Consider the following 72,089-nt stretch of genomic DNA (forward strand, 5'->3'; position numbering starts at 1 on the left):
GGTAGCCACCATCTGGAAAGAGAAAGATGAAGGTCGGGCACTATGTGGAGAGAGAGCCTGAAGTTGGACACTACTATCAGCGAGCACTCGTTACCTCTCGCTATTCTCAGCTCCAGAAGCAGGATCCCGGCCTCAGTGGCAGGCAGTGGTGGAGAAAGGGTGTAAACTCTGGGCTTCACCTGCAGATCAGACTCCTGGCTTCCCCTGTAACTGCACTGGACATGGAGCCTGCAAGAGAACGGACGCGGCTGGAGAATTCAGGTCCTCACTGTCTCTACCCGCTGAATGTGCTCCTATTCTCACCTGAAAGGGCTGTCCCGGGTCACCGATCCCAAAGCGCCATTCAAAATCTCAAACTCACCCAACACATCCGTTTCATACAGGATGTTCACGCCGTCCAGCTACAAGAGACAGAAGACCATCACTCCCGAACTGAGCCATTGATGGGACTCCCAGCCCGCAATACCTACCCGCTGAGTAGCACCACATTCAGTGACTGCGAACTGAAAGAGCACAGTGTCTGCAGAGGCCACGGTCGGACTGCACTCAGCTCCGTCTCCCTCCTTCAGATGGACCGTTGTCAGGTTTACAGGAGGCAGCGTCAAATCCTTGGAGATAGCGATGAGGACCTGCCCATCCTTGGTGCAGACTGCAAGAGAGTCAATGAAAGGCGGTTAGTTGACCCACGGGGAGGGTCAAGGGAACCGTTACAGGGAAGGGGACAAGCCCCATCCATGTTTCAGTTTCTAACCCGTCCCATTATCTGTCTAACGGAAACCAGTTGACTAATTACAGCTCGTCACCACGCTGCTTGGATTTAAATTGCTCGCATCTCCGATAGAAATTAAATATCAAATTCAAATGGTCAGTGGCAACAGGGGCCGGGGCTCATTCACTCTGCCCCTCCCTCCCCCAACTACCTGGACAATTACACAGGGCAGAATTCAACCAGTGTGAGTCCCAAGTCACCGAGCAACGGTGGAATGATTCTAACTGCAGATATTGTGTCAAAGGCCGATTAACTATTTCCCTTTCTGTTTGATTACCAGCCCCCAATCCCACAATCAATTATACTCTGCGGGATTAGAGACTCTCAATCACACCACCATTTCCACTCTCCGAACTGGAAAGGTTTGAAATTCCAACTGACGTTGTAGGACAGGAAGGAGAAAGAGGAAACTGTCCAGGGAAACCCCGAGTACAGCTAGATTGCGGGTGAACCTGGAAAGTCCTGGCCCAGAATATAAACGGACTGAGAATACACCCACCTGGAAGACTGTCCAATGAATAGAAACACGGCGGTGCATCCCGGCTCCCCGCATCAAAGCAGCAGCCTCTCTGCACACACTCACTGGCTTCAATTCCCGGAAATCCGCAGTCTTTGCGGTTTTTGGGAGACAGCCAACATTTATCGGCGGGGAAAAGGAGAGAGGGCGGCTGAGCTGAACAGATTACAACAAGTAACAAACCAAGAATCCCCGAACCCTCCATTATAACAAACAAACCCTCCCAGGTAAGTGAGAGGAGAAAACCGACTCCCTCTTTTTATCGCAGCACTGTTAACTGGCAGTAATTGTCTGTTCCAATCAGCCTGAGGTACAGTCGGAGGCCCACGGGCTCCGGAACATAAACCAGCATTCGCACGGCTCACACGGAGATGGGCCTGTTTTTAATGGAAGAAAAAAGGTGAGACTGGGTCCAACGACAGCTCCACAATTCGCCCCCGGACTTCTTGTTTGGTTGCATTGAAATTGTTGCTTTTTTCCCCCTTGACACCTTTATTTCTTCATCACAAAATTTAAAGAAACTGGAGCCAAATCACATTATTAGTTTCTATTTTGCTTTTTTAGTCACTTTTATTTCTTAGACCCAACGTCACCTTTAATAGTTGATAAAAAAATAGGCCCCATCTCAGTGTGACCCATGGGAATGCGGTTTTCTTTAATACTAATTAATAAACAGAGTCAAATCAATATGTTATAGTCCAGATACAGTACGGTAGCATTCGTGGTTATGTTACTGAACTTGTAATCTAGCAGGCCTGGACGAATAATCTACGTGTCATAAGTTCAAATTCTGCCACGGCAGCTGGGGAATTTAAATTCAATTCATTAATTAAAATCTGGAATTAAAATACGACTATCAGTAATGGTGGCAATGAAACGACCGGATTGTCATAAATAAAACCCATCTGGTTCACTAATGTCCTTCAGAGAAGGAAACCTGCCGTCCTTACCCGGTTGGCCTATGATGTGACTTCAGGCCCACAGCAATGTGGTTGATTCGTAATTGCCCTCTGAAATGGCCTAGCAAGCCATTCAGTTGTAAAAACTCGTTTAAAAAAAGTCATACTCAGAATAAAACTGGACATGAAAAAGGCACCCAAGCCCAGTTGACCCTGCAAAGTCCTCCTCACTAAAATCTGGGGACCAGTGCCAAAATTGGGAGAGCAGTCAAGCAACAGCCTGACATAGCCATACTCACAGAATCATGCCTTTCAGCAGAGGTCCGTGACTCTTCCATCACAATCCCTGGGTATGTGCTGTCCCACTGGCAGGACAGACAAACCAGAGGTGGCGGTGCAGTGATATACAGTCAGGAGGGAATGGCCCTGGCAGTCCTCAACATTGACTCTGGACCAAATGCAAATCTCATGGCATCAGGTCAAACATGAGCAAGGAAACCTCCTGCTGATTACCACCAACCGCCCTCCCTCAGCTGATGAATCAGTCCTCCTCCATGTTGAGCATCACTTGGAGAAAGCGCTGAGGGTAGCAAGGGCCACAGAAGGTACTCTGAGTGGGGGACTTCAATGTCCATCACCAAGAGTGGCTCGGTAGCACGACTACTGGCCGAGTCCTGAAGGACAAAGCTGCCAGACTGGGCCTGCAGCAGATGGTGAGCGAACCAACACGAGGGGAAAAATTTACTTGACCTCGTCCTCACAAATCTACCTGTCGGAAATGCATCTGTACATGACAGTATTGGTGGGAGTGACCACCGCACAGTTCTCGTGGAGACGAACTCCCGTTTTCGCACTGAGGACACCATCCAACCTGTTGTGTGAACAGATCGTGGAAGCTCAAAACTGGGCCTCAGATACCTGTTATCTGGGGCAGATTAAATGGTGGAATATCAGCCGAGCTCAGCTGGCAATGTTTACGGTACATTTTCATGTAAACAGAACACACATTCGAAACCTGGAAATGCGAAACAACGAATGTTAAGGTAAAAACTCCCTGTCATCCCCGGGTGGGCTCAAACCAACATTTTCAGTTAACAGCCGAACGCGTTTACCAATTGGACCACAGAGACACGACGTTTGGTTTCCTGAACCACTAATTCACCGAGCTAACGTTTCAGCTTGAAACGATCAATGTAACAGCTGTCTTACCATCAGTTTACTTTTCCAAAATAAAGGGTGTGCAGCTTGCACGAGTGAAAATCGATGCTGTCTTATTTCTGAACATCAAACTCCCATTGTCCCTAAATGCCTGTATGTTGGAAGACTCGGTCACCCAGTGGTGGAGAGAATTGATTTTTCGAGCTGTGATTCACCATTCTCTGTTCCAGTAATATTCAGGTTTGCTGAAAATGAGATGAGATGAAATGAGCAGGTCCAACGAGCAGGTCTGTGACACTACACGGTATCTACAAAGTTGTCTGTTGCACTTACAGTGAAGCGGACGGCAGTTTTCACTCTTAAACCAGTCACTATGATGTTCAGAAAATATGTGGCCGAGAAAGACTTGATTTCAGCGCGGTGACACTGGACCAGAGTAAAATTGTGATTGTCGAGTGGTGAGAGGGTGGATTTGGAACTCCCGTGCGGCTGCACAGCGCATTGTCCAGATCTGCTTCGAGCGATATTCATTCAATTCATCACTTACAGGGACAGTTTGATTTCAAGTTTCTTTTTTCTGGTGCTTGGTGAGATTTCAAAATTGAAAGCGACCCACACCGACCCCAAACTCGTCACTTGCACACTGACAGATACAAGGCGGTCACACTCTTCACTTCAGTGAGATGAAAGCGGAGAGCGATTTCACGGTTGAATGTAATGGCGAAGAAAACTCACCCAAACAAAAGTGCAGCTCATTGAGGTGCCTTTAAATTCCTGATTGTTTGCACTGAACTTCTTCCCAAAGCGTTGGAGATTCAGGTCGAGCGATTTGGGGACTTCTCCCTCTTCGCGAAAGTTTCAACCGCAGTTCGAGATCAAAAGTCTAGGGCAGAATGAGACACCTCCCTGAAACCGGGGAACAAAGAAAGCAAACTTTAGAGTAAGGTTCTGTTTGTTGAGAAAAAGAAAATAAAAAATTTATTTTGGAAAGATCCAGAATGCTATCAGCTCAAAAAGCAACTGTTACCCCGGCGGGATTTGAAGACGCAGCCTTCTGGGGGAGCAATAAGTAATGCAGATAGAAGCAGGAAGTTGAAAAGTGTGAATTGATAGATTAAGTGAGTGGCCAAAACTGCGGCAAATTGAGGTCAATGTGTGGGAGAGCGAAGTCATCCATTTAAATCGAAAAAAGATAAATGGTGAGAAGCTGGGAACTGTGGAGGAGCAGAGAGATTTCCGGGTCCGTGCACAGAAACCGCTACCAACCACTATAGGTACAAAAACGATTGAAAATCGTTAATGGGATGTTCGCAACGGTTCGTTCGTTTGCTTTGACGTGTCATAATATCCCGATCGCGGTTTGATTCCTGTATGGGCTGAGAAGGGGCTTTGGTTCGTGTTTATATGACTTTTAAAATCCAAGCTTTACAAACAGATCCACAGACTAAGTCACGGGGACAATTTTTGGAATAACATCCATTGTAGCTTTTACCCCTGGGCCGGAGAAACACGTCTTTCTATTTATTTGTCTTTCTCCGGTTTGCAGAGAAACGTTTAACTCGCGGCCTGTTCCCGTTAATGATCATCAGCAGCAACAGACAAACAGAGCGGGTCTGACCGCCCCGAGATGTGGAAAAGGCATCGGCTTTGGAGAAGTGAATCAAATCAAATAATCAACCGGCACCGAGAGAGAGAAAACCAAGAGAAAAAGATAGAAGGGAATCGAGAAATTAAAACTAAATCAAGTCGATAGAAATATTTCCCATCCTTGATGTCTCTCTATTCAATCCCCAATCCTTCAGTGGCGGGAATCAAATTTCACTGTAAATAAATGCGAGAATCGACCCAAAGAAGAAGAAACCAAATAACCAAAAACTGCCGAAACCCGGGATTGAATGAACAACCTTTAGATCTTCAGTTTAACGCAATTCCAACTCAGCGATTTTGACCCAACAGCAAATTCAACTTTGCCTCATTGTCCTGCAAGAAAATATCACCGCCGCGACGCCTTGCTCTTCCTGTTCATTACCGCACTTCATATATAAACATCGCACTCACATATACCCAACCACAGTTCATATATAAACATCGCACTCATATATAAAACCCCACAGTTCGTTTATAAACACCGCACTCATACACGCACCCACAGTTCATATATATTGACATAGCAATCAGATATACACACCTGCAGTTCATATATAAATATCGCACTCATATATAAACACCCAGACTTCACATATAAACATCGTTCTCATATATAAACTCCCACAGTTTATAAATCAGCAGCGCACTCATACATCCACACCCAGTTTATAGGAGGAAGATCGGTACAGACCGCCGATACAGCTCTCAGAGTGGGAGAGGCGGAAGTAGCAGCGACCGAACAAACTCTGGATCTCATCCTTAAGACAGACCGGTAGATCCACCTGTGAAATTACATCGCATTTGTGTATCAGTGAGGGTAATGGGTTCTTAGTGGCGATCGATCGGGCCAAGGGGATCTCAGAGAGGGGAAGGGACAGTCAGATGGCATCAGAGAGTGTAAGGGGGCTCAGAGAGAGGAAGGGACAGTCAGATGGCATCAGAGCGTGTATTAAGATCTGAGAGAGGGGAAGGACTGCCGAGTATGGGAGAGTGTAAGGGGGCTCAGGACGTATCTGTGTAAGGGACACTCAGTGGGCATCAGAGCAGGTAAATGGCGCTGAGAAGTTTCAAAGAGGATCATGGACTCACTGACGGTATCGGAGAAGGTAAGAGACAGAGCGTATCAGAGAAGATAAGGAGCTCAGGGTGAACCAAAGAGGGTAAGGTGGGCTGAGGAGGTATCAGAGAGGCGAATGGATCCAGAGTTGGCATCTTCTTAATATTACATTTTCTAACCTTCAACATTTTTAATAACGGCAAAAAATGAAGCCGACTAAACCGATAACCTGTCCGTGTCCCATGTGGAGGGAACGAGAAGGTAGAATCAGGAGGGAGTGGATAATTGGCAAGGCTCACGGTTTCCTTTCACACAGCTCAGGGTTGTGTCTGGTGATATCACTGGAGAAAAGGGGTTGCACTTTGAAACTTTTATCACTCAGTGTGAAAAATAGAACACAAATCGCCCAAAGTGGGGCTCGAACCCACGACCTTAAGATTAAGAGTCTCATGCTCTGCAGAGTGAGCTCGCTGGGCCGACTGTCAAAATTCTTCCCATCCTATTTAGCAGAGAGACAGCTGTTGGCTTTGCTGCAGGAGTTCAGTTCGTTCCACATTCTCAGGGTTTCTCCTTCTGAACACCCGTTTTTTTTTCTGGAGTTAGTCTGATGCCGTCACACTCTTCACTTCAGTGAGATGAAAGCGGAGAGCGATTTCAGGGTCGAATGCAATGACGAACAAAACTCATTCAATAAAAGTGCAGGTCATTGAGGGGCCTTTAAAGTCCTGATTGTTTGAACTGAACTTCATCCCAAAGCGTTTGAGATTCACGTGGAGTGATTTGGGGACATCTTTTCCCTCTTTGCAAAAGTTTCAACTGCAGGTCAAGATCAAAAGTCGAGTGCAGAATGAGACGCCTTCCTGAAATTTGAGAACTCGGGAAGCAGACTTTAGAGCAAGGTTCTGTTAATTGTGAAAAAGCAGATAAAACATTAATTCTGGAACGATCCAGAATCCTATCAGCTCTAAAATTAACGGTTACCCATGATTTATACACGCAGCCTTCTGGTGGCACAATAAGTAATGTAGCTTAAAAACCGGAAGTTGAAAAGTGGGAATTGATAGATGAAGTGAGTGGGCAAAACTGCGGCAAATAGAGTTCAATGTGGGGGAGAGCGAGGTCATGCACTGTAAATATGAGAAAGATAAATCAGAGTATTTTCTAAAGTGGTGAGAATCTCGGAACTGTGGACGAGTAGAGAGATTTAGAGGGCCATGTACAGAAACCGCTACCAGCCAGCGTACAGGTAAAAAAATAATTAAATAACCGAATGTGCCGTTCGTAGGGCCGGTTAGCTCATTTGCATAGAGTATACCCTAATGTCATGATCACTGATTCGATTCTTGTAATTTACTTTATTTATTTCGGGTTTTTGTAACTTTTAAAATCGAAACTTTACAAAAAAAACCACAGACAAATTCACGGGGATAGTTTATTTGAATAACATCCATTGCAACTTTGCCCTCGGGTCGGAGAAACAAGTCTTTTTTTGTCTTTCTCCGGTTTGCAGATCAACGTTTAACTCGCGGCCTGTTCCCATTAATGATCATCAGCAGCAACAGAAAGACAGAGCGGGTCTGACCGCCCCGAGATGTGGAAAAGGGATCAGTTTAGAACAAATGCATCAAATCAAATATCACCCGGCACGAGAGAGACAAAACCAAGAGAAAAAGGCAGAAGGTAACAGAGAAATAAAAACTACATAGAGACGATAGAAATATTTCCCATCCTTGATGCCTTTCTATTCCATCCCCAATCCTTCAGTGTCGGGTATCAAATTTTACTATAAATAAATGCGAGAATCGAAGCAAGGAAGGAGATACTAAACAACCATAAACTGCCGAAACTCGGGATTGAACTAAGGACCTTAACACTCTCCCAACTGAGCTATTTCGGATCCACATCCATCGTTTATTTCGTGTTATTGTCGTGGAAGTAAATATAGCCCCAGGTGGAATTGCCCCTCCTGTTCATTCCACAGTTCATATATAAACATTGCACTCATATATACACACCCACAGAGCATATATAAGCATCGCTGTCATACATAAACTCCCAAAGTTTATCAATCAGCAGCGCACTCATAGATCCACACCCAGTTTATAGGAGGAAGATCAGTACCGACTGCCAATAGAGCTCTCAGAGTGGGAGAGGCGGAAGCAACAGCGACCGAACAAATCTGGATCTCATTCTTAACACAGACCGGTAGATCCACCTGTGAAGTTACACCGCACTTTGAAAGCAAGGAAGGTAATGTGTTCTGACAAGGCATCGGGCGGTCTAATCGCTTCTTAGTGGCGATCCATTGGGGCAAGGGCATCTCAGAGAGGGGAGCGGGCATTCAGAGGGTATCAGAGAGTATATTGAGATCTCGCAGAGGGGAAGGACTGCCAGAGAGTATCAGAAAGTGCAAGGACGCTCACGGCGTGTCAGTGGGTGAGGGGCACTCAGCGGGTACCAGAGAGAGTAAAGGGCGCTGACATGGTTCAAAGAGGATAATGGGCTCTCTGAGGATATCACAGAAGATGAGCAGCTCATGGAGAATCAAAGAGGGTAAGGTGGGCTCAGGAGGTATCAGAGAGGCGAATGGATCCAGAGTTGGCATCTTCTAAATATTACACTTCCTAACCATCAACATTTTTAATAACAGCAAAAATGAAAACTATTGAAACGGTATCTGCCGTGTCCCATGTGGAGGGAATGAGAAGATAGTATCGGGAGGGGCTGGATATTTGGCAACGCTCACGGTTTCCTTTCACACAGCTCAGTGTTTTGTCTGTTTATATAACTGGATTTCGTGAACTGGAGATAAGAGGTTGCACTTTGAACCTTTCATCACCCACTGTGAAAAATAAAACACAAAACGCCCAATCTGTGGTTTAAACCCACGACACTGAGGTTAGGAATTTCGTGCTTTACCGACTGAGCTAGCCGGGCCAGCGGCAGGGCTCCTTCTCATCCTATTATTGCAGAGAGACAGGTGGTGACGTTGGTGTTGGGGTTCAGTTTGTCCGACAATCCCAAGGTGGCTGAATCTGAACACCCACTTCTCATTCTCGAGTCAATCTGATGCCTTTTACCAGTCGTCCAGCCCCGCGCTGAGCAGGAGAGGAACATCGGGACAGGAGAAGACCATTCAGCCCTTCGAACCTGCTGTCTCATTCAATTTGATCATGAGATGATCAGTAATTCATGTCTGTTTCCCCGCCTTGGACTCATATCCCTTGGTAACCGAAACGGAAAAAGATCTATCAATATCAGATTTGAAAATTTGATTTGAGCCAAAATCCACATCCTTTGGGATGAGAGATTTCATGCTTTCGGCTGTATTTTGTTTGCTAAAGTGATTCCTGATTTCTTGCATGATTAGTCCAGCTCCAATTTCATTTTGGATTCGGCCAACAGAGAGAGAGACAAAGGCCGCCTTAACCGGAGATTGATCCTTGAACGATCTCTCACAAAGCAACTGAAAACTGTCGGAATGTGAATACCATTTCACTTCTCCAAAATAAAGGGAGTGACATTCATTGTGGAAACAGTCTGATGTCGCTCACTGCAGAAATATCCATGTCAGTGTGATTCAGTCTGAAGGAGCTCGCCTGCAACCTTCGAACCTTCTCTGTCAAGAAGTATTCCGACGTCGTTCAAGCCAATCTCGTTTTTTTGGATATTTTTCAGATGCCTGTTATCCAACCGCAGAATAAATGGTGGAAAATCAGACGCACAAAGCTGGCAATGTTTACGGTACATTTTCTGGCAGATAAGACACACATTCGAACCCAAGAAATGCGAGACAATGAATGTTAAGGTAAAAGGTTGCTCTAGCGTCCCCGGCTGAGTTCGAAGCACCAACCTTTTAGTTGACTGCCAGAACGCGCGAACCAATTGCGCCACAGAGACAGAGTTTGCTATTGCGCAAGGACGAATTCACAGAGCTGAAGCTTCAGGTTGCCGCGCTCAATGTAACAGCTTTCTTCCAATCAGTTTACTTTTCCAAAATAAAATGTGTGCCGCTTGCACGAGTCAAAATCTGTGCTGTATTATTTCTGAAAATTAAACTCACCTTGCCATTAAACACCTGTATGTTGAAAGACTCAGTCCGCTCGTGGAAGAGAGGATTGATTTTTGAGCTGTGATTCGCCATTCTCTGTTCAAGTAATATTCAGGTTTGCTGAAAATGAGATGAGATGAAATGAGCAGGACAAACCAGCAGGTCTGTGACACTACACGGTGTCTACAAAGTTGTCTCTTGCATTTACAGTGAAGTGGACGACAATTTTCACTCTTAAACCAGTAATTATTATGTTAAGAAAAAATGTGGCCGTGAAAGACTCGATTTCAGCGCGGTGACATGGGCCAGAGTAAAGTTCAGTTAATGCGATTGCCGAGTGGCGAGAGGGTGGATTTGTAACTCCTGTGCGGCTGCGCTGCGCATTGTCCAGATCTGTTTGGAGCGATATTCCCTTCAATTCATCACTTACAGGGACAGTTTGATTCTAAGTTTCTTTTCCCCGGTGCTTGGTGTGATTCCAGAAATAAACGCGACCCGTGCTTAACCCAAACTCGTCACTAACACGTTGACCGATACAAGGCGGCCACACTCTCCACTTCCGTCAGATGAAAGCCGACAGCGATTTCACGTCGATTCCAATGTCGAAAAAAAGTCATTCAATGAAAGTGCAGGTCATTGAGGTGCCTTTAAATTCCTGATTGTTTACACAGAACTTCTTCCCAAAGCGTTTGAGATACACGTGGGGCGATTTGGGGACTTCTTCTCCCTCTTTGCAAAAGTTTCATCCGCAGCACAAGATCAAATGTCGAGGGCAAAATGAAACGATTTGCTGAAATTTGAGAACCAGAGAACCAGAATTTAGAGCAAGGTTCTGTTTATTGAGAAAAAGCAGATGAAACATTCATTCCGGAACGATACAGAATCCTATCAGCTCTAAAGGCAACGGTTACCCCGTGTTTTGAACACGCAGCCTTCTGGTGACGCAGGAAGTAATGCAGATGGTAGCAGGAAATTGAAAAGTGGGAATTGATAGATTAAGTGTGTGGACAAAACTGTGGCAAATAGTGTTCAATGTGGGGGAGACCGAGGTCATACACTTTAAATCTAAGAGAGATAAATCAGAGTATTTTCTAAATGGTGAGAAACTCGGTGCTGTGGAGGAGCAGAGAGATTTAGGGGTCCAAGTACAGAAATCGCTGCAGGCACAAAAATTAATTAAACAGCCTAATGTGCCGTTGGTACGGTCGGTGAACTCGTTTGCAAAGAGTATACCGTAATATCATGATCAAGGATTCGATTCTTGTAATTTACTTTATTTATTTCGCGTTTTTGTAACTTTTGAAATCGAAGCTTGAAAAAGAAAATCAACAGAAAAAAAATCACGGGGACCGTTTTTGAATTACATCCGTTGTAACTTTGCCCCTGGGCAGGATAAACACGTCTTTCTTTTGAATTGTCTTTCTCCAATTTGCAGATAAACGTTTAACTCGCGGCCTGTTCCCATTAATGATCATCAGCAACAACAGACAGACAGAGCGCGTCTGACCGCCCCGAGATGTGGAAAATGGATCAGTTTCGGACAAATCAAATAGTCACCTGGCAGCGAGAGAGACAAAACCAAGAGAAAAAGGCAGAAGGTAACAGTGAAATAACAGCCAAATACAAACGATATAAATAATTCCCATCCTTGATGTCTCTCTATTCAATCCCCAATCCTTCAGTGGCGGGAATTAAATTTCACTGCAAATAAATCCGAGAATCGAAGCAAGGAAGAAGAAAGTAAACAAACAAAACCTACCGAAACTCGGGATTGAACCAAGGACCTTTAGATCTTCAGTCTAACGCTCTCCCAACTGAGCTATTTCGGCTCTGTACCCAACGCTTACTTTGTGTTATTGTCGTGGAAGAAAATATAACCACAGGAGGAATTGCCCCTCCTGTTCATTCCACAATTCATATATAAACATCGAACTCGTAGAGATAAACCCACAGTTCATATATAAACATCGTTGTCATACGTAAACTACCAAAGTTTATAAATCAACAGCGCACTCATACATCCACACCTAGTTTATGGGAGGAAGATCGGTACCGACCGCCGATAGAGCTCTCAGAGGCGGAAGCAGCAGCGACCGATCAAACTCTTGATCTCATCCTTAACACAGACCGGTAGATCCACCTGTGGAGTTACACCGCACTTTGATAGCAGGGATGGTAATTGCTTCTAAGAAGGCCTCAGGGCGTCTAATCGCTTCTTCGTGGCGATCCATTGTGACAAGGGCATCTCAGAGAGGGGAAGGTACTATCAGAGGGCATCAGAGAGTGTAAGGGGGCTCAAAGAGGAGAGCGGGCAGTCAGATGGCATCAGAGAGTGTTTTAAGATCTGAGAGAGGGGAAGGACTGCCGAGTATGGGAGAGTGTAAGGCGGCTCAGGGCGCATCTGTGTAAGGGGCAATCAATAGGTATCAGAGCAGGCGAATGGCGCTGACAAGGTTCAAAGTGAATCATGGACTCTCTGAGGGAATCGGAGAAGGTAAGAGACAGAGCGTATCAGCGATGATAAGGAGCACAGGGAGAATCAAATGGGGTAAGGGGGGATCAGGAGGTATCAGAGAGGCGAATTGTTCCAGCGTTGGCATCTCCTAAATATTACATTTTCTGACCTTCAACATTTTTAATAACAACAAAAAGTGAATCCAATTGAACCGATAACCTGTCCGTGTCCCATGTGGAGGGAACGAGAAGGTAGAATCGACAGGGAGTGGATATTTGGCAACGCTCACGGTTTCCATTCACACAGCTCAGGGTTGTGACTGTTTCGAATCTGGAGACAAGAGGTTGCACTTTAAAAAATTTATCACCGAGTGTGAAAAGTAGAACACAAATCGCCCAACTTGGGGCTCGAACCCACGACCCTGAGATTAAGAATCTCATGCTCTACCGACTGAGCTCGCCGGGCCGACTGCTGAAATTCTTCCCATCTTATCATTGCAGAGAGACAACTGTTGGCTTTGCTGCAGGAGTTCAGTTCGTTCCACAATCTCAGGGTATCGACTTCGTTTTTTCATTCTGAAGTTAGTCTGATGTCTTTTACCATTCGTCCAGCCCCGCGCTGAGCAGCATAGGAACATCGGGACAAGAGAAGGCCATTCAGCCCCTCGAACCTGCTGCCCCATTCATAGAGATCATGAGTTGATCTGCAATTCATCTCTGTTTCTCCGTCTTGGCCTCATATTCCTTGGTACCCGAATCGAAAAACGATCTATCAATATCAGACTTCAAATTATGAATTGAACCACAATCCACATCCTTTGGGATGAGAGAGTTCCAGCTTTCGGACGTATTTTGTTTGCTAAAGTGATTCCTGATTTCTTGCATGATTAGTCCAGTTCGAATTTCATTTTGGATTCGGCCAACAGAGAGAGAGAAAAAGGCCGTCTTAACCGGAGATTGATCCTTTAACGATCTCTCACAAATCAACTGAAACCAGTCGGAATGTGAATACCATTTCACTTTTCCAAAATAAAGGGAGTGACATTCATTGTGGAAACAGTCTGATGTCGCTCACTGCAGAAATATCCATGTCAGTGTGAAGGAGCTCGCTTGCAACCTTCGTACCTTCTCTGTCAAGAAGTATTCCGACTTCGTTCAAGCCAACCTCGTTTTTTTGGATATATTTCATATGCCTGTTATCCAACCGCAGAATAAATGGTGGAAAATCAGACGCACTCAGCTGGCAATGTTTGCGGGACATTTTCTGGCAGACAAGACACACATTCGAACCCAAGAAATGCGAGACAATGAATGTTAAGGTAAAAGGTCGCCTTTGCGTCCTCTCGTGGGTTCGAACGACCAACTTTTCAGTTAACAGCGAAACGCGCTAACCAATTGCGCCACAGAAACAGAACTTGCAAATGTTCAAGGACTAATTCATCGAGCTGAAGCTTCAGGTTGCCGCACTCAATGTAACAGCTTTCTTCCAATCAGTTTACTTTTCCAAAATAAAATGTGTGCAGCTTGCACGAGTCAAAATATGTGCTGTATTATTTCTGAAAATGAAACTCACCTTGCCATTAAACACCTGTATGTTGAAAGACTCAGTCCGCTCGTGGAGGAGAGGATTGATTTTTGAGCTGTGATTCGCCATTCTCTGTTCCAGTAATATTCAGGTTTGCGGAAAATGAGATGAGATGAAATGAGCAGGACAAACCAGCAGGTCTGTGACACTACACGGTGTCTACAAAGTTGTCTCTTGCACTTACAGTGAAGTGGACGACAATTTTCACTCTTAAACCAGTAATTATTATGTTAAGAAAAAATGTGGCCGTGAAAGACTCGATTTCAGCGCGGTGACACGGGCCAGAGTAAAGTTCAGTTCATGCGATTGCCGAGTGGCGAGAGGGTGGATTTGGAACTCCTGTGCGGCTGCGCTGCACATTGTCCAGATCTGTTTGGAGCGATATTCCCTTCAATTCATCACTTACAGGGACAGTTTGATTCTAAGTTTCTTTTTCCCGGTGCTTGGTGAGATTTCAGAAATAAACGCGACCCGTGCTTAACCCAAACTCGTCACTGACACATTGACCGATACAAGGCGGCCACACTCTGCACTTCAGTGAGATGAAAGCCGACAGCGATTTCTCGTCGATTCCAATGGCGAAAAAAATGTCATTCAATGAAAGTGCAGGTCATTGAGGTGCCTTTAAATTCCTGATTGTTTACACAGAACTTCTTCCCAAAGCGTTTGAGATACACGTGGGGCGATTTGGGGACTTCTTCTCCCTCTTTGCAAAAGTTTCATCCGCAGCACAAGATCAAAAGTCGAGGGCAAAATGAAACGATTTGCTCAAATTTGAGATCCAGAGAACCAGAATTTAGAGCAAGGTTCTGTTTATTGAGAAAAAGCAGATGAAACATTCATTCCGGAACGATACAGAATCCTATCAGCTCTAAAGGCAACGGTTACCCCGTGTTTTCAACACGCAGCCTTCTGGTGACGCAGGAAGTAACGCAGATGGTAGCATGAAATTGAAAAGTGGGAATTGATAGATTAAGTGTGTGGACAAAACTGTGGCAAATTGAGTTCAATGTGGGGGCGACCGAGATCATACACTTTAAATCTAAGAATGGTAAATCAGAGTATTTTCTAAATGGTGAGAAACTCGGTGCTGTGGAGGAGCAGAGAGATTTAGGGGTCAAAGTACAGAAATCGCTGCAGGTACAAAAATTAATTAAACAGCCTAATGTGCCGTTGGTACGGCCGGTTAACTCGTTTGCAAAGAGTACACTGTAACATAATGATCACGGACTCGATTCTTGTAATTTACTTTATTTATTTCGCGTTTTGTAACTTTTGAAATCGACGCTTTACAAAGAAAATCCACAGAAAAATTCACGGGGACCGTTTTTTGAATTACATCCGTTGTTACTTTGCCCCTGGACAGGATAAACACGTCTTTCTTTTTATTTGTCTTTCTCCAATTTGCAGATAAACGTTTGACTCGCGGCCTGTTCCCATTAATGATCATCAGCAGGAACAGACAGACAGAGCGGGTCTGACCGCCCCGAGATGTGGAAAATGCATCAGTTTCGGACAAATCAAATAGACACCTGGCACCGAGAGAGACAAAACCAAGAGAAAAAAGCAGAAGGTAACAGTGAAATAACAGCCAAATACAAACGATATAAATAATTCCCATCCTTGATGTCTCTCCATTCAATCCCCAATCCTTCAGTGGCAGGAATTAAATTTCACTGCAAATAAATCCGAGAATCGAAGCAAGGAAGAAGAAACTAAACAACCATAAACTGCCGAAACTCGGGATTGAACCAAGGACCTTTAGATCTTCAGTCTAACGCTCTCCCAACTGAGCTATTTCGGCTCTATACCCAACCATTACTTTGTGTTATTGTCGTGGAAGAAAATATAACCCCAGGAGGAATTGCCCCTCCTGTTCATTCCACAATTCATATATAAACATCGTACTCGTAGAGATACACCCACAGTTCATATATAAACATCGTTGTCATACGTAAACTACCAAAGTTTATAAATCAACAGCGCACTCATACATCCACACCCAGTTTGTGGGAGGAAGATCGGTACCGACCGCCGACAGAGCTCTCAGAGCCGGAAGCAGCAGCGACCGATCAAACTCTTGATCTCATCCTTAACACAGACCGGTCGATCCACCTGTGAAGTTACACCGCACTTTGATAGCAGGGACGGTAATTGCTTCTGAGAAGGCCTCAGGGCGTCTAATCGCTTCTTAGTGGCGATCCATTGTGGCAAGGGCATCTCAGAGAGGGGAAGGTACTATCAGAGGGCATCAGAGAGTGTAAGGGGGCTCAAAGAGGAGAGCGGGCAGTCAGATGGCATCAGAGAGTGTTTTAAGATCTGAGAGAGGGGAAGGACTGCCGAGGATGGGAGAGTGTAAGGCGGCTCAGGGAGCATCTGTGTAAGGGGCAATCAATAGGTATCAGAGCAGGTGAATGGCGCTGACAAGGTTCAAAGTGAATCATGGACTCTCTGAGGGTATCGGAGAAGGTAAGAGACAGAGCGTATCAGCGATGATAAGGAGCACAGGGAGAATCAAATGGGGTAAGGGGGGATCAGGAGGTATCAGAGAGGCGAATTGTTCCAGCGTTGGCATGTCCTAAATATTACATTTTCTGACCTTCAACATTTTTAATAACAACAAAAAGTGAATCCAATTGAACCGATAACCTGTCCGTGTCCCATGCGGAGGGAACGAGATGGTAGAATCGATAGGGAGTGGATATTTGGCAACGCTCACGGTTTCCTTTCACACAGCTCAGGGTTGTGCCTGTTTCGAATCTGGAGACAAGAGGTTGCACTTTAAAAATGTTATCACCGAGTGTGAAAAGTAGAACAAAAATCGCCCAACGTGGGGCTCGAACCCACGACCCTGCGATTAAGAGTCTCATGCTCTACCGACTGAGCTAGTCGGGCCGACTGCTTTAATTCTTCCCATCTTATCATTGCAGAGAGACAACTGTTGGCTTTGCTGCAGGAGTTCAGTTCGTTCCACAATCTCAGGGTATCGACTTCTGAACACCCGTTTTTTCATTCTGGAGTTAGTCTGATGTCTTTGACCATTCGTCCAGCTCCGCGCTGAGCAGTATCGGAACATCGGGACAAGAGAAGGCCATTCAGCCCCTCGAACCTGCTGCCCCATTCAATTGGATCATGAGTTGATCTGCAATTCATCTCTGTTTCTCCGTCTTGGACTCATATTCCTTGGTACCCGAATCGAAAAACGATCTGTCAATATCAGACTTCAAATTATGAATTGAACCACAATCCACATCCTTTGGGATGAGAGAGTTCCAGCTTTCGGCCGTATTTTGTTTGCTAAAGTGATTACTGATTTCTTGCATGATTAGTCCAGCTCCAATTTCATTTTGGATTCGGCCAACAGAGAGAGAGAAAAAGGCCGTCTTCACCGGAGATTGATCCTTTAGCGATCTCTCACAAATCAACTGAAACCAGTCGGAATGTGAATACCATTTCACTTTTCCAAAATAAAGGGAGTGACATTCATTGTGGAAACAGTCTGATGTCGCTCACTGCAGAAATATCCATGTCAGTGTGAAGGAGCTCGCTTGCAACCTTCGAACCTTCTCTGTCAAGAAGTATTCCGACTTCGTTCAAGCCAACCTCGTTTTTTTGGATATTTTTCATATGCCTGTTATCCATCCGCAGAATAAATGGTGGAAAATCAGGCGCACTCAGTTGGCAATGTTTGCGGTACATTTTCTGGCAGACAAGACACATATTCGAACCCAAGAATTTGCGAGACAATGAATGTTAAGTTAAAAGGTTGCCTTCGTGTCCTCTAACGACCAACTTTTCAGTTCGCAGCGAAACGCGCTAACCAATTGCGCCACAGAAACAGAACTTGCAAATGTTCAAGGACTAATTCATCGAGCTGACGCTTCAGGTTGCCGCACTCAATGTAACAGCTTTCTTCCAATCAGTTCACATTTCCAAAATAAAATGTGTGCAGCTTGCACGAGTCAAAATCTGTGCTGTATTATTTCTGAAAATTAAACTCACCTTGCCATTAAACACCTGTATGTTGAAAGACTCAGTCCGCTCGTGGAAGAGAGGATTGATTTTTGAGCTGTGATTCGCCATTCTCTGTTCCAGTAATATTCAGGTTTGCGGAAAATGAGATGAGATGAAATGAGCAGGACAAACCAGCAGGTCTGTGACACTACACGGTGTCTACAAAGTTGTCTCTTGCACTTACAGTGAAGTGGACGACAATTTTCACTCTTAAACCAGTAATTATTATGTTAAGAAAAAATGTGGCCGTGAAAGACTCGATTTCAGCGCGGTGACACGGGCCAGATTAAAGTTCAGTTCATGCGATTGCCGAGTGGCGAGAGGGTGGATTTGGAACTCCTGTGCGGCTGCGCTGCGCATTGTCCAGATCTGTTTGGAGCGATATTCACTTCAATTCATCACTTACAGGGACAGTTTGATTCTAAGTTTCTTTTTCCCGGTGCTTGGTGAGATTTCAGAAATAAACGCGACCCGTGCTTAACCCAAACTCGTCACTAACACATTGACCGATACAAGGCGGCCACACTCTCCACTTCCGTGAGATGAAAGCCGACAGCGATTTCTCGTCGATTCCAATGGCGAAAAAAATGTCATTCAATGAAAGTGCAGGTCATTGAGGTGCCTTTAAATTCCTGATTGTTTACACAGAACTTCTTCCCAAAGCGTTTGAGATACACGTGGGGCGATTTGGGGACTTCTTCTCCCTCTTTGCAAAAGTTTCATCCGCAGCACAAGATCAAAAGTCGAGGGTGAAATGAAACGATTTGCTGAAATTTGAGAACCAGAGAACCAGAATTTAGAGCAAGGTTCTGTTTATTGAGAAAAAGCAGATGAAACATTCATTCCGGAACGATACAGAATCCTATCAGCTCTAAAGGCAACGGTTACCCCGTGTTTTGAACACGCAGCCTTCTGGTGACGCAGGAAGTAACGCAGATGGTAGCAGGAAATTGAAAAGTGGGAATTGATAGATTAAGTGTGTGGACAAAACTGTGGCAAATTGAGTTCAATGTGGGGGCGACCGAGATCATACACTTTAAATCTAAGAATGGTAAATCAGAGTATTTTCTAAATGGTGAGAAACTCGGTGCTGTGGAGGAGCAGAGAGATTTAGGGGTCAAAGTACAGAAATCGCTGCAGGTACAAAAATTAATTAAACAGCCTAATGTGCCGTTGGTACGGCCGGTTAACACGTTTGCGAACAGTACACTGTATCATAATGATCACGGACTCGGTTCTTGTAATTTACTTTATTTATTTCGCGTTTTTGTAACTTTTGAAATCGACGCTTTACAAAGAAAATCCACAGAAAAATTCACGGGGACCGTTTTTTGAATTACATCCGTTGTTACTTTGCCCCTGGACAGGATAAACACGTCTTTCTTTTTATTTGTCTTTCTCCAATTTGCAGATAAACGTTTGACTCGCGGCCTGTTCCCATTAATGATCATCAGCAGGAACAGACAGACAGAGCGGGTCTGACCGCCCCGAGATGTGGAAAATGCATCAGTTTCGGACAAATCAAATAGACACCTGGCACCGAGAGAGACAAAACCAAGAGAAAAAGGCAGAAGGTAACAGTGAAATAACAGCCAAATACAAACGATGTCAATATTTGCCATCCTTGATGTCTCTCTGTTCAATCCCCAATCCTGCAGTGGCGGGAATTAAATTTCACTGCAAATAAATCCGAGAATCGAAGCAAGGAAGAAGAAACTAAACAACCATGAACTGCCGAAACTCGGGATTGAACCAAGGACCTTTAGATCTTCAATCTCACGCTCTCCCAACTAAGCTATTTCGGCTCCACATCGATTCTTTACTTTGTGTCATTCTCGTGGAAGAAAATAAAACCCCAGGAGGAATTGCCCCTCCTGTTCATTCCACAATTCATATGTAAACATCGCACTCATATGTACACACCCACAGTTCATATATAAACACCGCACTTATAAATACACACCCTCAGCTGATATATAAACATCGCACTCATTTATGCACACCCACAGTTCATATTTATACATCGCACTCATATGTACACACCCACAGTGTATATATAAATATCGCACTCATATATACACACCCACAGTTTATATATAAACATCGTTGTCATACCTAAACTCCCCAAGTTTATAAATCAACAGCGGACTCATCGATCCACACCCAGTTTGCAGGAGGAATATCAGTACCGACTGCCAATGGAGATCTCAGAGTGGGAGAGGCGGAAGCAACAGCGACCGAACAAACTCTGGATCTCATTCTTAACACAGACCGGTCGATTCACCTGTGAAGTTACACCGCACTTTGATAGCAGGGACGGTAATGGGTTCTGAGAAGGCATCAGGGGGTCTAATTGCTTCTTAGTAGCGATCCATTGGGGCAAGGGCATCTCAGATAGGGAAGGGACAGTCAGAGGGCATCAGAGAGTGTAACGGGGCTCAAAGAGTGGAAGGGAAAGTCAGGGGGTATCAGAGAGTGTATTGAGATCTCGCAGAGAGGAAAGACTGCCAGAGGGTGTCAGAGAGTGTAAGGACGCTCAGGGCGAATCAGTGGGTGAGGTGCACTCAGCGGGTATCAGAGAGTGTAAAGGGCGCTGACAAGGTTCAAAGAGGATAATGGACTCTCTGAGGGTATCAGAGAATATGGGGAGCTCATGGAGAATCAAAGAGGGTAAGGTGGGCTCAGGAGGTATCAGAGAGGCGAATGGACGTGTCCCATGTGGAGGGAATGAGAAGATAGTATCGGGAGGGACTGGATATTTGCAACGCTCACGGTTTCCTTTCACACAGCTCAGTGTTGTGTCTGTTTCTATAACTGGATTTCTTGAACTGGAGATGAGGTCGCACTTTGAAACTTTCATCACCCACTGTGAAAAATAGAACACAAAACGCCCAATCTGTGGTTTCAACCCACAACCCCGAGATTAGGAACTTCGTGCTTTACCGACTGAGCTAGCCGGGCCAGCGGCAGGGCTCCTTCCCTTCCGATGATTGCAGAGAGGCAGGTGGTGACTTTGCTGTCAGAGTTCAGTTTGTCCGATGATCCGAAGGTGGCTTAATCTGCACACCCGCTTTTCATTCTGGAGTCAGTCTGATGCCTTTTACCAGTCGTCCAGCCCCGCGCTGAGCAGGAGAGGATCATCGGCCCGTCGAACTTGCTGTCCCATTCAATTCGATCATGAGGTGATCAGTGATTCATCAATGTTTCCCCGCCTTGGACTCATATCCCTTGGTAACCGAACCGGAAAAAGATCTATCAATATCAGATTTGAACATTTGAATTGAGCCACAATCCACATCCTTTGGGATGAGATAAATCCAGCTTTCGGCCGTATTTTTTTGCTCAAGTGATTCCTGATTTCTTGCATCATTAGTCCAGCTCCAATTTCATTTTGGATTCGGCCAACAGAGAGAGAGAGTGAAAAAGCCGCCTTAACCGGAGATTGATCCTTTAACGATCTCTCACAAATCAACTGAAATCTGTCGGAATGTGAATACGATTTCACTTTTCCAAAATAAAGGGAGTGACATTCATTGTGGAAACAGTCCGATGTCGCTCACTGCAGAAATATCCATGTCAGTGTGAAGGAGCTCGCTTGCAACCTTCGAACCTTCTCTGTCAAGAAGTATTCCGACTTCGTTGAAGCCAACCTCGTTTTTTTGGATATTTTTCATATGCCTGTTATCCAACCGCAGAATAAATGGTGGAAAATCAGACGCACTCAGCTGGCAATGTTTGCGGTACATTTTCTGGCAGACAAGACACACATTCGAACCCAAGAAATGCGAGACAATGAATGTTAAGGTAAAAGGTTGCCTGAGCGTCCTCGAGTGGGTTCGAACGACCAACTTTTCAGTTCGCAGCGAAACGCGCTCACCAATTGCGCCACAGAAACAGAACTTGCAAATGTTCAAGGACTAATTCATCGAGCTGACGCTTCAGGTTGCCGCACTCAATGTAACAGCTTTCTTCCAATCAGTTCACATTTCCAAAATAAAATGTGTGCAGCTTGCACGAGTCAAAATCTGTGCTGTATTATTTCTGAAAATTGAACACACCTTGCCATTAAACACCTGGATTTTGAAAGACTCAGTCCGTTCGTGGAAGAGAGGATTGATTTTTGAGCTGTGATTCGCCATTCTCTGTTCCAGTAATATTCAGGTTTGCGGAAAATGAGATGAGATGAAATGAGCAGGACAAACCAGCAGGTCTGTGACACTGCACGGTGTCTACAAAGTTGTCTCTTGCACATACAGTGAAGTGGACGACAATTTTCACTCTTAAACCAGTAATTATTATGTTAAGAAAAAATGTGGCCGAGAAAGACTCGATTTCAGCGCGGTGACACGGGCCAGAGTAAAGTTCAGTTAATGCGATTGCCGAGTGGCGAGAGGGTGGATTTGGAACTCCTGTGCGGCTGCGCTGCACATTGTCCAGATCTGTTTGGAGCGATATTCCCTTCAATTCATCACTTACAGGGACAGTTTGATTCTAAGTTTCTTTTCCCCGGTGCTTGGTGAGATTTCAGAAATAAACGCGACCCGTGCTTAACCCAAACTCGTCACTAACACGTTGACCGATACAAGGCGGCCACACTCTCCACTTCCGTGAGATGAAAGCCGACAGCGATTTCTCGTCGATTCCAAGTAACGCAGATGATCGCAGGAAATTGAAAAGTGGGAATTGATAGATTAAGTGTGTGGACAAAACTGTGGCAAATAGAGTTCAATGTGGGGAAGACCGAGGTCATACACTTTAAATCTAAGAAAGATAAATCAGAGTATTTTCTAAATGGTGAGAAACTCGGTGCTGTGGAGGAGCAGAGAGATTTAGGGGTCCAAGTACAGAAATCGCTGCATGTACAAAAATTAATTAAACAGCCTAATGTGCCGTTGGTACGGCCGGTTAACTCGTTTGCAAAGAGTATACTGTAACATAATGATCACGGACTCGATTCTTGTAATTTATTTTATTTATTTCGCGTTTTTGTAACTTTTGAAATCGAAGCTTTACAAAGAAAATCCACAGAAAAATTCACGGGGACCGTTTTTGAATTACATCCGTTGTAACTTTGCCCCTGGGCAGGATAAACACGTCTTTCTTTTTATTTGTCTTTCTCCAATTTGCAGATAAACATTTGACTCGCGGCCTGTTCCCATTAATGATCATCAGCAGGAACCGACAGACAGAGCGGGTCTGACCGCCCCGAGATGTGGAAAATGGATCAGTTTCGGACAAATCAAATAGTCACCTGGCACCGAGAGAGACAAAACCAAGAGAAAAAGGCAGAAGGTAACAGTGAAATAACAGCCAAATACAAACGATATAAATATTTCCCATCCTTGATGCCTCTCTATTCAATCCCCAATCCGACAGTGGCGGGAATTAAATTTCACTGCAAATAAATCCGAGAATCGAAGCAAGGAAGAAGAAAGTAAACAACCAAAAACTGCCGAAACTCGGGATTGAATCAAGGACCTTCAGATCTATCAGTCGAACGCTCTCTCAACTGAGCTATTTCGGCTCTACACCCAACAATTACTTTGTGTTATTGTCGTGGAAGAAAATATAACCCCAGGAGGAATTGCCCCTCCTGTTCATTCCACAATTCATATATAAACATCGAACTCATAGAGATACACCCACAGTTCATATATAAACATCGTTGTCATAAGTGAACTACCAAAGTTTATAAATCAACAGCGCACTCATACATCCACACCCAGTTTATGGGAGGAAGATCGGTACCGACCGCCGATAGAGCTCTCAGAGGCGGAAGCAGCAGCGACCGATCAAACTCTTGATCTCATCCTTAACACAGACCGGTCGATCCACCTGTGAAGTTACACCGCACTTTGATAGCACGGACGGTAATTGGTTCTGAGAAGGTCTCAGGGCGTCTAATCGCTTCTTAGTGGTGATCCATTGGGGCAAGGGCATCTCAGAGAGGGGAAGTTACTATCAGAGGGCATCAGAGAGTGTAAGGGGGCTCAGAGAGAGGAAGGGACAGTCAGATGGCATCAGAGTGTGTTTTTAGATCTGAGAGAGGGGAAGGACTGCCGAGTATGGGAGAGTGTAACGGGGTTCAGGGCGCATCTGTGTAAGGGGCACTCAGTCGGTATCAGAGCAGGTGAATGGCGCTGACAAGGTTCAAAGTGGATCATGGACTCTCTGAGGATATCGGAGAAGGTAAGAGACAGAGCGTATCAGCGATGATAAGGAGCACAGGGAGAATCAAATAGGGTAAGGGGGGATCAGGAGGTATCAGAAAGGCGAATTGTTCCAGCGTTGGCATCTCCTAAATATTACATTTTCTGACCTTCAACATTTTTCATAACAACAAAGAGTGAATCCAATTGAACCGAAAACCTGTCCGTGTCCCATGTGGAGGGAACGAGAAGGTAGAATCGGGAGGGAGTGGATATTTGGCAACGACAATTTTCACTCTTAAACCAGCAATTATTAAGTTAAGAAAAAATGTGGCCGATGAAGACTCGATTTCAGCGCGGTTAATGCGATTGCCGAGTGGCGAGGGGGTCGATTTGGAACTCCTGTGCGGCTGCGCTGCGCATTGTCCAGATCTGTTTGGAGCGATATTCACTTCAATTCATCACTTACAGGGACACTTTGATTCTAAGTTTCTTTTCCCCGGCGCTTGGTAATATTTCAGAAATAAACGCGACCCGTGCTTAACCCAAACTCGTCACTAACACGTTGACCGATACAAGGCGGCCACACTCTGCACTTCAGTGAGATGAAAGCCGACAGCGATTTCACGTCGATTCCGATGGCGACAAAAACTCATTCAATGAAAGTGCAGGTCATTGAGGTGCCTTTAAATTCCTGATTGTTTACACAGAACTTCTTCCCAACGCGTTTGAGATACACGTGGGGCGATTTGGGGACTTCTTCTCCCTCTTTTCAAAAGTTTCATCCGCAGCACAAGGTCAAAAGTCGAGGGCAAAATGAAACGATTTGCTGAAATTTGAGAACCAGAGAACCAGAATTTAGAGCAAGGTTCTGTTTATTGAGAAAAAGCAGCTGAAACATTCTTTCCGGAACGATACAGAATCCTATCAGCTCTCAAGGCAACGGTTACCCCGTGTTTTGAACACGCAGCCTTCTGGTGACGCAGGAAGTAATGCAAATGGTAGCCGGAAATTGAAAAGTGGGAATTGATAGATTAAGTGTGTGGACAAAACTGTGGCAAATAGTGTTCAATGTGGGGGAGACCGAGGTCATACACTTTAAATCTAAGAGAGATAAATCAGAGTATTTTCTAAATGGTGAGAAACTCGGTGCTGTGGAGGAGCAGAGAGATTTATGGGTCCAAGTACAGAAATCGCTGCAGCCTCATGTGCCGTTGGTACGGCCGGTTAACTCGTTTGCAAAGAGTACACTGTAACATAATGACCACGGACTCGGTTCTTGTAATTTACTTTATTTATTTCGCGTTTTTGTAACTTTTGAAATCGAAGCTTTACAAAGAAAATCGACAGAAAAATTCACGGGGACCGTTTTTGAATTACATCCGTTGTTACTTTGCCCCTGGACAGGATAAACACGTCTTTCTTTTGATTTGTCTTTCTCCAATTTGCAGATAAACGTTTAACTCGCGGCCTGTTCCCATTAATGATCATCAGCAGCAACAGACAGACAGAGCGGGTCTGACCGCCCCGAGATGTGGAAAATGCATCAGGTTAGGACAAATCAAATAGTCACCAGGCACCGAGAGAGACAAAACCAAGAGACAAAGGCAGAAGGTAACAGAGAAATAACAGCCAAATACAAACGATATAAATATTTCCCATCCTTGATGTCTCTCTATTCAATCCCCAATCCTTCAGTGGCGGGAATTAAATTTCACTGCAAATAAATCCGAGAATCGAAGCAAGGAAGAAGAAAGTAAACAAACAAAAGCTGCCGAAACTCGGGATTGAACCAAGGACCTTCAGATCTTCAGTCTAACGCTCTCCCAACTGAGCTATTTAGGCTTTACATCCAATACTTACTTTGGGTTATTGTCGTGGAAGAAAATATAACACCAGGAGGAATTGCCCCTCCTGTTCATTCCACAGTTCATATATAAACATCACACTCATGGAGATACACCCACAGTTCATATACAAACATCGCACTCATAGAGATACACCCACAGTTCATATATGAACATCGCTGTCATACGTAAACTACCAAAGTTTATAAATCAACAGCGCACTCACACATCCACACCCAGTTTATAGGAGGAAGATCGGTACCGACCGCCGATTGAGCTCTCAGAGGCGGAAGCAGCAGCGACCGATCAAAGTCTGGATCTCATCCTGAACACAGACCGGTTGATTCACCTGTGAAGTTACACCGCACTTTGATAGCAGGGACGGTAATGGGTTCTGAGAAGGCCTCAGGGCGTCTAATCGCTTCTTCGTGGCGATCCATTGGGGCAAGGGCATCTCAGAGAGGGGAAGGTACTATCAGAGGGCATCAGAGTGTGTAACGGGGCTCAAAGAGGGGAGCGGGCAGTCAGAGGGGATCAGAGAGTATATTGAGATCTCACAGAGGGGAAGGACTGCCAGAGGGTATCAGAGAGTGTAAGGACTCTCAGGGCGTATCAGTGTGTGAGGACTGCGGGTATCAGAGAGTGTAAAGGGCGCTGACAAGGTTGAAAGAGGATAATGGACTCTCTGAGGGTATAAGAGAAGATGAGGAGATCAGGGAGAATCAAGGAGTGTAAGTGGGTATCAGGAGGTATCAGAGAGGCGAATGAATCCAGAGTTGGCATCTTCTTAATATTACACATCCTAACTATCAACATTTTTAATAACAGCAGAAATGAAACCTATTGAAACGGTATCTGCCGTGTCCCATGTGGAAGGAATGAGAAGATAGTATCGGGACGGACTGGATATTTGGCAACGCTCACGGTTTCCTTTCACACAGCTCAGTGTTGTGTCTGTTAAAATAACTGGATTTCATGAACTGGAGATCAGAGGTTGCACTTTGAACCTTTTTCACCCACTGTGAAAAATAGAACTCAAAACCCCCAATATTTGCTTTAGACCCAAGACCCTGAGATTAGGAATTTTGTGCTTTACCGACTGAGCTAGCCGGGCCAGCGGCAGGGCTCCTTCTCATCCTATCATTGCAGAGAGGCAGGTGGTGACGCTGCTGTCGGGGTTCAGTTTGTCCGACAATCCCAAGGTTGCTGAATCTGAACACCCGAGTTTCATTCTGGAGTCAAGTCTGATGACTCTTACCAGTAGCCCAGCCCCGCACTGAGCAGGAGTGTAAAATCGGCACAGGAGAAGAACATTCAGCCCCTCGAGCCTGCTTGCCCATTCAATTAGATCATGAGGTGATCAGTAATTCATCTCTGTTTCCCCGCCTTGGACTCATATCCCTTGGTAACCGAACCAGAAAATGATCTATCAATATCAGACTTGAAAATTTGAACTGAGCCTCAATCCACATCCTTTGGGATGAGAGAGTTCCAGCTTCCGGCCGTATTTTGTTTGCGAAAGTGATTCCTGATTTCTTGCTTGATTAGTCCAGCTCCAATTTCATTTTGGATTCTGCCAACAGAGAGAGAGAGATAAAAAGGCCGCCTTAACCAGAGATTGATCCTTGAAAGATCTCTCACAAATCAGCTGAAACCTGTCAGAATGTGAATACCATTTTACTTTTCCAAAATAAAGGGAGTGTCATTCATTGTGGAAACAACAAGTAATCCGAATTCTTTCAAGCCAATCTCGTTTTTTTTTAATATTTTTTAGACAGCAGATTAAATGTTGGAAAATTAGACGCACTCAGCTGGCAATGTTCACGGTGTAGAATCATAGAAGTTTACAACATGGAAACAGGCCCTTCGGCCCAACATGTCCATGTCGCCCAGTTTATACCACGAAGCTAGTCCAAATTGCCTGCACTTGGCCCATATCACTCTATACCCATCTTACCCGTGTAACTGTCCAAATGCTTTTTAAAAGACAAAATTGTACCCGCCTCGACGACTGCCTCTGGCAGCTCGTTCCAGACACTCACCATCCTTTGAGTGAAAATATTGCCCCTCTGGATCCTTTTGTATCTCTCCCCTCTCACCTTAAATCTATGCCCCCTCGTCATAGACTCCCCTACCTTTGGGAAATTATTTTGACTATCTACCTTATCTATGCCCCTCATTATTTTATAGACTTCTTTAAGATCACCCCTAAACCTCCTAATCTCCAGGGAAAAAAGTCTCAGTCTATCCAACCTCTCCCTATAAGTCAAACCATCAAGTCCCGGCAGCACCCTAGTAAATCTTTTCTGCACTCTTTCTAGTTTAATAATATCCTTTCTATAATAGGGTGACCAGAACTGTACACAGTATTCCAAGTGTGGCCTTACTAATGTCTTGTACAACTTCAACAAGACATCCCAACTCCTGTATTCAGTGTTCTGACTAATGAAACCAAGCATGCTGAATGCCTTCTTCACCACCCTCTCCACCTGTGACTCCACTTTCAAGGAGCTATGAACCTTTACTCCTAGATCTCTTTGTTCTATAACTCTCCCCAACGCCCTACCATAAAGGGAGTAGGTCCTGGCCCGATTCGATTTACCAAAAATGCATCACCTCACATTTATCTAAATTAAACTCCATCTGCCATTCATCGGCCCACTGGCCCAATTTATCAAGACCCCGTTGCAATCCTAGATAACCTTCTTCACTGTCCACAACGCCACCAATCTTGGTGTCATCTGCAAACTTACGAACCATGCCTCCTAAATTCTCATCCAAATCATTAATATAAATAAGAACGGACCCAGCACCGATCCCTGAGTCACACTGCTGGTCACAGGCCTCCAGTTTGAAAAACAACCCTTTTCAACCACCCTTTGTCTTCTGTCGTCAATCCAATTTTGTATCCAATTGGCTACCTCACCTTGGATCCCGTGAGATTTAACCTTATGTAACAACCTACCATGCGGTACCTTGTCAAAGGCTTTGCTAAAGTCCATGTAGACCACGTCTACTGCACAGCCCTCATCTATCTTCTTGGTTACCCCTTCAAAAAACTCAATCAAATTCGTGAGACATGATTTTCCACTCGCAAAACCATGCTGACTGTTCCTAATCAGTCCCTGCCTCTCCAAATGCCTGTCGATCCTGTCTCTCAGAATAACCTCTAACAACTTACCCACTACAGATGTCAGGCTCACCGGTCTGTAGTTCCCAGGCTTTTCCCTGCCGCCCTTCTTAAACAAAGGCACAACATTTGCTACCCTCCAATCCTCAGGCACCTCACCTGTATATTTTCGTTCAGACAGGACACACATTCGAATGCTGGAAACGCGAGACATTGAATGTTCAGGTGAAAGTTACGACCTAGCGTCCACCGGGTGGAGCTTGAACCAACAATTGCGCCACAGAAACACAACTTTGTAGTTGCTGAAGGACTAATTCACCGAGCTAAAGCTTCAGCTTGCCGCGATTAATATATCAGCTGTCTGACTATCAGTTTACTTTTCCAAAATAAAGGGTGTGCAGCTTGCATGAGTGAAAATCTGTGCTGTATTATTTCTGCACATGAAGCCAACCTTGCCATTAACCACCGTATGTTGGAAGACTCAGTCCCCTCGTGGTAGAGAGGATTGACCTTTTGAGCTGTGATTCGCCATTCTATATTCCAGTAATATTCAGGTTTGCTGAAAATGAGATGAGATGAAATGAGCAGGTCCAAGGAGCAGCTCTGTGACACGACACGGTGTCTACAAAGTTGTCTCTTGCACTTACAGTGAAGCGGACGGTAGTCTTCACTATAACACCAGTAACTATGATGTTAAAAAAAATGTGTTCGAGAAATACTTGATTTCAGCGTGGCGATACTGGGCCGGAGTAAAGTTGTGATTGCCGAGTGGCGAGAGGGTGGATTTGGGACTCCTGTGCGGCTGCGCTGCTCATTGTCCAGATCTGCTTGGAGCGATATTCACTTCAATTCATCACTGACAGGGACAGTTTGATTCGAAGTTTCTTTTCCCTGTTGCTTGGTGAGATTTCAAAAATAAAGAGGACCCGTGCTCACCCCAAACTTGTCACTTACACGCTGACAGATACAAGGCGGTCACACTCATCACTTCAGCGAGATGAAAGCCGAGAGGCGAACAAAACTCATTCAATGAAAGTGCAGGTCATTGAGGTGCCTTTAAAGTCCTGATTGTTTGCTCTGAACTTCTTCCCAAAGCGTTTCAGATTCACGTGGAGCGATTTGGCGACTTATTTCCCTCTTTGCAAAAGTTTCAACTGCAGGTCAAGATCAAAAGTCAAGGGCAGAATGAGACGCCTTCCTGAAATTTGGGAACCAGGGAAGCAGACTTTAGAGCAAGATTCTGTTTATTGAGAAAAAGCAGATAAAATATTCAATCCGGAACGATCCAGAATCCGATCAGCTCGAGAAGTAACGGTGACCCCGTGTTTTGAACACGCAGCCTTCTGGTGGCGCAACAAGTCATGTAGATGGAAGCAGGACGTTGAAAAGTGGGAATAAATCGATTAAGTGAGTGGGCAAAACTGCGGCAAATAGAGTTCAATGTGGGGGAGAGCGAGGTGATCCACTTTAAATCTAATAAAGATAAATCAGGCTATTTTCTAAATGGTGAGAAAAAAGGAACTGTGGAGGAGCAGGGAGATTTCGGGGTCCAAGTACAGAAATCGTTACCAACCAGCATACAGGTACAACAATTAATGAAACAGCCGTTCGGACCGCCGGTTAGCTCATTTGCAAAGAGTATGCCGTAATGTCATGATCATGAATTCCATTCTTCTAATTTGCTTTATTTATTTCGGGTTTTTGTAACTTTTAAAATGCAAGCCTTACAAACAGGTCCACAGACAAATTCACGGGGACAGTTTTATTGAATAACATCCACTGCAACTTTGCCCATGGGCCGGAGAAACACGTCTTTCTTTTTTATTTTTCTTTCTCCGGTTTGCAGAAAAACGTTTAACTCGCGGCCTGTCCCCATTCATAATCATTAGCAGCAACAGACAGACAGAGAGGGTCTGACCGCCCCGAGATGTGGAAAAGGCATCGGTTTGGGACAAATGCATCAAATGAAATTGTCCCCCGGCACCGAGAGAGAAAAAACAAGAGAAAAAGGCAGAAGGTAACAGAGAAATAAAAACTAAATCAAGACGAAAAAATATTTCCCATCCTTGATGCCTCTCTATTTCATCCCCAATCCTTCAGTGGCGGGTATCAAATTTCACTGCAATGAAATGCGAAAATCGAAGCAAGGATGAAGAAACTCAACAACCAAAAACTGCCGAAACTCGAGATTGAACCAAGGACTTTTAGATCTTCAGTCTAACGCTCTCCCAACTGAGCTATTTTGGCCGCTTGCTAAAGTGCCCCTTTACATCATTGTCTTGGAAGAAAACATAACCCCAGGAGGAATTGCAGCTCCTGTTTATTCCGCAATTCAAATAAAAACATCGCACTCATATGTGCACACCCCCAGTTCGTATATAAACATCGCACTCATATATACGCACCCGCAGTTCATATATAAAGATCGCACTCATATATACACACCCGCAATTCAGATATAAACATCACACTCATATAGAAACACCCACAGTTCATATATAAACATCGCACTCATGTTTCCACACCCACAATTCATATACAAACATCACACTCATATATATATATACACCTATAGTTCATTTGCAAACATCACGCTCATATATACACACCCACAGTTCATATATAAACATCGCACTAATATATGCACACCCACAGTTCATAAACAAACATCACACTCATATATATACACCCACAGTTCATATATAAACATCGCACTAATATATACACTCCCACTGTTCATGTGTAAATATCACCCTCATATATATACACCCACAGTTCATATATGAATATCACACTCATATATACACTCCCACTGTTCATGTATAAATATCACCCTCATATATACACACCCACAGTTCATATATAAATATCACACTCATATATACACACCCATTGTTCATATTTAAACATCACACTCATATTTTCACACACAGTTCATATATAAACATCGCACTCAAATATACACTCCCACTGTTCATGTATAAATATCACCCTCATATATACACACCCACAGTTCATATATAAACATCGCACTCATATATAGACTCCCACAGTTCATATATAAATATCACACTCATATATACACACCCACAGTTCATATATAAACATCACACTCATATATACACACCCACAGTTCATATATAAATATCACCCTCATATATACACACCCACAGTTCATATATAAACATCGCACTCATATATAGACTCCCACAGTTCATATATAAATATCACACTCATATATACACACCCACAGTTCATATATAAACATCACACTCATATATACACACCCACAGTTCATATATAAATATCACACTCATATATACACACCCATTGTTCATATTTAAACATCACACTCATATATACACACACAGTTCATATATAAACATCGCACTCATATATGGACTCCCACACTTTATAAAACAACAGCGCACTCTCACGACACGTCCTGTTTTGTATTTTCAGCGTTAAATTTGCTGAAGTCTGGCAAAGGGGGCGAGATGTCGGTCCTGCTACTTCGACGGATGTGTCGGTGTCCAGGGGATTGGAAAGCTCCTGTGCCACACGAAGTGTCTGAAAGGCCCGGATACACATGAAGATCATGAGCGCGGTGTCTACACCTCGTGCTGCAATGTTAGCGAGCCTGATCAACTTAAAAGGCGGCTTGTTGCAAACACCTTGTGGTCTCAGTTTCTTTTTGCACAGAACTGAACCTCAATCGTTCAAAATGCAATGTTTTCTTTGCTGTTTCACAATAAACAATATGTTATAATAAAGTTTCGCTCATTGGTTCCTCAGTGTCAGAGGGAGAATTGTCCAAAACTCCTCATTTAATTCATGGTTTATTCAGAATCAGCCCACGATTGACACAGAGAGATAAACACACCGAGAGATACAGAGTATCGGTAAACACAGCAAAAGATACAGAGTATCGGTAAACACAGCGAGAGATACAGAGTATCGGTAAACACAGCGAGAGATGCAGAGTATCGGTAAACACAGCGAGAGATGCAGAGTATCGGTAAACACAGCGAGAGATACAGAGTATCGGTAAACACAGCGAGAGATACAGAGTATCGGTAAACACAGCGAGAGATACAGAGTATCGGTAAACACAGCGAAATAGACAAGAGAAATAGAAAAATACAAACTACCTCAAACGCTAACAGACAGTGAGAGGTAGCGATCAGGAAGAGGAGGTGGGGTCGTTGCAGCTTAATTTGTATCATCAATTTGCAAAAGCTGGGCAAATTGCCATTTTCTTCACAAGAGGTCCTCGGTTCCATTCCCAGCAGTGCCTTTTTATTCTATCTGATATTTACCCCATTTCTGAATTAAACAACAAAGTAACACAAGCCGTATTTGTATTAATTCCGGAGCCAATAAGGAAAGGACTGCTGAACTGTAACGCGGAAGTGCTCGTTCTTTGTACAGACGGACCTCTCACTGAAGTAGCAAGCACTTTGAGCTTGACAAATCATAGAATCGTTGGAGTTTGGAAGGATGCCATTCGGCCCATCGAGTCTATGCCGTCTCTTTGTAAGAGCAATCCAGTTAGTCACATTCCCTCTCTCTTTCCCCGTAGGCCTGCATTTTCTTCCCTTCTACTATTTATCCAATTCCCTTTTGAAAGCCACGATCGAATCTGTTTCCGCCATCCTTTCAGGCAGTGCCTTCCAGATCAGAACTTCTCGCTGCTTTTTTTTTTCCTGATCTGTGCTCTCTGGTTCCCGATCCTTCCGCCAATGGGAACAGTTTCTTTCTATTTACTTTATCTAAACCCGTCATGATTTTGAACACTTCCATCAAATCTCCTCTCAAACTTTTCTGTTCTCAGGAGAACAACCCGAGCTTCTCCAGTCTATTCGCGGAACTGAAGTCCCTCATCCCTGGAACCATTTCTGCACCTTCTTTTCTGCATCTTTTCTGCACCCTCTCTAAGGCCTTCACATCCTTCCGAAACTGCGGTGCCCCGAATTGGACATAATGCTCAAGTTGTAGCTGAACCAGTGTTTTATAAAGGTTTAATATAACTTCCTTGCTTTTGTGCTCTATGCCTCTATCTATAAAGCCCCAGATTCCGTATCCTTTTTAACCGCTTTCTCAATCTCTCCTGCCACCTTCAAAGATTTGTGCACAGATACCATCAGGTCGCTTTTCCTGCACCCCCTTTAGAATTGTACCACTTAGTTTATTTTGCATCTCCTCGTTCTTCCTTCCAAAATGTATCATTTTGCATTTCTCTGCATTAAATGTTATCTGCTATGTGTCCGTCCATTCCACCAGACTGTCTATGTCATCTAGGAGTCTATTACTGTCCTCCTCACTGTTTACTGCGCTTCTAAGTTTTGTGTTATCTGCAATTTGAAATTGTGCCCTGCACACCCAAGTCCAATTCATTAATATATATCAAAAAAAGCAGCCATCCTAGTACCGACCCCTGGGGAACACCACTGGATACCTTCCAACCGTTTACCACTACGCTCCGTTTCCCGCCAGTTAGCCAATTCGCATCCATGCTGCCACTGCCCCTGTTTGTTCCATTGGCTTCAATTTTGCTGACAAGCTGATTACTGGACTATTCCAATGGTCTCCTGGCTCGTCTCCCATCTTCCACCCTCCATAAAACTGAGCTCATCCAAAACTCTGCTGCCCGTATCCTAACGCTCAACAAGTTCCGTTCTCCCACCTCCTCTGTGATCACTAACCTACATTGGCTCCCAGTCCGGGAAAGCCTCGATTTTAAAATGCTCATCCATGTTTTCAAATCCCTCCATCTCTTCACCTGTCCCTATCTCTGCAACCTCCTCCAGCCCTACAATTCTCATCCTTCTTTTCAAATGCCTCTATGGCCTCGCCCCTCCCTGTCTCTGTAAACTCCTCCAGCCCTACAACCCTCCGAGATCTTAGCGCTCCTCCAATTCTTCCTTCTTTTGCATCCCCGATTTTAATTGCTCCACCATTGGCGGCCGTGCCTTTAGCTCCCTCGGCCCTAAGCTCTGGAATTCCCTCCCGAAACCTCTCCACCTCTTTACCTCTCTCTCCTCGTTTAAGATGCTCCTTAAAACCTAACTCTTTAACCAAGCTTTTGTTCATCTGTCCTCATACCTCCTTATGTGGCTCAGTGTGAAATTTTGTTTGATAATCTCACCTGTGAGTCGCCTTGGGTCGTTTCACTCCGTTAAAGGCCCCGAAATAAAGTTGTTGTTGTTGTTCTTCTTGTTGTCGTCGTCGTCGTCATCAAACGCATTGCCCTCATAAACCCTCTCTATTACCTCACCAAAAAACTTAATCAAGTTAGTTAAACACAATTTGCCTTTAATAAATCCATGCTGGCTTTCCTTTATTAATCCACACTTGCCCAAGTGACTGTTCATTTTGGCCCGGATCATCGTTTATAAAAGCTTCCCCACCACCGAGTTTAATGTTACTGGCCTGTAGTTGTTGGGTTTATCCTTACACCCTTTCTGAACAAGGATCTAACATTTGTAATCATCCAGTCCTCTGGCATCACCCCCGCATCTAAGGCGGATTGGAAGATTATGACCAGGACCTCTGAAATTTCCACCCTTCCACTCCCTCAGCAACCTTGAAAGCATCCCATCCGGACCGGGTGACTTATCAACTTTAAGCATGGCCAGCCTTTCAAGTGCCTCCTCTGTATCAATTTTCACCCCATCCAGTGTCTCAACTACCTCCCTTTTTACTGTGACTTTGGCAGCGTCTTCTTCCTTGGTAGAGACAGATGCAAAGTACTCTTTTAGTGCCTCAGTCACGCTTTCTGCCTCCATGCGTAGATCTCCTTTTTGGTCCCGAATCGGCCACACCCCTCCTCTTATGAACCTTTCATTATTTAAATGCCTGTCGAAAACATTTGGATTACCTTTTATGTTAGCCGTCAAACTATGTTCATGCTCTCTCTTTGCCCCTCTTATTTACTTTTTCACGGTACACGGTACTCACTTGCATTGTCAAACTGATATCTATCATAAACCCCCTTTATCTGCTTCATTTTACCCCCTATCTCTTTCGTCATCCAGCGATCTCAGGCCCTACCTTCCCCCCTCTTGGGAATCTACCTAATCTGTACCCGAAACATCTCCTCCACCCATTATTCGATTATATTTTAGCCTGCAAATCTTTGATTCCAATTTACACGGGCCAGGTACGTTCTCAACCCATTAAAATTGGCCCTTCTCCTATTAAGTACTTTACTCGAGATAGCTCCTTCTCCTTTTCCATAACTCATCTAAATCTTATGATACTATGATCACCGTTGACTAAATATGACACTGACACTTGCTCAAATTGACCCACCTCTTTCTCCAGAACCAGATCCACCAATGCCTCCTTCCTCGTATCATTATGTGTTAATATTAACACCTGTGACGTATTTGTATATTTGTTACATTTAATGTAAGATATTTGAGCTGCGAATGTGTCCAAAACACGTTTTCAGGATAACGCACTCGTGGGCTTATTTTACAAACTCCTTTAACGACAACCAGCAACCAATCTCCATGAAAGGTTGCGAAGCAAAGCTGGTTTCAGAGCAGTTTTCGGCGTTCAGCTTTTGTCCGCAATGTGTAATTAGTAGAAACTCATTTAAAGCACATCTTAGTATCAATGAGAATGTCAGGCACGGGACAGTTGGGATGGAACCGTCTCTGATAATAATTACAAAGTGTAATAGATTATAAAGTGAAAAAGCCAATCCAATCTCTCAGTCTCTCTCTCTGTCACTTTCTCGATGAGTGAACGTAAACCAGCAGAAGAAGCTAAAACAAAGTACTGAGTAGTTTTGTTTGTTTCCTTTTCCTTCGGGCGAGTACAGTTGAAGAGAATGATTTCTGTTTCCTGCTGGACAAATAACTGAAATGAGCAGTGTATCTGGTTCCCATGGTACCCAGTGAAACAACCACGTTTTTATCTCACATTTACACTGATACCTTCCTTCCTTACTAATTATAGGAAACTTTTGGTAAGGTTCAATCACACTTCAGAAGTCCAGAAGGGCAAAGAAAGGCAGACACCTCATGGTGACGTAACCTGCAGGCGAGGCAGGATTGTAGGTTTACCTGGAGCTGTAAATGTATAAACTCCTTCCAATGCACAAACTCCCCTCACCAACAGCAATTCAATTCTAACTGATCTGAGACTTTGGTCATTTATGTTGATTATACTTTGTCATCCGACTTACCATGAGCAATGCCACAGTGGGTATGTTAGGTTACGGACAGTTCTGCCTCCAACAGTTGTTCTCTCGGTCACACATCCGGCATCACCTCTCGGTCTCACACTTCAGAGTCACGCCTGAATATAAGCACATTTCTGTTTCAGACTTTGACCTGAAGGTCAACAAATCGCAAGTCAAGAGGAAGGGAACAAACAAATCAAATATTTAAGAACGTTAACGGATAGAAAATTCACTATAAATAACTGAGGAAAAATGAAGCAAACGGATCAAGAAGAACAATTAGCAAAAGGTAATAATTAAAGAAAGGAGAAGGGGAACCGATCAAATCGCTCCAAATAGTTTTTGAAAAATCCTTTCGGTTTTCATCGTAGTTTCTCCGTTAAGTTGAGGACGAACATCGAGAAATACTTTTCGTAACATCATAAAGACAATTAGAATAAACATTTCACAAAGTCAGCCTTAATCTTACTTATACGATAGCGTGTTATGTGTTTGTAAAATCTGCAATTGTTTTACCATTCTTTAAGTTTAGAGGGATGCTCTGAACATATGTTCTACATTGAAACGGAAGTGGATTAATAAAATAAAATGAGAACATTTGTTTAAGAATATGAAGAGCTGATTTTCCATGTTGGATATCGCGATATATTTATTTACACAACTGTCATTTATGAAATGATGGAATATATTTATTTCTATATCTGTACGGGTAAGGAAATCCCCATTTGATCATTTCCAGGAACCAGTCAAGTACTTAAATTAGTTTGTCAAACCCAAAACACCCTTTGGGATTTGCTGATTGAAAATTTGCATGGAAATCGCGACCTTCACAAAGCATTGGAACAAATATACCCGCTGAGGTTTCGGGGTTGTTACTGATTTATTTGTATCACTGAGTAACCTATTTTACACAGGGTGAAGCTACACATCTGATGATAAGAGTCTGGGTTGGAGAAGGAACAAATGAAAGTATCAAATTTAATAACACTGATTCCACAAACACTGTACACCACATCCTTTAAACATTGTGAACTGTTTCGACATAAAACTGGTGAGGGTGTAAACTGAAAGTAACAGAAAAAAAGCTCATTAATGTATCAAATTGAATTTTTATATTGTTGCACAAACACTGAACAGACCATCCCTAAAACACTGTCCCGATCTAAAATCAGTCGGCAGGATCCTGAGCCACAGTGAAAATGTTGTGATTTCAACCTGGTTCAAAACACGTAGCCTTCTGATTTGGAGTCAGACGCGACTGTTCTTGCACCAGGCCCACAACAAGCGGCTGGAGCAGGATCCATTGGAGGGCGATCGGTGCAGACCGCCACCGCGGCTCTCGGAATGTGAGAGGCGGAAGCAGGAGCAGCCTGACCGCCTCAACCACAGCAGAGGATCCCCGCTCTGCCTCATATTGCATAATTGACTCTGTGGCGCAATGGACAGCGTGTTGGACTTCTACTTAAGGGTTAGAGGAGTCATCCAAAGGTTGTGGGATCGAATCCCACCAGAGTTGGATTTTAGTTCAGGGATCGGCAGCTGGGAAGTGAAATTTTGCTGCAAAACCGCAACAGGGTCATTAATGTCCATCAAGGACGGGAAACTGCACCCGACACTTCATCTTACACAAGTGGCTCCAGTCACACCCGAATTTATGATTCTAAATCCACTCTGAACTGGATTGGCGAAACGCTCTCAAGAAGGAGATTCATCATCTGCTCAGACCGAAAGTCAATCTGCTGGACTTTCGGTTCTGTCAGACTGAATGCTCCTTCAGACAGGTTTCTAACTGGACACATGCATCCTGCTGCCGTGCGAGCATTGGTGCTTGAGGGGTAGAATTCTTGCTTGCAGTAATTCTATTCCTGTAAAAGTTGCTCCTGAAGATCGCAAGATGGAAAGTATCCTGGCTGAGCGGTCTAATGCGACTGGTTTAAAACTCCAGTTAAATTCCTTAAATTTAGATGGATCAAAACCATAGTTTTTGGTTCCAATTCCGCAGCCTCCCTCCGGAAAACAAGCAATACTAAACATTTCATCTGCTATTGCAACAGCGCAGACCGGAGGAACCATATGGCAATTCAAATAAGTAGATGCATTTTGGAACAAACCAATTGTACCTTCAACTCCGGTCGAAATGTTCAGGAGCAAAAAGATCTTTTGACTTAGCTGAGACTCGAATTAACAACCCTAGCATTTCCCGATCCTGTATTGTCATATAAAGATCGCGCACTGAACGATTGCGCCGCTGGAGCCCGGTCACTCTGATCATCTGTCCCACTCTGCTGGAAAGAATCTTAAGATGAGCGGCCCTTACCTGTGGAAACGTGTCCAGTCACTTTGATGAAACTAATATCTGCACTTTCACTTTCAGTTTCTTTCACATTCTCTGCTCCATCGCACAACAATCGGGTTTTCTGCGAACAGGTCAAAATGAACATTGCAAGAAATTCTATCAGTAGTAAGATTTGAACCCAGTGCCCACGGAGCGAATGGATTTATTGTCTGATAGCAGTGAGCTCTGTTCGCACAACGCCTTGCCAGTCTTTCACGTTTTGTTTAATTACCAAATAAATCAATTGGAGCTAATTGACCGCATTTACGCCGTGCTGGGATTGTTCTCCTTCGAGCAGAGAAGGTTCAGAGGAGATTTGATAGAAGTGTTCAAAGTCATGAAGGGTTTAGATAAAGTTAATAAAGAGAAGCTGTTCCTATTGGCCGAAGTGTTGAGAACCAGAGGACACAGATTTGAGGTGATTGGAAAAAGAACCAAAGGCGACATGAGGAAATCTTTTTTACGCAGCGAATGGTTCTGATCTGGAATGCGCTTCCTGAAAGGGTGGTGGAAGCAGATTCAATCATGGCTTTCAAAAATGAATTTGATAAATACTTGAAGGGGAAAATGCAGGGCCACGGGGAAAGAGCAGGGGAATGGGACTAATGGGATTGTTCTTACAAAAGGCAGGTATGGAATTGATGGGGCGAAAGACCTCCTTCTGTGATGTGTTCATTCTGTGATAAATATTATTTTACATACAATGAACAGACCATCGCTAAAAGACTGGCCCCCGATAAAACAGAGTGACACTGAAACGTTGCGAAAATGTGATGACCCCGACATGATTCAAACACTCATCCTTCTGATCGGAAGTCAGACGCGCTGCCGTTGCGCCACAGCAAGTAGCTGGAGCCGGATCCATAGGAGGGAGATCGGTACCGACCGCCACAGGGACTCGAAGAGGCGGAAGCAGCAACAGCAGCAGCGCAGGAGCCCCGCTCTCGAATCCAGCCGTTCCCAGCGGAGAGCTGCCAGTCCCGGCCTGAGCCCTGTCTGGGAGCCGCCTGGCATTCTTTCTTCACAGAACGGGACCGATCCAGTTTCAGCTCACACACAAGCTCAGGAATACCACTCCTGACAGATTCACTTATTTAAACCTTTTTTAGATTCAGTGAATTGGGATTTAATTCAATCCTCATCTGCCCTCCGCTCTGTCAGTTCAGGACTTTATTTAAACCGACACTGGAGCTCTGTTTTACAGGGTGCCGGCTGTATCAGCATTTCTCAGTCCCACCACGAACACTTTTTGCTGCTAACTTCTGCTAAATACAAAGTTCCCAGGAACGAGGGAATTTCTCCTGGGTACTGAGTTAAGGAACAATAGAGGTGCGATTGCACTACTTGGTGTATTCTATAGGCCACCAGCTAGTGGGACGGATATAGAGGAACAAATTTGGAGGGAAATTACAGAGAGGTGCAAAAGCCATGGAGTAGTGATAACAGTGGATTTCAACTATCCTAATATAGACTGGGATAACAATAATATAAGGCGCAAAGAAGGGGAACAGTTTTTGAAATGTGTTCAGGATAACTTTCTCGACCAGTACCTTTCTGGCCCACTGTGGAAGGAGGCATTGCTGGATTTGGTTCAAGGGAATGACTCGGGCCAAGTGGAGCAAGTGTCAGTGGGGGAGCATTTAGGGAGCAGCGATCAGTATCATAAGCATTAGAATAGCTATGCAAATGGACTCTGTCCACTCTAAAGTAAAAATACTCAATTGGAGGAGGGTCAATTTCAGTGGGATGAGAACAGATCTGGCCCCGGTAAATTGGAATTAAAGATTGTCAGGCAAAACTATAATTGGACAGTGGGCGGCTTTTGAAAAGATTATTCGGGTACAGAGAAGGTACATTCCAACGAGGTAGAAAGGTAGGGCAACTAAAGCCAGAGCTCCCTGGATAACAAGAGAGATAGAGAGTAAGATGAAGCGGGAAAAAGTGGCGTATGACAGGTGTCAGGTTGATAACACAAGTGCCAACCAGAGAGAATATAGAAAGTTCAGAGGGGAAGTGAAAAAGGAAATAAGAGGGGCAAAGAGAGAGCATAAGAATAGCGGAAAACATAAAAGGGAATCAAAACGTATTCTACAGACAAATTAACAGTAAACGGTTAGTAAGAGGAGGGGCGGGGACGATTAGGGACCATAAAGGAGATCTACTCATGGAGGCAGTGGGCATGGCAGAGGTACGAAATGAGTACTTCGCATGGTTCTTTACCATGGAAAAGATGCTGCCAGATTCTCGATAAAGGAAGACATCGTTAAGATCCTGGATGGGCTAAAAAATGAGAAAGAAGAGGTACTAGAAAGGCTTGCTGTACTTAAAATAGATAAGCCAACGAGTCTGGATGGGATGCACCGGAGAATGCTGAGGGAAGTAAAGGGGGAAATTGCAGAGGTACTGGCAATAATCTTCCAGACATCCTTAGATATGGGGATGTTGCCAGAGGACTGGAGAATTGCAAATGTTACAACCTTGTTCAAAAAAAGGGTGTAAAGATAAACCCAGCAAATATAGGTCAGTCAGTTTAACCTCGGTGATGGGGAAAGTTTTGGAGATCATAATCCGGGACAGAATTCAAGTCGCTTGGACGAGTGTGGATTGATTGGGGAATGCCAGCACGGATTTGTTACAGACAAATCGTGTTTAACCAACTTGATAAAGTTGTTTGATGAGGTAACAGAGAGGGTAGATGAGGTCAATGCAGTTGACGTGGTGTATATGGACTTTCAAAAAGCGTTTGATAAAGTGCCACGTGGTAGGCTTGCTTCAAGATTGCAGCCCATGGAATAAAGGGGGCAATAGCAACATGGATGCAGCACTGGCCAAATGACAGGAAACAGAGAGTTGTGGTGAATGGTTGTTTTTCTGACTGGAGGGAGGTGGGCAATGGTGTTCCATAGGGGTCGGTTCTGGGACCACTACTTTTCTTGATGTATATTAATGACTTGGACTTGGGAGTAAAGGGTACAATATCAAAATTTGCAGATGACACAAAACTTGGAAGGGTAGAGAACAGTAAGGTGGATAGACTTGAAGAGGATATGGACACGCCGGTGGCATGGACGGACACGTGGCAGATGAAGTTTAACACGGAAAAATGCGAGGTGATGCATTTCGGTGGTGAAATTAGGAGAGGCAATATTAACTAAAGGGCACAATTCTAAAACGGTTAGAGGAACAGAGGGGTCTGGGGTTATATGTGCACAAATCGTTAAAAGTAGCAGGGCAGGTCGAGAAAGCGGTTTAAAAAGCAGACGGGGTCCTGGGCTTCACAAAGAGGGGCATAGAGTACAAAAACAAGGAAGTCATGATGAACCTTTATCAAACACTATTTCGGCCACAAATGAAGTATTGTGTCCAGTTCTGGGCAGTGCACTTTTGGAAGGATGTGAAGGCCTTGAGAGGGTGCAGCGGAGATTTACTGGAATGATTCCAGCGATGAGGGAATTAAATTACATGCATAGACTGGAGAAGCTGGGATTGTTCTCCTTGGAACTGAGAACGTTGAGACGAGATTTGATAGAGGTATTCAAAATCATGAAATGCCGAGACAGAGTAGATAGAGTGAAACTGTTCCCATTGGCGGAAGGGACATGAACCAAAGGGCACAGATTTAAGGTGATTGGCAAAAGAACCAAAGGTGACATGAGTAAAAACATCTTCACACAGCGAGTGGTTGGAATCGTTGATTTTTGTGATTTGCATGTGATGAAATGTCATCATTTTACAGACTGTATTTTAAGAGTGGGATTAAAAGTTCAGTGCTTCCGACACCAGGAATCTGGTGCAGCCGTTGTTAAATTTATCAATAACATGCAATTGTCGCCGTTTATCACAGGAACACCCCAACCGAATATGCGATCAAGATGAAAGTAACGCAATGAGAAGCATCTGATACAACACGAAAGGCATCGGACTATGACAAAAATCCGCACCGTTTTACTTTTCCAACATAAAGAGTGTGATATTTATTCTCTGAACATAGAAACAGTGTGGTCTCGCTCACTACAGAAATCTCCATGTCACAGCGAATTAGCCTTTCGGGACCTTGTCTGTCAAGATGAATTGTGATTTCAGTGAAGCCAATATTCCATTCCTTTATATGTTTCATGTGCCTGCTATCCGATTACAAGGTATTTTGAATTAGTCCACAGTGTAAATGGTGGAATATCAGCCCTGCTCAGCCGGCAATGATCACGGTACATTTCTTGCAGACAAAACACATATTGAAAACCTGGAACTTTGAGGCGATGAATCCTTAGGAAAAATAAAATAAGGGCTCGAATCAATCTAACCAATAGCACCATCGAGAAAGGTGAAAAGGTCACTTTCTAAACCAGCAATTCACGGAGCGAAACCTGGAGGTTGCAGCGACCAATACAACAGCTGTCTACTGTCAGTTTACTTTTCCAAAATGAATGCTTGAAACTTGCAGGAGTGAAAATCCAACAAGCCGGTCTTCACTCTTAAAGCAGCAGCTATGAAGTTAAGAGAAACGTGCCGGAGAAATACTCGATCTCAGCGCGATTACACTGGGCCGAGTGGCGAGAGGGTAGATTTGGAACTCCTGAGCGACTGCACTGCGCATTTTCCAGATCTGCTAGGAGCTTCAATCCCTTCAATTCTTCACTTACAGGGAAAATTCGATTCCCGGTTTCTTTTCCCTGAACTTGGCGAGATCTTCAAAATTAAAAGCGACCAATATCGAAGCTAACCTCGTCACCGACATGCTCACAGATACAAAGCGACCAAACTCTGCTTCAGTGAGATGAAAGCCCAGAGCGGTTTCAAGGTGGAAGGCAATTGCTAAGAAAGCTGGTTCAATGAAAGTGTAGGTCATTGAGGTGCCTTTAAAGTCCTGATTGTTTGAACTGAACTTCTTCCAAAAGCGCTTGAGATCCAGTTGGAGAGATTTCGGGAATTCTTTTCCCTCTTTGCAAAAGTTTGTACCGCAGCTCAAGATCAAATGTCTCGGGCTAAATTAGAGCTTCTCCGGGGTATGACCCTCAAATCGAGAATTATACCCCAATCTCAACGAGCCCAGAAATAAATCAACGGGATTCAGTCGAAGTAAAATAATGGTATTGGAGAAAATAATTAGATTAAAGATAGACAAATCACCAGGACCTGATGGTTACCACCCCAGGGGATTAAAAGGAATAGGTGAGGAAATTGTACATGTTTCAGTCATGATCGTTCAAAACTCTCTTGTTTCAGGAATTGTTCTATGGATTGAAAAATTGCCAATGTCATTCCATTATATAGGAAGGGGAGGAGAGATAAAGTAGGAAATTATAGACCTATTAGTCTGACGTCTGTTGTGGGGAAGTTACCAGTATCTGTTATTAGGGAAAGAATGAGTGAGCACTTGGATACACACGGATTGATCAGAGAGAGCCAGTATGGATTTGTAAAGTGTAAGTCAAGTCTAACGCAACTAGTTGAAATTTTTGAAGATGTAACTAACGTGGTAGATAATGGAGTGTCTATGGGTGTTATATGGAAATTGACATCCAGAGGCATTCGATAACGTACCACATAAGAGACTGTTTACAGAAATGAGAGCACATGGAAATTAAAGCAACCTATTGACATGGGTAGGGCGTTGGTTGGGAGGTAGGAGACAGAGAGTAGGGATAATAGGTCTGTGCTGAAATTGACAGGATGTGATTAGTGGTGTCCTCCAGGGATCTGTACCGGGGCATCAGCTTTTTACTCAGTGTATAAATGAGGTAGATGAAGAAATAGAGAGCCATATATCCATGTTTGTCGATGACACCAAGTTCGGATGACACAGTGAGTAATATAGATGGGAGCATAAAGTTGCAAAGCGAAATTGAAAGATTAAGTGAGTTGGTAAATGGAGCAGATGGAGCTTACATAGAATTATATAGAATGTACATCCCAGAAACTGACAATTCGGCCCAACTAGACTATGCCGGTGTTAATGCTGCAGACGAGCCTCCTACAACCCCTCTTCATCTAACCCTATGAGCAAACCATAACATTCCTTTCTCCTCCATGTGTTTATCTCGCTTCCCGGTAAATGCACCCAGCTTTTCGCCTTAACGACTCCTTGTGGTAGCGAGTTGCACATTCCAGCGAGCCTCATTGTAAATATGGTTCTCTTGAATGCCATATTGGATTAATTTGTGACTATCTCATGTTTATGGGCCCAATTTTGGACTCCTCCCCCCCCCAAATTGCAAACACCGCTGACCTATCAAACCCTTGCATAATCTTAAAGTCCTATTTCAGGTCACTCTCAGCCTTCTATTTTCAATGGAAAAGAGCCGAACACTGTTCAATATTTCAACATTGGGAAGTGTGAGGTCATCCACTTTGGACCTAAGCGAGATAGATGAGAATATTTTCTAACTGGTGAGAAACTAGGAACTGTAGAGGAGGAAAGATGTTTACGGGTCCAAGTGCAGAAATCATTTAAAGTCAGTGGACAGTTCCAAAAAATAATTAAAAAGGCGAATGGAACTTTGGCCTTTATCATAAGGGAGCTGGAATTCAAAGGGGTGTAAGTTATGTTACAGTTATATAAACTCTGCTGAGACCACATTTAGAGTCCTGCATTCAGTTCTGGGCACCACACCTCAGGGAGGATAGACTGGCCTTGGAGGGGTTGCAGCGCAGATTCACCAGAATTATACCGGAGCTAAAATGGTTAAGTTATGCGGGCGAGTTGCATAGAAAACGTTTGTATTTCCTTGTGTATAGAAGATTAAGTGATGATGTAATCGAGTTGTTGAAGGTGATTAAATGAGCCAATGGTGTGTGTGTGAGCGGTGAAACAGCTTGAAATACCAATCCTCTCCACCACTGGGGACTGAGTCTTCCAACATACAGGGATTTTCACTCGTGCAAGTTTCATCCACATTTTCTGCTCTTCATTTCTCCGACCTGCTTATTGCGCCTGTCCCTTCAATTCAGGACTTACAGGAAAAACTCGATCCTGCGGTCAATCTTCGGGACACATGGTGAGATTTCAAATAAATGAAATCGACCCTTATCAACCCCAATATCGTCGCCTGCACGTTTGACGAATGCAAAGCGGCTTCTATCGCGGTTTGGCTGCACAACTCGTTCAAAGATACTGTCGGTAATTGGAGGGTCTTTCAAGTCATGACACGAACATAACAGTTCGCAATGCCGTTTTCCGCAAGGCGCTTCAGGTTCATGTGGAATGATTACGGTCTGGCGGTTAAATCCGTTATCTCTTCACTAAAAATACTAAAAGTCCCGCCTTTGATCCCGGGACTTTTAGTATTTTTGTTAACCGACACCAAACTGGTTTGTCCTGTATTTTACATTACTTTCTAAATATTACAGATCAGCAGAGCACTTGAGCTGTCACAGCTGTGACTTTGACTTTTCTCCCTCTCCTCTGGATTTCCGCGACAACTGCCACTAACCACAATCTTCTGTCACACTTCTCCATCAGAAAGCTCCGAGCCTCGGTTTTCAAATGAAATAACGCCCATCACTTCAGTCACCGACAGCCCAAAGAGAGTTTCTTAGTTTCAGCTCCCACTTTCTCCAAATCCTCAAAGTAGCATGAAAATAATTGTCCTTAAGTTAATAATAATAATATATTTAAAATTTCTTTTCGTCTGGGGTTTTGTTTCAGATGCCACGGCTTTTAAAGATCACTGCGGATGTTTAACGAATCGCCTCTGGGTTGGAGGCTTCTGTGTGGGAAAGATCACGAAGCGATAATTGAGAGACCGAGGATGAAGCTGTTTGATGGGAGCACTGGTGACACAGACCGTGCGCGGCTCCAGTGGCGCAATCGGTCAGCGCGCGTTATTTCTCCAATAATTATTCGCTCGAGGTTGTGAGTTCCAGCGCCACCTAAAGTAGTTGAACCACCTGAACGTTTTGACCGGAGTTCAAGGTACAACCGGTATGTTCCATAACGCATCAACTTCTTCATGTCCCCATGTGGGCACTGAGGCTCCTCTGGCCTCCCGTCTTGCAATAGCAGGTGAGAGTTTATTTGTTTTCAGAGGGAGAGGGGGCAATTGGCGACAGCTGAAATGGTAAAGGGGCCGGCACGTCATCTTTAAATCTAAACAACCAAAGACACAATTCTTCTTTCCGTGAAGCAGGTATTCATCTGTTTGAAGTGTCGTGTACGGAAAATTCTGGAGGCTAATCTCCTGCCTGATGTCACGGTGTAACGGGTGAAATTATTCAGCTTTCAATTGTTGATCGGCTGAAATGTCGAGAGGCCTTTTCCAGCTCCCGTGTGGAACAAGTTTAGCTTTTGAGCCATTGGGTAAAGTGTTTTTTTAATTGCTGCTGAGGAATGACAAAACATTTTGTACAAACAAGAAGAATTGTAAACTCACGAGTTCACTGTACATTTTTCTTACATCACGTTCAACAGAAACAAGGATTCTCCTCAACACGATGCTGAAAATTGGACAAAAGGGATACTCCCCCGAATTCGACATCGACAGGGAGAATTCAGAGTCTGACCATGAATCTGTATGATGGAAACTAATGGCGCAGCGAGCCTGGATAGCTCAGTCGGTAGAGCATCAGACTTTTAATGAAACAGATAGTGATTTGAGGGTCCAGGGTTCAAGTCCCTGTTCAGACTCAAAATTTTAAAACAGCTGGCAAGCTCTGCTTTTCCAGCGGACCAACAGAAGCGAAAGGAGCAAGAGTTGTCCAGGCAGTCCATCGAGCCTGCTCCGCCATTTGAGAACCTCATCGCTGATCTTCGACGTCAACTCCACTTTCCCGACCTATCCCCATATCCCGTGAGTTCCTTCGTGTCCAAAAATCCATCGATCTCAGGTTTGAATCTATTCAATGGCTCAGCATCCACAGCTTTCTTGGGTGGAGAATTCCAATGGTTCACAACCCTCTCAGTGAAGAAATTATTCCTCATCTCTGTTCTAAATGGTCGGCCCTTTAGGTTGAGATTATAACCATTAGCTCTCGACTCTCCAGCAAGGGGAAACAGCGTCCCAGCATCTACCCTCTAAGAATTTTATATGTTTCAATGAAATCACCTCATTATTGTAAACTGCAGAGAATATAGGCCCATTCTACTCAATCTCTCCTCTCAGGACCACCCTCTCATCCCAGGAATCAATCGAGTGAACCGTTTTTGCACCCACTCTAAGGCAAGTGTATCGTTCCGCAGGTGAGGAGATCAAAACTGTACACAGTACTCCAGATGCGGTCTCACCGAAGCCCGATATAATTAGAGCAAGAATTCCTTATCTTTGTTGTAGAACAACCTCGCAATAAAGGCCAACATACCATTTGCTTTCCGAATTGCTTGCTGCACCTGTATGTTAACTTTCTGTGATCCGTGTACAAGGACACACAAATCTCTCTGAATATCAACATTTCGTAGTCTCTCACCTTTTAAAAGATATTGTGCTTTTCTATTCTTCCTACCAAAGTGAATAACCTCACATTTCCACACATTATACTTGATTTGCCAACTTCTCGCCCACTCACTTAACCTGTCCGTATCACTTTGCATCCTCTTTGCGTCCTCCTCACAGCTTAATTTCCACCTAGTTTTGTATCGTCAGCAAACTTGGATACATTACACTCGGTTCCCTCATCTAAGTCATTAATATAGATTGTAAATAGCTGAGGCCCAAGCACAGATCTTCACAGCACCCAACTAGTTACAACCTGCCAACACGAAAATGACCTGTTCATTGCGACTTTCTGTTTTCTGTCCGTCAACAAATCCCCAATCCATGCTAATATATTACCCACAATCCCATGAGCCCTAATCTTATTTAACAACATTTTGTGTGGCAACTTATTGAATGCCTTTTGAAAATCCAAATATTCTACATCCACTGGTTCTCCCTTATCTACCCTGCTATCTACACCCTCAAAACCTCTAATAGAGCTGTCAAACACGATTTCCCTTTCATAAAACCGTGTTCCATGTGCCTAATCATATTATGAGTTTCTAAGTGCCATGTTACCACGTCCCTAGTAATAGATTCTCGCAATTTCACTACTACTAAATGGCCTGTATTTCGCTGTTTTCTCTCTCCCTCCTTTCTTGAATGGCGGGGTTACATTTGGTACCTTCCAAATCATGGGGACCTCTCTAGAATCCTGGGAACTCTGGAAGGTAAATCCAATGCATCCACTTTCTCTGCAGCCACCTCTTTTAAAACCCTAGGATGTAGACTATCAGGTCCACTGAATTTGTTAGCTTTTAGTCCCATTAATTTCTCCAGTACTTTTTCATTACTAATCTTCATTGCTTTAGGTTCCTCACTCTCATTAGAACCTTGGTTCCCCAATAATTCTGGAATGATTTTTGTGTCTTCTACTGTGAAGACAGATACAAAATACTTGTTTAACGTCTCTGCCATTTCCGTTTTCTCCATTGTAAATTCTCCTGTCTCTGTCTCCAAGGGACTCATGTTTACTTTTGCTAATCTCTTGCTTTATACACACTTGTCGAAGTTCTTACAATCCATTTTAATATTTCTTGCTGGTTTCCCCTCATTCTGTTTTCTCCCATTTTAGCAATTTCTTGGTCATACTTTGCTTATTTCTAAAAACCCTCCTATTCCTCAGGCTTACTACTCTTTTTGGCAACATTGTAAGCCTCTTTTAACCTAATACTATCATTAATTTCTCCAGTTAACCAAGGTTGCACCACTTTTCCAGTGAAGTTTTTAATCCTCAAGGGAATGTAATTTTGTTGAAGAATTATGAATTATGTCTTTAAATGTTCACCATTGCGTATCTACCATCATATTTTTAATCTAATTTCCCAAACTACCTTCGCCAACTCACCCCTCATAACTACGTTATTGGTTTTGTTTGAATTTAAGACCCTAGTTTCGGACTTAACGACATCACTCTCTAACTCAACATGAAATTCTATCATATTATGATCATTCCTCCCCATGGGATCATTTACCATTAGATTACTAATGAAACTTGTCTCATTACACAATACTAGATCTAAAATAGCCTGTTCCATTGTTGGTTCCTCGACATATTGATCTAGAAAACAGGCTCGAATGCATTCCATGAACATAAAACAGCTTATCTTGAGTTGCTAACATGAAGTCTGCACGATGGGATGACTTATGACAAGAAGACAAGGCCAGATCTGCCAGGTGAATTAGATGTTTGCTGCAAACACGGAGAATTAATGAAACCAAGACTTCGCTGCAGATCAGGGGGTTGGAAAGAAAGATGCTGGGCATTGAGAGGCGAAGGATTTTGTCGATAGCAGGATGAATAGACAAAAGGATCTCAACTCCCTGCTTCTTTTCAATACTGATAAATCTAGACAAAAATCTCATCTCCGTGCTTCTTTCAGATAATGAATGTCTGAATGCTCAAGAGATCACTGATCCAAGCCAATTAACTCCACTCGCACTCTCCTTGCACAATCTTGCACACGTTGCTGAGCTTTGGAATTGTTCATTTTTTCACACTGGGATTCAATTTGAAGAAAACGATGCTGTGATCAGCTGGTGTTGTTCAGGAAATGGAGTGCAAGAAGATACATAAAAGGCTAATGATAACAGTGACTGTTCGGACACTGTGAGATACAGTTAAAGGTCGCCAACATTTAAAGTGTCAGGCAGCAGATCTTTTCCAAATCATGACAGAAATGACAAGAAAACTACATGCAGACTTTGATCAGCGGCACGACTTTCGAACAGGAGGCATTTTACAGAAGGCAAGAAATTGCATTGTGTATCGCTCTTATGGGTTGTAAAATTGAAGAATGATGGGCTGCTGGCTGTTCAGGCAGGAGCGGTGAAATTGCTCATGTTGATCAGGACCGAGCTTTGTGCTCAATCGGGGGAATTTGGTTGGTGCTATTTTGAACAACACCAGGAAAGTCAAGTTCCCTGATCGGGAATCAAACATGGTGCCGCGGCGGCGAGAGCGCCGAATCCTCAGCACGAGACCACCAGCGAATCTGCTGCAATTTTCATTCAAGCAAGCAGACCAACGCTGCCTTTCCGACTTGTCCCTTTGAAACTCATGTCACTTTCGCCCCAGACAAGTTGCTCGCACAAAATGGAATTTACTGTTAGAACATGAAAGACTTGTTCAGACAACGACAGCACCAAGTGCGGGTAGGCAGGTACATGAAATGGACAGTGAGGGGAAATATTACCACAAGCTGCTGGTGTAACTGTTTCCATTTCCAAAACTCACGCACCGAATCAGTGCAACTCCTGAATAAGTTGCAAGGCAACGCAGGACTGTCACGTCTCACTTGAAGCAACTGGCACACAAAAGATTTTGCCATCACCTGCCATCTCCTTCTGTTTCTGTCGCTACTTTATCTCCAGCTTCTTCTGCTCCTCCAGATGCCGGTGAATTAAATTTTCAAAGTAAATACAGAGACTTAACGAGAAGAAAACCTTAACTGGAAAGGAGAGGGGAAGAATGATGGTGGGCATTGAGAAACGTTGGATTTTGCAGATACCTGGATGAATAGACACAACGACCTCATCTCCCTGCTTCTTCGGATACTGAATATCTTCATGCTCAAGAGATGTCCTCACTGCCCCAGGCCCATTATCTCCAGTCGCATCTCCCACCAATCTTGCATATGTTGCTTTGCTCTGAAATTGTGCATTTTTTCACACTGGGATTCCATTTGATGAAAACATTGCTGTGATCAGCTTGTGTTGTTAAGGGGATGGAGCACAAGAAGATACATAAAAGTCCAATGATAACAGTAACTGTTCAGACACTGTGAGCTACAGTTAAAGGTCGGCAACATTAAAAGTGTCAGGTAATAGATCTTTTCCAAATCTTGACAGAAATAGCAAGAAAACTTGTCGCAGACTTTGATCAATGACACTCCTATCAAATAGCAGACATTTTATACAAGGCAAGAAAGATTTACAAGGATGTTGCCTGGACTGTAGAATTTTAGTTTGGAGGAAAGATTGGATAGGCTTTGGTTGTTTTCTTTGGATCAGAGGAGGCTGAAGGCAGATTTAAATGAGGTGCACAAAATTATGAGGGCCCAGATAGTGTGGATTGGAAGGACCCATTACCCTTAGCAGAGAGGTTAATAACCAGGGGCATAGATTTAAAGTGATTGGTAGGAGGATTCGTGGGGAACTGAGGAGAATTTATTTCACCCAACGGTTGTGGGGGTCGAGAACTCACTGCCTGAAAGGGTGATAAAGGCGGACACTCTTATCGCATTTAAAGAGTACGTGGGTATGTACTTGAAGTGCCGTAGCCTACAAGGCTACATACCAAGAGCTGGAAAGTGGGATTAAACTGGATAGCTCTTTTTCGGCCGGCATAGACACGATGGGCCTAATGGCCTCTTTATGTGCCGTAAATTTATTTCATTCTATGATTCAATGATTCTCATTAACAGTAAGCAGGGTAGTTTAGCGGTCATGAGAACGCTACTGAAGGAAAATAACTGCTGGGAACAAAGCAATGTGTCCTTGTAAACCACAGACTCGGGAAGTTCCAGCTCCAGTGACACAGGTGGATCACTACAGTGTATAAAAGTGAGGGGATACTGATGTAAGGGACAGTCGGGACTGGAGACACCGGAGATCAAGCTCAGGGCGCCTGAGGTTCCATCCAGCGGGATCATCTCGTGTACACGGTGGACTTGCATGTTTACTCTGGTGCGGTAGAGAAAAGAGAATTTGCTCAAATATTTCATAATGAGGTATTAAAGTTGCTGACTCTCAGAGTTGTTAATTAATAAGACAATGCATTAGTTAGAACCTTCCACCACTAAGTCTCTCTGCTCCTCTACTTTTAAACGTTGACCATTTAGTGGACATTATATCTAATTTTTCTTCCTCTCAAAATGTTACACGTCATATTTCTCGGCATTAAACTTCACCTGCCTGTTTACGAACCTGTGGATGTCACAATGAAGTCACTGACTCCTCTTCACAATTGCTCAAGCTGCCAATTTTGGCATCATCTAGAGATTTTCACCTTGTGTCCCACATACCAAAAATGGCAAAAAAAATGGCACAGATCCTGGAGAATGGGAAAGATACAAAGATCAACAAAGGGTCACAAAACAGATAGTAAGAGCTACAAAAAGAGAATACGACAAGAAACTCGCAAGGGATATCAAAACCAATACGAAGCACTTTTATAGTTACATTAGGAAAAGGAGGGTGGTCAGGAGCAGTGTTGGCCCCTTAAAAACTGAAAGTGGAGATATTGTCATTGACAATCGGGAAATGGCGGACATGTTGAATAATTACTTTGCGTCAGTATTTACAGTCGAAAAAGAGGATAGCATGCCGAAAATCGCAAGAAAACTTATATTGAATCGGGGACAGGAACTCGATAAAATTAACATAAGTAAAGCAACAGTAATGAAGAAAATAATAGCACAAAAAAGTGACAAATCCCCAGGAACAGATGGTTTCCATCCCAGGATTTTAAAGGAAGTAAGTGAGCACATTGCAGCTTCCCTAACTATAATCTTTCAAAGTTCTCTGGATTCAGGAACTGTCCCTCTAGATTGGAAAATTACACATGTCACTGCGTTTTTTAAGAAAGGAGGGAGAGGGAAACCGGGGAATTATAGACCAGTTAGCCTAACATCTGTTGTGGGGTAAATGCTGGAACCTATAATTAAGGATAGGGTGACTGAACACCTCGAGAATTTTCAGTACATCAGAGAGAGCCAGCATGGATTTGTGAAAGGTAGATCGTGCTTGACAAACCTGATTGAATTTATTGAAGAGGTAACTAAAGTAATGGACAGTGATGTTATTTATCTGGACTTCCAGAAGGCATTTGATAAAGTTACACATAAGAGACTGTTAGCTCAGATAGAAGCCCATGGAATCGAGGGAAAAGTACGTGCTTGTTTCGGAAGTTGGCTGAGCGAAAGGCAACAGAAAGTAGGGATAATGGGATGGTACTCACATTGCCAGGATGTGACTCGTGGAATCCCGCAGGGATCTGTCTTGGGGCCTCAATTATTCACAATATTTATTAACGACTTAGATGAAGGCATAGAAAGTCTCATATCTAAGTTTGCCAATGACACAAAGATTGGTGGCATTGTAAGCAGTGTAGATGAAAACATAAATTTACAAAGGGATATTGATAGATTAGGTGAATGGGCTAAACTGTGGCAAATGGAATTCAATGTAAGCAAATGTGAGGTCATTCACTTTGGTTCATAATAGGATAGAACAGGGTACTTTCTAAATGGGAAAAAGTTAAAAACAGTGGATGTCCAATGGGACTTAGGGTTTCAGGTACATAGATCATTGAAGTGTAATGAACAGGTGCAGAAAATAATCAATAAGGCTAATGGAATACTGGCCTTTATATCTAGAGGACGAGAGTACAAGGGGGCAGAAATTATGTTGCAGCTATACAAAACCCTGGTTAGACCGCACCTGGAGTACTATGAGCAGTTATGGGCACCAGGATAGAGAGAAAGTATTTCCGCTGGTGGGATTTCTAGGAGTAGGGGGCACATTCTAAAAATTAGAGCCAGACATTTCAGGAGTGAGATTAGAAAACATTTCTACACACAAAGGGTGGTAGAAGTTTGGAACTCTCTTCCGCAAATGCCAATTGATGGTAGCTCAATTGCTGAATTTAAGTCTGAGATTGATAGCTTTTTGGCAACCAAAGGAATTCAGGGATATGGACCAAAGGCGGGTATATGGAGTTGGATCACAGATCAGCCATGATCTTATCAAATGGAGCAGCAGGCTCGAGGGGCTGAATGGCCTACTCCTGTTCCGATATTCATATGTTCCGATGAATGCGTCTGTGTCTGTGTCTGTGAGTGTGTCTCTGAGTATATCTGTGGGTGTGTCTGTGATTGTGTCTGTGTGTGGCTGTCAGTGTGACTATGAGTGTGACTGTGAGTTTGTCTGAGTGTGTTTGTGAGTGTGGCAGTGATTGTGTCTGTGAATGTTGTTGTGTGTGCCTTTGAGTGTGTCTGTGAGTGTGTCTGCCAGTAATGTCTGCGAGTGCGCCCGTGTGCGTGTCCGTGAGTGTGTCTGTGAGTGTGTCTCTTTGTGTGTCTGGCTGTGAGTGCGGCTGTGTGTGTGGCTGTGTTTGTGTCTATGAGTGTGGCTGTGAGTGTGGCTGTGAGTGTGGTCGTGTGTATGTCTGTGAGTGGGTCTGTGAGACTGTCTCTGTGTGTGCGTGTGAGAGTGTGTCTGTTGGTATGTCTGTGTGTGTGTCTGTGAGTATGTCTGTGAGTATGGCTGTGAGTGCGGCTGTGTGTGTGTCTACGAGTGCGTCTGTGAGTGTGGCTGTTTGTGGATGTATGTTTCGTTGTGTGTGGCTGTGAGTTTGACTGTGATTGTCAGTGTGTCTGTGAGTGTGACTGTGTGTGGCTGTGTGTGGTTATGAGTGTGGCTGTGAGTGCGACTGTGACTGTGATTTTGTTTGTTTGTGAATGTGATTGTGTATGTGAGTGTGTTTGTGTGTTTGGCTGTGAGTCTTTCTGTTTGTGACTGTGATTGTCTATGTGAGTGTGTCTGTGAGTGTGTCTGTGTGTGTGTCTGCGAGTGTGTCTATGAGTGTGGCCGTGTGTGGCTGTCTGTGGCTGTAAGTGTGTCTGTTAGTGTGATTGTTATTGTGTCTGTTTGTGACTGTGATTGTTTCTGTGAGTGCTTCTGTGTGTGTCTCTGAGTGTGTCTGTGAGTGTGTCTATGAGTGTATCTTTGGGTGTGTCAGTGATTGTGTCTGAGTATCCCTGTGTGTGTCTGTGAGTGCGTCTGTGATTGTGTCTGTGTGTGGCTGTGAGTTTGACTGTGAGTGTGACTGTGAGTTTGTCTGAGTATGTCTGTGATTGTGTCTGAGTATCCCTGTGTGTGTCTGTGAGTATGGCAGTAATTGTGCCCGTGAGTGTGGTTTTGTGTGTCTGTGAGTAAGGCTGTGAGTGTTTCTGTGAGTGTTTCCGTGTGGGTGACTGTGAGTGTGTCTCTTTGTGTGTCTGGATGTGAGTGCGGCTGTGTGTGTGGCTGTGAGTGCGGCTGTGTGGGTGGCTGTGAGTGTGGTTGTCAGTGTGTCTGTGAGTGTATCTGTGGGTGTATTTGTGATTCTGTCTGTGTGTGGTTGTGAGTGTGACTGTGAGTGTGTCAGACTGTGAGTGTCACTGTGAGTTTGTCTGAGTGTGTCTGTGATCGTGTCTGAGTATCCCTGTGTGTGTCTGTGGGTGTGGCAGTGATTGTGTCTGTGAGTGTGGTTGTGTGTGTGTCTGTGAGTGTGTCAGTAATTGTGTGCGTGAGTGTGGTTTTATGTGTCTGTGAGTAAGGCTGTGAGTGTGTCTGTGAGTGAATCGATGAGTGTGTTCGTGTGTGTGTCTATGAGTGTGTCAGTGATTGCGTCTGTGAATGCGTCTGTGTGTTTCTGAGTGTTTGGCTGTTAGTGTGGCTGAGTGTGTCTGTGAGTGAGGCTGTGAGTGTGGCTGTGAGTGTGGCCATGTGTGTGGCTGTGAGTGTGGCTTTGAGTGTCGCTGTGTGTGTGTCTGTGAGTGTGGCTGAGTGTGTCTGTGAGTGTGGCTGTGAGTGTGTCTGTGAGTGTGGCTGAGTGTGTCTGTGAGTGTGGCTGTGAGTGTGGCTTTGAGTGTCGCTGTGTGTGTGGCTGTGAGTGTGTCTGAGTATGTCTGTGAGTGTGTCTGTGTTTGTGGCTGTGTGTATGGGTGTGATTGTGTCTGTTTAAGGATTCAATGGCAAGTGAACATGCTCCAAACTCACTTGAGGTTTTCTCGTCTTGTGACAGTGATTCGAGTCACACTGTCCGTTCTGATTGGTCTGTGGTATTCAGCGATGGCCCAGTCACCTGAAGGGGAAAGGGAGCGAAGAAAGGGAACAAAAGACTGGGAATTAACAACCGGGAATATATAACGCGAGAATAAACACAAATGGATAAACACCTTGGAATAAACAATTGCGAAATAAAGAACAGGTAAAAAAAAATCTTGGAATAAACACCGGGAAATAAAAGCCGTGGAATAAACACCCGAGAATTAACACAAGTAATACACATGAGGGAATAAACTGCTGGGAATATACACCCCGGAATAAATAGGAAATTGGTCAGGGAATGGGACATGGAGCGATCACTGGGAAGAAACACAGGAATTGGACAGGGAGAGGTCAAAGGGAATAAACACCTGGAGAGATCTGGAGAGATTGAAGGGAATAAACATTCGGGCAATAGACTGGGATAGATGGATGGGAATAAACACCCAGATATTGGACAGGGTGAGATGGAAGGGAATAAATACCCAGGAAATGGACAGGGAGAGATGAAAGTTAATTAAAAACTGTGAATTGACAGGGAGAGGTTGAAGGGGATATTCACATGGGAATTGGACAGGGGAGTGGTGGAAGTGAATAAACACCCAATAATTGGATAGGGAGAGATGGAAGAGACTAAACACCCGGGGATTGGTCAAGAAGAGATCGCAGGGAACAAACACCAGGAAATTAGACAGGGACAGATTGAAGATATAGTACCCCGGGAATTGGACAGGGAGAGATCGAAGAGGATAAACAACCGGGGATTGGACAGGGAGAGATGGAAGAGGGGAATCACCCTGGAATTGGAGAGGGAGAGGCCAAAAGGAATAAACACCAGGATATTAGACATGGAGAGATCGAAGATAATCAACAGTCGGTGATTGGACAGGGACACATTGAACACAATAATCCCCGGGGAATTGGACAGGGAGTGATCAACGGGAATAAACACCCAGGAAGTGATGGAAGAGAATAAACACCCGTAGAATGGACAGGGAGAAATTGAAGGCAATAAGCCCCCGAGAATTTGACATGGTGAGATCAAAGGGTTTAAACACACGGGAACTGGAAAGGGTGAGATGAAATCGGTTAAACACCCAGGAATTGGAGAGTGGGAGAAGGAAGCGAAAAACACCCGATAATTGGACAGGGAAAGATGTAACGGAATAAGCACCCGGGAATTGGACATGGACAGATTGAAGACAATAATCCCTCGGGATTTGGACGTAGAACGTTGGACGGGAATAAACACCCAGGAAATGTGTAGGGAGAGGTGGAAGAGACTAAACACCCAGGGATTGACAGGGAGAGATCGATGAGGGTAAACACCCGGGAATTGGACAGAAAGAGACCGAAGGGGATAAACAACCGGGGATTGGACAGGGACACATTGAAGACAATAATTCTCCGGGAAGTGGACAGGGAGAGATGGAATTGATTTAAACATCCGTGTATTGGAGAGGGAGAGATTGAAGGGAATAAACAACCAGGAATTGGACAGTGGGAGATGGAAGCCAACGAACAAACAATAATTGGGCAGCGAAAGATGGAAGGGAATAAGCACCCAAGAACTGATAGGGACAGCTCAAAGGGAACAGTCACCCGGGAACTGAAGAAGGAGAGACCGAAGGGAATAAATAGCAAAGGATTGGACAGGGCAATATTGAAGATGATAAACACTCGGCAACTGGGCAGGGATTAATCAAAGGGGGTAAACAGCAAGGAATTGGATAGGGAGAGGTCAAATGGAATAAACAGCTGAGAATCGGACAGGGTGAGATCAAGAACACCCGATAATCGAACAGAGAGAGAAGCAAGGGAATACAAACCCGGGAATTGGACAGTGAGAGATAAAAGGGAATAAACATACGGGAATTGGACAGAGTGAGAACAAAGGGAATAAACACACGGGAATTGGACAGTGAGAGATCAGAGGGAAAAAACATATGGGGATTGGACAGTGGGCGTTCAAACGAAATAAACAAACGGGAATTGGACACTGAGAGATCAAAGGGAATAAACACACGGGAATTGGAAATTGAGAGATCAAAGGGAATAAGCAAACGGGAATTGGACAGTGAGAGATCAGAGGGAATAAACACACCGGAATTGGACAGGGAGAGAACAAAGGGGATAAACTCCCGTGAAATGGAGCGGGAGAGATCAAAGGGAATATACACACGGTAATTGGACAGTGGGAGATCAAAGGGAATAAACACATGAGAAAGTGACAGTGAGAGATCAAGGGGAATAAACAAACGGGAATTGGACTGGAGAGACATCAAAGGGAATAAAAACACGTGAATTGGACAGGGAGAGATCAAACGGAATAAACACATGGGAATTGGACAGTGAGATATCAAAGGGAATAAACACAAGGCAATTGGAGAGTGATAGATCAAAGGGAATAAACACACGGGAATTGGAAAATGAGAGAACAAAAGGAATAAACAGACGGGAATTGGACAGTGAGAGATCAAAACGAATAAGCACACGGGAATTGGACAGTGAGAGATCAAAATGAATAAACAAACGGGAATTGGACAGTGAGAGATCAGAGGGAATAAACACACTGAAATTGGACAGCGAGAGATCAAAGGGCTTAAACACACGGGAATTGGACAGTGAGAGATCAAAGGAAATAAGCACACGGGAATTGGACAGTGAGAGATCAAAGGGAATAAACACACGGGAATTGGACAGTGAGAGATCAGAGAGAATAAGCACACGGGAATTGGACAGTGTGAGATCAAAGGGAATAAACAGACGGGAATTGGAAAGGGAGAGATCAAAGGGAATAAACACACGGGAATTGGACAGTGAGAGATCAGAGTGAATAAACACACGGGAATTGGACAGGGAGAGATCAAAGGGAATAAATACATGGGAAATGTACAGGGGGAGATCAAAGCGAATAAACACACGGGAATTGGACAGTGAGAGATCAAAGGGAATAAACACACGGTAATTGGAGAGGGAGAGATCAAAGAGAATAAACACACGGGAATTGGATAGGGAGAGATCAAAGAGAATAAACACACGTGAATTGGAGAGGGAGAGATCAAATATAATTAACACAGGGGAATTGGACAGTGTGACATCAAAGGGAATAAACACACGGGAATTGGAAAGGGAGAGATCAAAGGGAATAAACACACAGGAATTGGATAGGGTGAGATCAAAGGGAATAAACACACAGGAATTGGACAGGGGGAGATCAAAGGGAATGAACACACTGGAATTGGACAGGGAGAGATCAAAGGGAATAAACACACGGGAATTGGACAGTGAGAGATCAAAGGGAATAAAAACACGGAAATTGGACTGTGAGGGATCAAAGGGAATAAATACATGGGAACTGGACAGTTAGAATACAGAGGGAATAAACACACGGGAATTTAATCGGGAGAGATCAAAGGAAATAAACACACAGGAATTGTAACGGGAGAGATCAAATGGAATAAACACACGAAAATTGGACAGTGAGAGATAAAACGTTATAAACACACGGGAATTGGACAGAGAGAGATCAATGGGAATAAGCAAATGGCAACTGGACAGTGTGAGTTCAAAGGGAATAAACACACGGTAATTGGAAATGGAGAGATCAAGGGAATAAACACAAGGGAATTGGAAGGGGAGAGATCAAAGGGAATAAACACACGGGAATTGGGCAGTGAGAGATGGAAGGGAATAAAGACACGGGATTTGCACAGTTTTAGATCAAAGGGAATAAACAAACGCGAATTGCACACGGAGATATAAAAGGGAATAAACAAACGGGAATTGGACAGTGAGAGATCAGAGGGAATAAACACACGGGAATTGGACAGTGAGAGGTCAGAGGGAAAAAACACATCCGAATTGGAGAGTGAGAGATGAGACGGATTAAACACACGGGGATTGGACAGTGAGCATTCAAAGGGAATAAACACACGTGAATTGGACGGGTGAGAGATCAAAGGGAATAAACAAACGGGAAGTCGACAGGGAGAGATCAAAGGGAATAAGCAAACGTGAATTGGACAGTGAGAGATCAGAGGGAATAAACACACGGGAATTGGACAGTGAGAGATCAGAGGGAATAAACAAACGGGAATTGGACAGGGAGAGATCAAAGGGAATTAGCAAACGTGAATTGGACAGTGAGCGATCAGAGGGAATAAACACACGAGAATTGGAAAGGGAGAGATCAAAGAGAATAAACACACGTGAATTGGAGAGGGCGAGATCAAAGAGAATTAACACACGGGAATTCGACAGTGTGAGATCAAAGGGAATAAACAGACGGGAATTGGAAAGGGAGAGATCAAAGTGAATAAACACACGGGAATTGGATAAGGCGAGATCTAAGGGAATGAACACACGGGAATTGGACAGGTAGAGATCAAAGGAAATAAACACACGGGAATTGGACAGTGACAGATCAAAGGGAATAAATACATGGGAACTGGACAGTGAGAATACAGAGGGAATAAACACACGGGAATTTAATCGGGAGAGATCAAAGGAAATAAACATACATGAATTGTAATGGGAGAGATCAAATGGAATAAACACACGGAAATTGGACAGTGAGAGATAAAACGGTATAAACACACGGGAATTGGACAGAGAGAGATCAATGGGAATAAGCACACGGTAATTGGAAATGGAGAGATCAAGGGAATAAACACAAGGGAATTGGACAGTGAGAGATCAGAGGGAATAAACACACGGGAATTGGACAGTGAGAGGTCAGAGGGAAAAAACACACCCGAATTGGAGAGTGAGAGATGAGACGGATTAAACACACGGGGATTGGACAGTGAGCATTCAAAGGGAATAAACACACGTGAATTGGACGGGTGAGAGATCAAAGGGAATAAACAAACGGGAAGTCGACAGGGAGAGATCAAAGGGAATAAGCAAACGTGAATTGGACAGTGAGAGATCAGAGGGAATAAACACACGGGAATTGGACAGTGAGAGATCAGAGGGAATAAACAAACGGGAATTGGACAGGGAGAGATCAAAGGGAATTAGCAAACGTGAATTGGACAGTGAGCGATCAGAGGGAATAAACACACGAGAATTGGAAAGGGAGAGATCAAAGAGAATAAACACACGTGAATTGGAGAGGGCGAGATCAAAGAGAATTAACACACGGGAATTCGACAGTGTGAGATCAAAGGGAATAAACAGACGGGAATTGGAAAGGGAGAGATCAAAGTGAATGAACACACGGGAATTGGACAGGTAGAGATCAAAGGAAATAAACACACGGGAATTGGACAGTGAGAGATCAAAGGGAATAAAAATACGGGAATTGGACTGTGAGGGATCAAAGGGAATAAATAAATGGGAACTGGACAGTGAGAATACAGAGGGAATAAACACACGGGAATTTAATCGGGAGAGATCAAAGGAAATAAACATACATGAATTGTAATGGGAGAGATCAAATGGAATAAACACACGGAAATTGGACAGTGAGAGATAAAACGGTATAAACACACGGGAATTGGACAGAGAGAGATCAATGGGAATAAGCACACGGTAATTGGAAATGGAGAGATCAAGGGAATAAACACAAGGGAATTGGAAGGGGAGAGATCAAAGGGAATAAACACACGGGAATTGGACAGGGAGAGATGAAAGAGAATACAAACACGGGAATTCGATTGGGAGATATCAAAGGGAATAAACACACGGGAATTGGATAGAGAGTGATCAAAGGGAATAAAGACACGGTAATTAGACATTGAGAGATCAAAGGGAATAAGCACACGGGAATTGGGCAGTGAGAGATGGAAGGGAATAAAGACACGGGATTTGCACAGTTTTAGATCAAGGGGAATAAACAAACGCGAATTGCACACGGAGATATAAAAGGGAATAAACAAACGGGAATTGGACAGTGAGAGATCAAAGGAAAAAAACACACGGGAATTGGACAGTGAGAGATCAAAGGGAATAAACAAACAGGAATTGGACAGTGACCGAAGAAAGGGAATAAACATACTGGAATTAGACAGTGAGAGATCAAAAGGAATAAACACACGGGAATTGGACAGTGAGAGATCAGAGGGATTAAACACACGGGAATTGTACAATGAGAGGTCAGAGGGAAAAAACACACCCGAATTGGAGAGTGAGAGATGAGACGGATTAAACACACGGGGATTGGACAGTGAGCATTCAAAGGGAATAAACACACGTGAATTGGACGGGTGAGAGATCAAAGGGAATAAACATACGGGAATTGGACAGTGAGAGATCATAAGGAATAAACACACGGGAATTGGACAGTGAGAGATCAGAGGGAATAAACGCACGGGAACTGGACAGTTTCCGATCAAAGCGAATAAACATACGGGAATTGGACAGGGAGAGATCAGAAGGAATAAACACACGGGAATTGGACAGTGAGAGATCAGAGGGAACAAACAAACGGGAATTGGACAGGGAGAGATCAAAGGGAATAAGGAAACGTGAATTGGACAGTGAGCGATCAGAGGGAATAAACACACGGGATTTGGACAGTGAGAGATCAGAGGGAACAAACAAACGGGAATTGGACAGGGAGAGATCAAAGGGAATAAGCAAACGTGAATTGGACAGTGAGCGATCAGAGTTAATAAACACACGGGATTTGGACAGTGAGTAATCATAGGGAATAAACAAACGGGAATTGGACAGTGAGAGATCAAAGGGAATAAACACAAGGGAATTGGACAGTGAAAGATCAAAGGGAATTAAAACACGGGAATTGGACAGTGGGAGATCAAAAGGAATAAAGACATCAGAATTGGACAGTAAGAGATCAAAGGGAATAAACACACGAGAAATTGACAGTGAGAGATCAAAGAGAATAACCACACGGGAATTGGACAGGGGGAGATCGAAGAGAATAAACACACGGGAATTGGACGGGGGGAGATCAAAGGGAATAACCACACGGGAATTGGACAGTGATAGATCAAAGGGAATAAACACACGGGAATTGGACAGGGGGAAATCAAAGGGAATATACACAAGGGAATTGGAGAATGAGAGATCGGAGGGAATAAACAAATGGGAATTGGACAGTGAGAGATCAAAGGGAATAAGCAAACGGGAATTGGACAGTGAGCGATCAGAGGGAATAAACAGAGGGGATTTGGACAGTGAGAGATCAAAGGGAATAAATACACGGGAAATTGACAGTGAGAGATCAAAGAAAATAAACGCACGCGAAATGGATAGGGAGAGATCAAAGGGAATAAACACACGGGAATTGGACAGGGAGAGATCAAAGAGAATAAACACACGGGAATTAGGTAGGGAGCGATCAAAGGGAATAAACACACGGGAATTGGACAGTTGGAGATCAAAGGGAAAAACACACGGGAATTGGACAGGGAGAGATCAAAGGGAATGAACACACGGGAATTGGACAGGGAGAGATCAAAGGGAATGAGCTCACGGGAATTGGACAGTAAGAGATCAATGGGAATAAATACACGGGAACTGGAGAGAGAGAGTTCAGAGGGAAGAAACACACGGGAATTTATTAGGGAGAGATCAAAGGAAATAAACAAACAGGAATTTTAATGGGAGAGATCAAATGGAATAAACACACGTAAAATGGACAGTGAGAGATAAAAGGAAATAAACACACAGGAATTGGATGGAGAGACATCAATGGGAATAAGCACACGGGAATTGGACAGTGAGAGATCAGAGAGAATAAGCACACGGCAATTGGACAGTGTGAGATCAAAGTGAATAAACACACGGGAATTGGAAAGGGAGAGACAAAAGGGAATAAACACACGGGAATTGGACAGGGAGAGACCAAAGAGAATAAACACAGGGGAATTGGATAGGGAGTTATCAAAGGGAATAAACACACGGGAATTGGATAGGGAGAGATCAAAGGAAATAAACACACGCGAATTGGACAGTGAGAGATAAAAGGGAATAAACACACGGGAATTGGACAGTGTGAGATCAAAGGGAATAAAGACACTGGATTTGCACAGTGTTAGATCAAAGGGAATAAACAAACGCGAATTGGACAGGGAGATATCAAAGGTAATAAACAAACGGGAATTGGACAGAGAGATCAAAGGGAATAAAGAGAAGGGAATTGGACAGGGGGAGATCAGAAGGAATAAACACTCGGGAATTGGACAGGGAGAGATCAAAGAGAACAAGCAGACGGGAATTGGATCCGGAGAGATCAAATGGAATAAACACACGGGAATTGGACAGGGAGAGATCAAAGAGAATAAACACACGGGAATTGGACGGTGAGAGATCAAAATGAATAAACACACGGCAATTGGACAGTGAGAGATCAGAGGGAATAAACACACCGGAATTGGACAGTGAGACGTCAGAGGGAAGAAACACACCCGAATTGGAGAGTGAGAGATCAGACGGAGTAAACACACGGGGATTGGACAGTAAGCGTTCAAAGGGAATAAACACACGTGAATTGCACAGTGAGAGATCAAAGGGAATAAGCACAAAGGAAATGGACACGGGGAGATAAGAGGGAATAAACACTCGGGAATTGGACAGGGAGGGATCAAAGAGAACAAGCAAACGGGAATTGGATAGGGAGAGATCAAATGGATTATCACACGGGAATTGGACAGGGAGAGATCAAAGAGAATAAACACACGGGAATTGGACAGTGAGCGATGAAAGGGAATCAACAGACGGGAATTGGACAGTGCGAGATCAAAAGGAATAATCACACGGGAATTGGACAGTGAGGGATCAAATCGAATAAGCACACGGGAATTGGACAGTGAGAGATCAAAGTGAATAAACACACGGGAATTGGACAGTGAGAGATCAGAGGGAATAAACACACGTGAATTGGACAGTGAGAGGTCAGAGGGAATAAACACATCCGAATTGGAGAGTGAGAGATCAGACGGAGTAAACACATGGGGATTGGACACTGAGCGTTCAAAGGGAATAAACACACGTGAATTGGACAGTGAGAGATCAAAGGGAATAAACACAAGGGAATTGGACGGGTGGGAGATCAAAGGGAATAAACAAACGGGAATTGAACAGGGAGAGATCAAAGGGAATAAACAAACGGGAATTGAACAGGGAGAGATCAAAGGGAACAAGCAAACGTGAATTGGACATTGAGCGATCAGAGGGAATAAACACACGGGAATTGGACAGTGAGACATCAGAGGGAATAAACACACGTGTATTGGAAAGTGACAGATCAGAGTGAATAAACAAACGGGAATTGGACAGTGAGAGATCAAAGGGAATAAACAAACGGGAATTGAACAGGGTGAGATAAAAGGGAATAAACACACGGGAATTGGACAGTGTGAGATCAAAGGGAATAAAGACACTGTATTTGCACAGTGTTAGATCAAAGGGAATAAACAAACGCGAATTGGACAGGGAGATATCAAAGGGAATAAACAAACGGGAATTGGACAGAGAGATCAAAGGGAATAAAGAGAAAGGAATTGGACAGGGGGAGATCAGAAGGAATAAACACTCGGGAATTGGACAGGGAGAGATCAAAGAGAACAAGCAGACGGGAATTGGATCAGGAGAGATCAAATGGAATAAACACACGGGAATTGGACAGGGAGAGATCAAAGAGAATAAACACACGGGAATTGGACGGTGAGAGATCAAAATGAATAAACACACGGCAATTGGACAGTGAGAGATCAGAGGGAATAAACACACCGGAATTGGACAGTGAGACGTCAGAGGGAAGAAACACACCCGAATTGGAGAGTGAGAGATCAGACGGAGTAAACACACGGGGATTGGACAGTAAGCGTTCAAAGGGAATAAACACACGTGAATTGCACAGTGAGAGATCAAAGGGAATAAGCACAAAGGAAATGGACACGGGGAGATAAGAGGGAATAAACACTCGGGAATTGGACAGGGAGGGATCAAAGAGAACAAGCACACGGGATTTGGATAGGGAGAGATCAAATGGATTATCACACGGGAAATGGACAGGGAGAGATCAAAGAGAATAAACACACGGGAATTGGATAAGGAGAGATCAAAGAGAATAAACACACGGGAATTAGGTCGGGAGCGATCAATGGGAATAAACACATGGGAATTGGACAGTGTTAGATCAAAGGGAAAAAACACACGAGAATTGGACAGGGAGAGATCAAAGGGAATAAATACACGGGAACTGGACAGTGAGAGTTCAGAGGGAAGAAACACACGGGAATTTATTAGGGAGAGATCAAAGGAAATAAACAAACATGAATTTTAATGGGAGAGATCAAATGGAATAAACACACGTAAAATGGACAGTGAGAGATAAAAGGGAATATACACACAGGAATTGGATAGAGAGACATCAATGGGAATAAGCACACGGGAATTGGACAGTGAGAGATCAGAGAGAATAAGCACAAGGCAATTGGACAGTGTGAGATCAAAGTGAATAAACACACGGGAATTGGAAAGGGAGAGACAAAAGGGAATAAACACACGGGAATTGGATAGGGAGATATCAAAGGGAATAAACACACTGCTTTTGCACAGTGTTAGATCAAAGGGAATAAACAAACGCGAATTGGACAGGGAGATATCAAAGGGAATAAACAAACGGGAATTGGACAGAGAGAGATCAAAGGGAATAAAGACAAGGGAATTGGACAGGGGGAGAGCAGAAGGAATAAACACTCGGGAATTGGACAGGGAGAGATCAAAGAGAACAAGCACACGGGAATTGGATACGGAGAGATCAAATGGAATAAACACACGGGAATTGGACAGGGAGAGATCAAAGAGAATAAACACACGGGAATTGGACGGTGTGAGATCAAAGTGAATAAACACACGGCAATTCGACAGTGAGAGATCAGAGGGAAAAAACACACGGGAATTGGACAGTGAGAGGTCAGAGGGAATAAACACACGGGAATTGGACAGTGAGAGATCAGAGGGAATAAACACAAGTGAATTGGACAGTGAGAGGTCACAGGGAATAAACACATCCGAATTGGAGAGTGAGAGATCAGACGGAGTAAACACATGGGGATTGGACACTGAGCGTTCAAAGGGAATAAACACACGTGAATTGGACAGTGAGAGATCAAAGGGAATAAACATAAGGGAATTGGACGGGTGAGAGATCAAAAGGAATAAACAAACGGGAATTGAACAGGGAGAGATCAAAGGGAATAAACAAACGGGAATTGAACAGGGAGAGATCAAAGCTAACAAGCAAACGTGAATTGGACAGTGAGCGACCAGAGGGAATAAACGCACGGGAATTGGACAGTGAGAGATCAGAGGGAATAAACACACGTGTATTGGAAAGTGACAGATCAGAGTGAATAAACAAACGGGAATTGGACAGTGAGAGATCAAAGGCAATAAACAAACGGGAATTGAACTAGGAGAGATCAAAGGGAATAAGCAAATGTGAATTGGACAGTGAGCGATCAGAGGGAATAAACACAGGGGAATTGGACAGTGAGAGATCAGAGGGAATAAACACACGGGAATTGGACATGGAGAGATCAAAGGGAATAAACACACGAGAATTGGACAGTGAGCGATCAGACGGAATAAACACACGGGAATTGGACAGTGAGAGATCAAAGGGAATAAATACAAGTGAATTGGACAGTGAGAGATCAAAGGGAATAAAAACACGGGAATTGGACAGTGGGAGATCAAAAGGAATAAAGAAACCAGAATTGGACAGTGAGAGATCAAAGGGAATAAACACACGAGAAATTGACAGTGAGAGATCAAAGAGAATAAACACACTGGAAATGGATAGGGAGAGATCAAAGGGAATAAACACACGGGAATTGGACAGGGAGAGATCAAAGAGATTAAACACACGGGAATTGGATCGGGAGAGATCAAAGGGAATAAACAGAAGGGATTTGGACAGGGAGAGATCAAAGTGAATAAACACACAGGAATTGGACAGTTAGAGATCAAAGGGAATAAACAAACGGGAATTGGACAGGGAGAGATCAAAGGGAATAAACACACGGGTATTGGACAGGGGGAGATCAAAGGGAATAAACACAGTGAAATTGGACAGGGAGAGATCAAAGGGAACAAACACACGGGAATTGGATAGTGAGAGATCAAATGGAATAAACACACGGCAATTGTACCGTTAGAGATGAAAGGGTATAAACTCACAGGAATTGGACAGTGAGAGATCAGAGGGAATAAACAAACCGGAATTGGACAGTTAGAGTTCAAACGGAATAAGCAAACGGGAATTGGACAGTGAGAGATCAAAAGGAATACACACACCAGCATTGGAAAGGGGGAGATCAGACGGAGTAAACACACGGGGATTGGACAGTGAGCGTTCAAAGGGAATAAACACACGGGAATTGGACAGTGAGAGATCAAAGGGAAATACACAAGGGAATTAGACAGTGAGAGAAAAAAAGGGAATAAAAACACCGGAATTAGACAGTGGGAGATTAAATGGAATAAAGACACCAGATTTGGACAGTGAGAGATCAAAGGGAATAAACACACGAGAAATTGACAGTGAGAGACCAAAGGGAATAAACACACGGGAACTGGATCGGGAGAGATTAAAGAGAATAAACACACGGGAATTGGACAGTGTTCGATCAAAGGGAATAAACACACGGGAATTGGACAGGGGGAGATCAAAGGGTATAAACACACGGGGATTGGACAGTGAGCGTTCAAAGGGAATAAACACACGGGAATTGGAGAGTGAGAGATCAGAGGGAATAAGCAAACGGGAATTGGACAGTGAGCGATCAGAGGGAATAAACACACGGGAATTGGACAGTGAGAGATCAAAGGGAATAAAGACCCGGTAATTGGAAAGTGAGAGATCAAATGGAATAAACACACGAGATATTGACAGTGAGAGATCAAAGTGAATAATCACACGGGAAATGGACAGCGAGAGATCAAAGGGAATAAACACACGGGAATTGGACAGGGAGAGATCAAAGAGAATAAACACACGGGAATTGGAAATGGGAGAGATCAAAGAGAATAAATACACGGGAATTGGGTCGGGAGAGATCAAAGGGAATAAACACATGGGAATTGGTTAGTGAGAGATCAAAGGGAATAAAGACCCGGTAATTGGAAAGTGAGAGATCAAATGGAATAAACACACGAGATATTGACAGTGAGAAATCAAAGTGAATAATCACACGGGAAATGGACAGCGAGAGATCAAAGGGAATAAACACACGGGAATTGGACAGGGAGAGATCAAAGAGAATAAACACACGGGAATTGGAAATGGGAGAGATCAAAGAGAATAAATACACGGGAATTGGGTCGGGAGAGATCAAAGGGAATAAACACACGGGAATTGGTTAGTGAGAGATCAAAGGGAATAAACACAAGGCAATTGTACCGTGAGAGATTAAAGGGAATAAACACAGGGGAATTGGACAGTGAGAGATCAAAGGGAATAAACACACGGGAATTGGACAGTGTTAGATCAAAGGGAATAAACACGCGGAAATTGGACAGGGGTAGATCAAAGGGAATAAACACAGGGGAATTGGACACGGAGAGATCAAAGGGTATTAACACAGGGGAATTGGACAGGGAGAGATCAAAGGGAATAAACACATGGGTATTGGACAGGGAGAGATCAAAGAGAATAAACACACGGGAATTGGAAATGGGAGAGATCAAAGAGAATAAATACACGGGAATTGGGTCGGGAGAGATCAAAGGGAATAAACACACGGGAATTGGTTAGTGAGAGATCAAAGGGAATAAACACAAGGCAATTGTACCGTTAGAGATGAAAGGGTATAAACTCACAGGAATTGGACAGTGAGAGATCAGAGGGAATAAACAAACCGGAATTGGACAGTGAGAGATCAAACGAAATAAGCAAACGGGAATTGGACAGTGAGAGATCAAATGGAATAAACACACCAGCATTGGAAAGGGGGAGATCAGACGGAGTAAACACACGGGGATTGGACAGTGAGCGTTCAAAGGGAATAAACACACGGGAATTGGACAGTGAGAGATCAAAGGGAAATACACAAGGGAATTGGACAGTGAGAGAAAAAAAGGGAATAAAAACACCGGAATTGGACAGTGGGAGATCAAATGGAATAAAGACACCAGAATTGGACAGTGAGAGATCAAAGGGAATAAACACACGAGAAATTGACAGTGAGAGACCAAAGGGAATAAACACACGGGAATTGGATCGGGAGAGATCTAAGAGAATAAACACACCGGAATTAGGTAGGGAGAGATCAATGGGAATAAACACAAGGGATTTGGACAGGGAGAGATCAAAGTGAATAAACACACGGGAATTGGACAGGAAGAGATCAAAGGGAATAAACACAGGGGAATTGGACAGGGAGAGATCAAAGGGAATAAACACACCAGCATTGGAAAGGCGGAGATCAGACGGAGTAAACACACGGGGATTGGACAGTGAGCGTTCAAAGGGAATAAATACACGGGAATTGGAGAGTGAGAGATCAGAGGGAATAAGCAA

The 72,089-nt window shown here is 43.8% G+C and overlaps 1 protein-coding gene and 9 non-coding genes across 10 annotated transcripts; 2 read left to right on the forward strand and 8 right to left on the reverse strand.

The window, feature by feature from the left end:
• Positions 1 to 299: 299 nt before the first annotated feature.
• LOC137335904 (zona pellucida sperm-binding protein 4-like) lies at positions 300 to 1,508 on the reverse strand. Its single transcript, XM_068001420.1, has 3 exons — positions 1,269 to 1,508; positions 471 to 649; positions 300 to 401 (listed from the first exon to the last, which is right to left on the reverse strand). The coding sequence occupies exons 1-3, from the start codon at positions 1,489 to 1,491 to the stop codon at positions 300 to 302; spliced, it is 504 nt and encodes a 167-aa protein (XP_067857521.1). The 5' UTR covers positions 1,492 to 1,508.
• Positions 1,509 to 11,854: 10,346 nt separating this feature from the next.
• trnaf-gaa (transfer RNA phenylalanine (anticodon GAA)) lies at positions 11,855 to 11,927 on the reverse strand. The gene has a single exon. It is a non-coding gene; the product is annotated as a tRNA-Phe (tRNA).
• Positions 11,928 to 12,945: 1,018 nt separating this feature from the next.
• On the reverse strand, positions 12,946 to 13,018 carry trnak-cuu (transfer RNA lysine (anticodon CUU)). Its single transcript has one exon. It is a non-coding gene; the product is annotated as a tRNA-Lys (tRNA).
• A 2,850-nt stretch (positions 13,019 to 15,868) lies between these two features.
• Positions 15,869 to 15,941, reverse strand: trnaf-gaa (transfer RNA phenylalanine (anticodon GAA)). Its single transcript has one exon. It is a non-coding gene; the product is annotated as a tRNA-Phe (tRNA).
• Positions 15,942 to 16,959: 1,018 nt separating this feature from the next.
• On the reverse strand, positions 16,960 to 17,032 carry trnak-cuu (transfer RNA lysine (anticodon CUU)). Its single transcript has one exon. It is a non-coding gene; the product is annotated as a tRNA-Lys (tRNA).
• Positions 17,033 to 19,883: 2,851 nt separating this feature from the next.
• trnaf-gaa (transfer RNA phenylalanine (anticodon GAA)) lies at positions 19,884 to 19,956 on the reverse strand. Its single transcript has one exon. It is a non-coding gene; the product is annotated as a tRNA-Phe (tRNA).
• Positions 19,957 to 26,072: 6,116 nt separating this feature from the next.
• On the reverse strand, positions 26,073 to 26,145 carry trnaf-gaa (transfer RNA phenylalanine (anticodon GAA)). Its single transcript has one exon. It is a non-coding gene; the product is annotated as a tRNA-Phe (tRNA).
• A 5,306-nt stretch (positions 26,146 to 31,451) lies between these two features.
• trnaf-gaa (transfer RNA phenylalanine (anticodon GAA)) lies at positions 31,452 to 31,524 on the reverse strand. Its single transcript has one exon. It is a non-coding gene; the product is annotated as a tRNA-Phe (tRNA).
• Positions 31,525 to 38,895: 7,371 nt separating this feature from the next.
• Positions 38,896 to 38,987, forward strand: trnar-ucu (transfer RNA arginine (anticodon UCU)). The gene is given in 2 exon segments: positions 38,896 to 38,932; positions 38,952 to 38,987. It is a non-coding gene; the product is annotated as a tRNA-Arg (tRNA).
• A 9,354-nt stretch (positions 38,988 to 48,341) lies between these two features.
• On the forward strand, positions 48,342 to 48,429 carry trnak-uuu (transfer RNA lysine (anticodon UUU)). Its single transcript is given in 2 exon segments — positions 48,342 to 48,378; positions 48,394 to 48,429. It is a non-coding gene; the product is annotated as a tRNA-Lys (tRNA).
• The last annotated feature ends 23,660 nt before the right edge of the window (positions 48,430 to 72,089 follow it).

Source organism: Heptranchias perlo, chromosome 20 (genome assembly GCF_035084215.1).
Source record: "Heptranchias perlo isolate sHepPer1 chromosome 20, sHepPer1.hap1, whole genome shotgun sequence".
NCBI lineage: Eukaryota > Metazoa > Chordata > Chondrichthyes > Hexanchiformes > Hexanchidae > Heptranchias > Heptranchias perlo.

What these genes read in the sequence shown, in the direction of transcription:
- LOC137335904 (XM_068001420.1), bottom strand. Translation starts at nt 1,491, where the DNA reads ATGGAGGGTTCGGGGATTCTTGGTTTGTTACTTGTTGTAATCTGTTCA. An exon ending in TTCATTGGACAGTCTTCCAG is followed by an intron (nt 650 to 1,268) that starts GTGGGTGTATTC and finishes ACTCTCTTGCAG; the next exon opens with TCTGCACCAAGGATGGGCAG. An exon ending in AATGTGGTGCTACTCAGCGG is followed by an intron (nt 402 to 470) that starts GTAGGTATTGCG and finishes TGTCTCTTGTAG; the next exon opens with CTGGACGGCGTGAACATCCT.